This window comes from Chelonia mydas, chromosome 5 (genome assembly GCF_015237465.2).
Source record: "Chelonia mydas isolate rCheMyd1 chromosome 5, rCheMyd1.pri.v2, whole genome shotgun sequence".
In the NCBI taxonomy this organism is placed as follows: domain Eukaryota; kingdom Metazoa; phylum Chordata; order Testudines; family Cheloniidae; genus Chelonia; species Chelonia mydas.
The window spans coordinates 95,731,329-95,803,417 of NC_051245.2; the positions used below are offsets into that span (position 1 = coordinate 95,731,329).

At 40.8% G+C, this 72,089-nt stretch overlaps 2 protein-coding genes and 1 long non-coding RNA gene across 5 annotated transcripts; 2 read left to right on the forward strand and 1 right to left on the reverse strand.

Moving 5' to 3' along the window:
• Positions 1-6,380: 6,380 nt before the first annotated feature.
• C5H9orf85 (chromosome 5 C9orf85 homolog) lies at positions 6,381-30,839 on the reverse strand. Of its 2 annotated transcripts, XM_037901838.2 has the most exons (5): positions 30,704-30,839; positions 29,768-29,854; positions 15,006-15,112; positions 10,539-10,652; positions 6,381-9,836 (listed from the first exon to the last, which is right to left on the reverse strand). In XM_037901838.2, exons 2-5 carry the CDS (start codon positions 29,780-29,782, stop codon positions 9,644-9,646), a joined length of 429 nt encoding a protein of 142 aa, XP_037757766.1. In that variant the 5' UTR covers positions 29,783-29,854; positions 30,704-30,839; the 3' UTR covers positions 6,381-9,643. The 2 variants fall into 2 exon arrangements, with proteins under 2 accessions (XP_037757766.1, XP_007065676.2); XM_007065614.4 differs by lacking the exon at positions 29,768-29,854 and having other exon boundaries at positions 30,704-30,837.
• On the forward strand, positions 11,547-27,022 carry LOC122465876. The gene is made up of 3 exons (XR_006290999.1): positions 11,547-11,557; positions 13,202-13,208; positions 26,318-27,022. It is a non-coding gene; the product is annotated as an uncharacterized LOC122465876 (long non-coding RNA).
• ABHD17B (abhydrolase domain containing 17B, depalmitoylase) lies at positions 30,522-53,743 on the forward strand. 2 transcript variants are annotated; one of them, XM_043547021.1, is made up of 4 exons: positions 30,522-30,924; positions 39,764-40,238; positions 51,022-51,201; positions 52,300-53,743. In XM_043547021.1, the coding sequence occupies exons 2-4, from the start codon at positions 39,772-39,774 to the stop codon at positions 52,517-52,519; spliced, it is 867 nt and encodes a 288-aa protein (XP_043402956.1). In that variant the 5' UTR covers positions 30,522-30,924; positions 39,764-39,771; the 3' UTR covers positions 52,520-53,743. The 2 variants fall into 2 exon arrangements, with proteins under 2 accessions (XP_043402956.1, XP_037757764.1); XM_037901836.2 differs by lacking the exon at positions 30,522-30,924 and adding an exon at positions 31,276-31,416.
• Positions 53,744-72,089: the final 18,346 nt, after the last annotated feature.

Sequence of the window (72,089 nt, forward strand, 5' to 3'; positions counted from 1 at the left end):
TGGAACACTGGCTTGGCTTTAACCTTTTTCTCTATGCTAATGTAAGGATTTTCTGACAATGTTTCAGTTGACTAATAAATCCTGGTCTGAAATAAAAATTTTAAATGAATCCACATGTTCCATAGAATCTCTAGGGACAGTAATTCCATAAGAACACAACGGTAGGGATCTATTATCGACCACCTGACCAGGACAGTGATAGTGATGATATGCTATTGTCATCAATATAAAGGGAAGGGTAAACCCCTTTGAAATCCCTCCTGGCCAGGGGAAAGCTCCTCTCACCTGTAACGGGTTAAGAAGCTAAAGGTAACCTCGCTGGCACCTGACCAAAATGGCCAATGAGGAGACAAGATACTTTCAAAAGCTGGGAGGAGGGAGAGAAACAAAGGGTCTGTGTGTCTGTCTATATTCTGTCTTGGCCGGGGATAGACCAGGAATGGAGTCTTAGAACTTTTAGTAAGTAATCTAGCTAGGTACATGTTAGATTATGATTTCTTTAAATGGCTGAGAAAAGAACTGTGCTGAATAGAATAACTATTTCTGTCTGTGTATCTTTTTTGTAACTTAAGGTTTTGCCTAGAGGGGTTCTCTATGTTTTGAATCTAATTACCCTGTAAAGTATCTACCATCCTGATTTTACAGGGGGTATTTCTTTATTTCTATTTACTTCTATTTTTATTAAAAGTCTTCTTGTAAGAAAACTGAATGCTTTTTCATTGTTCTCAGATCCAAGGGTTTGGGTCTGTGGTCACCTATGCAAATTGGTGAGGCTTTTTATCCAACATTTCCCAGGAAAGGGGGGGTGCAAGTGTTGGGAGGATTGTTCATTGTTCTTAAGATCCAAGGGTCTGGGTCTGTAGTCACCTAGGCAAATTGGTGAGGCTTTTTACCAAATCTTGTCCAGGAAGTGGGGTGCAAGGTTTTGGGAAGTATTTTGGGGGGAAAGACGTGTCCAAACAGCTCTTCCCCAGTAACCAGTATTAGTTTGGTGGTGGTAGCGGCCAATCCAAGGACAAAGGGTGGAATATTTTGTACCTTGGGGAAGTTTTGACCTAAGCTGGTAAAGATAAGCTTAGGAGGTTTTTCATGCAGGTCCCCACATCTGTACCCTAGAGTTCAGAGTGGGGGAGGAACCTTGACAGCTATCAACATAAAAAACTCAATAATAGTGGGGGATTTCAATTATCCCCATATTGACTGGGTACATGTCACCTTAGGATGAAATATAGAGACAAACTTTCTCGATATTTTAAATGACTGCTTCTTGGAGCAACTGGTACAGGAACCCACAAGGGAAGAGGCAACTCTCGATCTAGTCCTGAGTGGAGCGCAGGATCTGGTCCAAGAGGTAACTATAACAGGACCGCTTGGAAATAGTGACCATAATATATTATTAAACATTCCTGTGGTGGGAAGAAGACCTCAATAGCCCAACACTGTGGCATTTAATTACAGAAAGGGGGACTATGCAAAAATGAGGAGGTTAATTAAACAGAAATTAAAAGGTACAGTAACTAAAGTGAAATCTCTGCAAGCTGCATGGACACTTTTCAAAGACACCATAATAGAGGCTCAACTTAAATGTATACCCCAAATTAAAAAGCCCAGTAAAAACTATAAAAAAGAGCCACCGTGGCTTAACAACCATGTAAAAGAAGCAGTGAGAGATAAAAAGGCATCTTTTAAAAAGTGGAAGTCAAATCCTAGTGAGGTAAATAGAAAGGAGCATAAACACTGACAAATTAAATGTAAAAATATAATAAGAAAAGCCAAAAAGGAGTTTGAGGAACAGCTAGCCAAAAACTCAAAAGGTAATAACAAAACGTTTAAGTACATCAGAAGCAGGAAGTCTGCTAAACAACCAATGGGGCCTCTGGACGATCAAGATACAAAAGGAGCACTTAAAGACTATAGTAATTGCAGAGAAACTAAATGAATTTGCTTCAGTCTTCACGGCTGAGCATGTTAGGGAGATTCCCAAACCTGAGACGTCTTTTGTAGGTGACAAATTTGAGGAATTGTCACAGATTGAAGTGTCGCTAGAAGAGGTTTTGAAATTTAATTGAGAAACTTAACAGTAACAAGTCACTGGGACCAGATGGCATTCACCCAAGAGTTCTGAAAGAACTCAAATGTGAAATTGCAGAACTGTTAACTATGGTTTGTAACCTGTCCTTTAAATCAGCTACTGTGCCCAATGACTGGAAGATAGCTAATTTAAGGCCAATATTTAAGAAGGGCTCTAGAGGTGATCCTGGCAATTACAGACCGGTAAGTCTAACATCAGTACCAGGCAAATTAGTTGAAACAACAGTAAAAAATAAAATTGCCAGACACAGAGTGTAAATTGTTTCGCAAAAGTCAACATAGTTTCTGTAAAGGGAGATCATGTCTTACTAATCTATTAGAGCTCTTTGAGAGGGGTCAACAAATATGTGGACAAGGGGGATCCAAAGGACATAGTGTATTTAGATTTCCAGAAAGCCTTTGACAAGGTCCCTCACCAAAGGCTCTTGCGTAAATTTTCATGGGATAAAAGGGAAGATCCTTTCATGGACTGAGAACTGGTTAAAAGACAAGGAACAAAGGTTAGGAATAAATGGTAAATTTTCAGAATGGAGAGGGGTAACTAGTAGTGTTCCCCAAGGGTCAGTCCTAGGACCAATCCTAATCAACTTATTCATAAATGATCTGTAGAAAGGGATAAACAGTGAGGTGGCAAAGTTTGCAGACAATACTAAACTGCTCAAGATAGTTAAGACCAAAGCAGACTGTGAAGAACTTCAAAAAGATCTCACAAAACTAAGTGATTGGGCAAGAAAATGGCAAATGAAATTTAATGTGGATAAATGTAAAGTAATGCACATAGGAAAAAATAATCTTAACTATACATACAATATGATGGGGGCTAATTTAGCTACAACTAATCAGGAGAAAGATCTTAGAGTCATTGTGGATAGTTTTCTGAAGACATCCATGCAGTGTGCAGTGGCAGTCAAAAAAGCAAACTGGATGTTAGGAATCATTAAAGGGATAAAGAATAAGAAGGAGAGTATCGTATTGCCCTTATATAAATCCATGGTTCGCCCACATCTTGAATACTGCATACAGATGTGGTCCCCTCATATCAAAAAAAGATATACTGGCATTAGAAAAGGTTCAGAAAAGGGCAACTAAAATGATTAGGAATGGGTCCCATATGAGGAGAGATTAAAGAGGCTAGGACTTTTCGGCTTGGAAAAGAGGAGACTAAGGGGGGATATGATAGAGGTATATAAAATCATGAGTGGTGTGGAGAAAGTGAATAAGGAAAAGTTATTTACTTGTTCCCATAATATAAGAAGTAGGGGCCACCAAATGAAATTTAATGGATAGCAGGTTTAAAACAAATAAAAGGAAGAAGTTCTTCACTCAGCGCACAGTCAACCTGTGGAACTCCTTGCCTGAGGAGGTTGTGAAAGCTAGAACTATAACAGGGCTTAAAAGAGAACTGGATAAATTCATGGAGGTTAAGTCCATTAATGGCTATTAGCCAGGATGGGTAAGGAATGGTGTCCCTAGCCTCTGTTTGTCAGAGGGTAGAGATGGATGGCAGGAGAGAGATCACTAGATCGGTACCTGTTAGGTTCACTCCCTGTGGGGCACCTGGCATTGGGCACCTGGCACTGGCCACTGTCGGTAGACAGGATACTGGGCTGGATGGACCTTTGGTCTGACACAGTATAGCCATTCTTATGTCTTGAGAAGGCTGCCTGATCTCACCACAAATACTTAGTGAGATGCACTGGCCCCAGAAGAGGGCAAAAGTCTCTGACCAGGAGTCTAGCTCAGCAGAACCCACTGGACAGAGCTCACTGTGTGAAACAGCAGTGCTGGTGCCCAGAGGCTGTCTTGGAGCCATTGAGGCCACATGGCCAACCCTGGGGGAGTCTGTTACATAGAAGAGGTTCCTCCAAGGGACTACTTAAAATGTAGAGTGTGGCACAGATCTTATGGATCAGTGACATGAGTATAAATTAATGTGAGGCATAGCTGCCATCACAAAATTATCTCCATGTGTAGGTTCCTAGACACAACTGCCATAGAAAAAAAAAAATCTGAAGACTGTCCCTTCTTTTGTAATCCTAATCTGGTCACTTCAGAGGTCTCGCACAAGACTTGCACTTCAAAGGGGAGAGTGTATTTCTCCCCTTCTTTGCATCCCTGTCTAAATTTACTTGGAGCCCCATAATGGTGTGTTATACCTGGAAATATCCAGGTATAACCAGTTGCCTGCCTCCCTCCCTTCAACTAAACAATTTCTTTACAAAGAATCCAACTCCTAGGAAAACGGCATTTTTAGAGACTCTTGCTTCAATGTACTCAAGTCATACTTCAGTCTAGACTAACATGGCAATTAGTCCAGTTTACTTTTTCTTTACAAGACTTTGAAATGATGATTTTGATGTAAATGTATCTATCCTGTTAGTCTCGCCTAGAGAGAAGTGGTAACTTTTCAGATCATGTCTACCATAAGGAATTTTTATACTGTGGATAGCAATTTTGGGAACTGAAGCATGATAGCTTTGGTTGTGGCAGTTGTTTTCACACCATTATCAATAAACCCCCATTCTAGGCAAGTCTAATCATGGAAAATGGTTGCCAAAGCTGTCTAAATAGCAACTCCCCACACTTTCAACACTAGTGCATTGAAATCAGTGCTGGCAATGGTGTAGAAAAGGCCTTAGTGTAACAATGTATGTCAGATGGTATGACCTAGGTGAGAGTCAAATGTAGCTTCCCAACCATAAATCAGTTAAATGTTTGAAAGAGGTAGAACTAAAGAACAAGTCCTCTTTTTTTTTTTTGTATTCTTGTTTTGCCCTGTCCATCACCCATCGGCTCACTGGGGCTTGTCTCCAGCATTGATAGGCTGTCACCACAAGAGCAGAAACCTTTCACTAATTCTCAATCTTGTGGAGACTGCCAGTTCCATGACGTACTTTCCTACAACTTCAGGATTTCCTCTCACCTTAGGCTAAAGGGCCAGACCATTAGTGCGTTTTTTCCCAACAATACTGTTGCTTACTGAAAGGATGTTTTGTCATACTTAAATCACTCTCCTGAGTGAATTTCATATCCAATGAACTTCCTTGTTTCCATTTCAAAAAACCCTATTCTGTAATTAATTCCAAAATTACCTATGAAAACTAGGGGGTTTTCAAATCCTTGTTTTCTCTATACCTGTATTGCCGTCAGCGAGCAGGAAGGAAGGCAGTGTCATACTGAAGCAGACGTCAGTGCTGTCAATGGAGGGACGTCCTCTGACAACAGTGTGGTTTGACCTATAGCCCAGGCTTCAAACACCATCTACTCATTTCCCATTAGACTGTACATCAAAAGTTTCAAATCTGTTTTCCACTTCTGCCACACAGCCTTCAAATATCACTGTGTGCTGAATATTTTTCTTAAACTACAGAGTTTGTAGTTTATTTGTAAAACCATTACATGAAAGAGCTCTAGTGGAACAGAAAATAAAGTAAGTATTAGTGCCCTGGCTTTGAAACACATTTTCAAACTGTGTGTGTTTTTTTTTTCTTTAAAAAGGTTACTGACCGTAGATACAGCTTCATGTTCTGTTACTTGCCCACTATGTATATGAAGTTCAGTGAAAGATTCTCACACTCAGTCTGGTCTCTTCTTATGCTGGGTAAATGGGTCAGAGCAGCATAAAGGGCCCTTAAAAACTATAGGGAATATCCCCCTAGTGCGTGCATTGTGAAAGACAGCCATAAGACTTCCATAATACACCTGGTATAGGGGGCATGCCAGAGTGGCAGAGGGATACCTAAGGAGTGTATACACTCCTTATGTAGTGTAACACATACGCCAGCCTGCAATCCAGAAGGCCTAAGAAGGCTGCTGTATCTTAGACGCTCCCAGCATAATTTAGGCAGGCCCGGGTCTCTCCAGCTCTGGAAGAAGCCCAGGTTTAGAGGGTGCAAAGTGGCTTAAAGCTGTCTTAGCCCTTCATCCCATAGACTGAGTCCTGACTTAAAACCTCTCCCACAGGGCCTGATTCAGCTCATACCAGTGTGAGACCACTAGAAGTAATTCCATTCACGTCAGTGGAGTTGCCTATTACACCAGTATTCTTGACTAAATTCAGAAAAGAGCTCATACTTCACATGTATCTGAAGCAGGCACTCTTAAGTTTAACCCCAGCAAATACCTCATATTTTACTGTCCTAGAAGCTTAAGATTTTTTCTCCTGCTATAAGATATGTAAAGTAAATGGGAGTTAATTGCATGTTTTGACATGACTACGATCTCCAGATTTTCAAATGCAACACACACACTACAGAATATCCTCTTAAAGACAACTTTATGTAGCTGCGTTTAAAAACATGTTTTTTTATTGCAGACAAATTAACTACAGGGAATCTTCATAACTCCAGCAGCTGGAGTTATGAAGTCAGAGTGTATGATTAATTCTCACACTACTTTATCCAAACCTGATGCTCACCATCAAATGAGCCTGGCTCCTGAACTCAGCACAACTCAGGATAAGGCCCCAAGTGATCTTTTGCACGAGGCAATCAGTCTTGTGATTGTTAACAGTGGTGCTTGTGCAAAGTGCAATAAAAAAATTGTCCAGCATCAAAGTATTTCCTCTGTGGTCAAGGCAAAGTTTAAACCCCCGTACATACCTATATAAAACCATCGAGAAACAGTATATGCATATTTGCAGGAATACTAGGTAAGACAGGAACTATCTTAGTGGAACAGACCAGACATTCATCTAGTCTTTTATTCTGAGTGGCTAGTATCAGACTTTAAAACCAGAAATGATAGCCTAGTCTCTCCTCCTGCACAACACAGGCCATAGGAGTTTCCTGCTTCAAGTTCAATAGGTATGATTCAGATAAGCACATCTTCAACAGACTTGATTTTAAGACTTCTGAGTGATGGAGAATCCATCACAACCCTTTGCAAGTTGCTGCAATGGTTAATTACCCTTACTGTTAAAATTCTGCACCTTATTTCCAGTCTAAAATTTGTCTGTCTAGCTTCAACTTCCAGCCCCTGGACTATATTATCTCTGATAGTTTGAAGACCCTTCATCAAAATTCTGTTCACTCTATAAGTACCTTTATAGGGATCTTAGCAAACAGTTATGGGAATGACAAGCTAAATAGACTCAAGGAGCTCACTCATGAGAGAGCATATCTTCCAATCCTTTAATCATTCTCCTGGCTTTTCTTTGAATCCTCTCTCTCTTTTTTGCATGAGATTACAAGAACTATTTCCCACAAACCCATGTTGATTGACATTAATTATATTACCCTTCTTTAACAGTGCCACATGAGCCATTCCATTATTTTGCCTGGGACTGTCAGACTTGTGTTATGAAGGAGCACCTATTTTACCTTCTCCAAGCCCCTTGTCATTTTTGCACTGGGATATCTATCATCCCCTAATCCTTTCAACCTCTCCTTGCATAGAAGACTTTTTATGCCTCTCCCAACTTTTCTCCTTTTCCATGCAATTCTCCTACTTTCCTCAAAACATTTTTTGGGAATCCAGTGTGGAGTTCCATGTATAACAAAAAAGCTCATCTCCTTCTCCAATTTAAAAATTACAAGTTTTGCAATTAGTTTCTGCATCAAAACTGGGTAAGAACTACAATAACCTTCTCCTTACCAACACCCCACACTATATGCTTTAGTGTCCAGTATCCTGTCTTCTGATTCCAGCACAGGTATGGAGGGACTATCTACTTTCTGTTTATAGAGCCAACTAAAATACCTGCTTTTACTCTGTCTTCTCATTTCTGCCCCCCCCCAAACCCCCCCACCAGAAGGTGTCATGGCCACACTGACTAGCTCGGCAGAAGTTACTATCCAATCCAGTAAGTCTCACTTCCCTACTGAGGAGGACAATGCAGTCTCCAAAGCACTCGGAGCTTTTAAAAGCATTTCCCTCTTTATACTACTACTTCCTCTCTTACTTGTGTTTAAATGCAAATTTAAACTATTGTTTAAACAGAATCTTCAAGTTAGGGAAGAGAACCTTCTACAAGGCTGGGAAATGTTTCCATACAATATAATGTGGTTGGCCACACAGAACAGGTTGGTTCTGAATACTGCTGCTCTTTATTCCTCATTTTTTGCCCTTTCTATGCTCAACACTCCCTGGCAGCCTGCATGCAATTTCTTTTACAATTTAGATTCTATGGCAATTGCTTGGATTAAAAAAATCCATGGTGTAGCAGTTCCCACCTACTGGGAGCCAGCCCTTATTGCCTTACGTGGGCTAAAAAAACCACACACGCTTTGGGCTCCACCTCCTAACTTTCCAAGTGGGGTGTGAGGAAGTTCAACCTCTGGCTCACTGCTACTATAATAGGACAGGGCATCTGGGATGGCACTTTGTTTGGTAGGTCAGTTGTGTACACTGAGCAAGGTCCCTTAGAACTGGGCAATTCTATAATGAGCCATATGTGGTTAATTTAAATGCTCTCTAGTGTAAAAATTTTGGTTAATACTTTGTCCCTTCTGGCCTTGGAATCTATTGCCATAGCAGATGAAACACTTGCTAATTCCAGCAGTATTTCAGGGTGCAAAGCACAAAACCAAGAGGTGCTACTGAATTCAAGTAATAAAAAGGTTATTCTAGTCCAATTAATTTAGTTAAGCATTCCCCATTCAGATGTTCTAGTCCATATTTTATAGTTATTTCTCCATAATGTAGAAAACTGATTTGCTTTAATTTCAGAAAGGCTGTTCCTACAAAAACACACGCGTGAACTAGACTAGAGTTCAAACCTGGCAACAGTGCAGCTGAAAAATAAATGCAGTTATATGTGACTGTCACTAGAGGACACTATTTATTTATTTCTCAAATCATAACGCAAACTGAATTAGAAATACAGCTCAAAGGAAAAATCAGTTGTGTGAAACTATACACTAACCAAAAACAATAGGCCTGTGGTCTTTACACACCAATAATCTTCTAAAGATACAAACTTGTCACTTAACATTTTAAATGTTAATGACATGACTTCAGTTGAAGTACTATTGCTTATGAGAGGTACCCTAACAGCATACAGATCCTCTATTTACGCACAAGAGATGAGCAGCAAGTGTGGGGGTAGTGGTAGTACTCCACAGAACCCTGTTCTGGAGCATATTAAAACATGACTAAGAAAGTAGCTTAGTCTCTAGACTCATTCATTAGCACTATTTTTGACAGTTTACCTTTCCTTCCTGTGCTAGGGCCATTTGTCCATAATACTTTGGCCTGAGATCTGTAACTCACTTTGCACAAACAACAGAATAGTCACCACATGACGACAGACATTTCCGATCAGGATGATTTTTAAAACCAGTGACCTGGAAGTGGAAAGGCTCCATAACTCCCTGTATACCAGAAATTGACATAATTTTTTCTTGCGGAATCCCACTCTTGCATAAAGATTTGTGATAAAATTCAAATATAAAATGGAACATTTATATTAGCAGTGTGTCAAGCACTCAAATATCAGACTGAACTGTCATAGTGGAAATACTAGGTAGGTATCACTTTGACTTTTTTCTTCAGTTGTACAGTCTCCTGACTAGAACTTTAGCCTTTCATATAAGATTCTACAGGAACAGTTTCAGACTTCTGTCCTTTCAAACTTCATATTTTTGAAGTGTTCCTCGAGCATGTCAGGATTCTTATCATCCATGCCATCTAAGTCAATATCAAAATCCAGTTCATCTCTTTCCTCTGACTCATCTCTTCTACTGAGCGTTCTTTGGCAATTTCCAGTAGTCTCATTCTCCGTCTTCTCTGGTCCTTTACTGATCCTAAAAGGAAACACAGAAGTCTTATTTGACAGACCTTCAGGATCTAATTATTAAACTGGGAGTGGAGCAGGGGGAACTTTTGGTTTTGTGGTTTTAATAAAAATAAAACCACTCTATTGGGGGGGGGAGGGGGGACGACAGATCTATCCATCTATCTTCTATCTATCTAATCAACTGTTGCTGGCCATAAGCCACATACCAGCAAATTAATACATGATGCTCAGTAAAGGGAAACTGCTGGCCCGAGCAATAAAAACACTAAATAGCATAGCTGCTATGCTCTCTATCAACCCTTGTTTGGTTTCTTTTTTCTGCTTACTGTAATACTGAATAATCAGATGACAAATTAAATTCAAACAGTAAATTAGCTTGTGCATATTTTATGGTAATTAACTTTAGTCCATTTTAGAGGGCTTAGTTCCAAAGTAGATGCAATTACCCTTTGCAACTTAAAATAAAGTCTTATTGGGTCTGATCTCATTCCCACTAAAGACAATGGGAGTTTCACCCCTGATTTCTGTAGGACTGAGGTTGCTGTCTTCTACTGACTCCTGTCCCGATTACTTAAAGCACATACTAACATAAGGAAATGTGCCCTGAAATACAGCAGAACAATGAAAATTTCCAAACCTATTTTGTTAAAAGAATGCATGAGATACAACTAGCACAGGTATGTAATCAAACTTTCTGAGAAGTACTTACGGAACTACAATTTCTTCTTTCTTTCCACATTTAGCACACACTTCTAATTCACAAGCACAGGATCTGCAAATAATATGGTAAGAATCCTTTACAGTCTTTTGGAGGCACTTCACGCTATTAAGAAGGAAAACAATATTAGAATGATTGGCTAGTTAGCAAATTGGAATGTTCAATTAATTCTTAAAACTTTCCAATAACAAGCCTAATTGTTTCATAGACCCCCAAAGTGGGAGAAGACTACTTTCCGTAATAATAAAGTCCTATATATATGCCAATCTCATATGTAATATTAAAGAAATATGTTAACTAATTGACTGTACTATTATATTTCTCTAACTTTTTAAATGTCAGTTTTGGAAAATTAAAACAAAAGATTTTTTAATTATCAAAATGATAGAACACAGATCTCTGTAGCCACTTATTTGAGCAGGCTGTTTGGTTCACTAACGCTGTCTGTTGCTTTAAAAGCTGTACAACTTTTCTTATTTCTCTGGCTCAGACAAGATTAGTCCACGCAGAATATAGTACTAAGTCACATGTGCAATTTATAAATGCAAACTACAAATGCAGAGAGAACATTATATACCTTTGAATTTCTCAATGGACAAAAGATGAGTCCAAACCCACAAGAAGCAGTGTACTACTCCAAACATTTAGAGGCTTTGGTTGCTATTGTCAAAATAAAAATGATAGAGGACCTCTGGCCTGAAGGTTTGAATGACTCAAACATTCATGATGTATCAAACGTCTTCTCTTTGGACAAAAACAGAGAAGATATTCTGATGTAATGTAGTCAGGCCCAAAACACCACCCTGAAAGCCAGCCCTTCTCAGCACTTGAAGGATTCAAGCATACAGCTTCTTTCACAGGGGGTCTGGCAGAGGAAGCCAAAGAGGCAGGATACCAAGTCATCAGATACTCCTCCAGGTCTTGGAAGGACCAGGTGGGCTAGTAATTAACATCTTGTTGGGGCAAGAGGACTACTTTTTTTTTTTTTTGAACCACAACTTTCATTCACAGTCTGTTGCGCTAGTTTCAAAGATTGAGGAAAGCAAGAGCAAACAGTTCAAATAAAGCTAAAAACACGACTAAGCAAAAACAACAATTTTAACTTAAACACCAATAGTCTTTCCTGAAAAACTAGTACTATTATCAACCTGAGGAAAGGCTGGTGAAAAGAGGAACTGAGGGAATGGTCAGAAGTGGACACTAGAGCACAGGTGTGGTGCCTAGGGCAAAGATCTTTAGCATCCACACTCATAGGAGCCCTGAGAATAAAGTCTAGGCTTTCAGACCCAGGGCCCATGGACTTTAATCCCACTAACCCTGGGCTTACATTGCAGGGCACCAGATCTCATGGAGCTTGAATGTATAGTACCAGAGGATAAACTGCTCTAAAAATCTTCTGTCTTCTAGGTAATGTCCTAGAAGAGGATATGAAAAGCTCAGCCTGTAGCAGCAAGGTTTCTAGGTGTACACTCACCCAAACCCTGCAAAGTTTCCAGCCAAAGACATGTCATTCATGCAAAAAGGTTCAAGGAGAACGAAGTACTTAACCTACACACTCTTACAATGTTCAGTACTATCTGGTTTCTACCACAACTCCCTCCACTCTTTGTCTCGCCTTACTCTAGACTACACTGTGCTTCAAAGATAGTGATTCATGGATGTCCAACTCCTCAGGACATTGAAGTGCACAGGTGTCATGGTAGGATAAATCTCCAAGAATTTATAAGCCATTCATGTACTGTCACTGAGCGCTTTCGTTTCAGGAACTAGCATGATTAAATGTAATGTTTTGAATTTAAATTAAAACTTGAAAGTTTTTCATGAAAATGTCCAAGCTGTCTATTTAACTTTAAAATGAAAGTGGATTCTATAGCACTGAATATTCACTTTCAAAGTGAAAATTTAAAATTAAACTACCACTGAAGCCAGGAAAGCCATAAGAAAGCTTTGGGAACTAATAATGTGATCCAAGCGTCAAGAGCAGCCACTACTGGTATACTTTTAGGCTTGCAGGGGGGAGCTGCTCTCACTGACAACAAAGCAAGTAGAAGGCCAACTACAATAGTCTTCACTGAATCCTAAACTGGCTCTTCAGAGCATCCCTACCCCTGATGAGGGCAGCAGTGGGATATGTCCACTACCTGCCTTCCATTCAGATTTATCAGTAGCCAGACTTAGACAGAAGGTGCAACAGGCTTTCCTCTTTTGGCCATGAGGCCTGCCTATCCCATCGCCGTTAAAGGAGCTCAATTTTTCTAGGATTGTTCCTTCTGGAAAATAGCCACAGAATTAAGCCAAAGATTTATTTTCAAGATTTTTTTTTTTAAAAGACTTTTGTCATTACACAAACTCTCAACATCTTCAGCCCCTTATGCTTTCTGTTGTGGATGGAGGTCACTCACTGACTACCTGTTCTCCCTCAGTTAGCCTGGTCCCCTTGTTAAGGGATTTTAGAGGGATTAGGGATAAAAGCATGGCAGGCTAGAGCCTTGTAGGAAGCTCTCAGTATTGCCTACCAGGCTCCTGGGCTCAGCCAACAGCACCCCAAACAGACCATACTCTAAACTGCAAGCAAACACACAACAGACCCCAAACAAATGTTTGTGGAAACATTTTCTTTGGTTTCCATTTGCATGGTTTCCAAATTATAGTAGAACCTCTGTTACAAACAGCTTGGGAATGGAGGTTGTTCATAACTCTGAACAAAACCATATGGTTTTTTCAAAGGTTTACAACTGAATATCGACTTAACACAGTAAAAGTAAAGTTAAAAACAGAATGTCAGTTTGCCTTCAAGTTTGTTTGCTTTCCCAAATTGATCAAACATCCCACACACCCTTAGTAATGCATGAAGTACCCCTTGTTACTATGAAGCAATTGATATTTTTTCACTCCGGTTTTAGTACTTGGAGCTCTAGGAGGAGGCTATAATAATTCTGAAATCTACAAGTAACATCCACAAAAAATTAAATGGTACAAGCTGCCAAAATCTGCAATGAAGCAACTTCAGCAGACACATGGGAACTGCAAAATCAGCACAAGTGTGTATATGTACTTTTTTGCAAAGTAGTGTTTTTCAACAGCTTAAGTTTAGAACCGTGTACACCAGTGTATAATTGTATGAAGTGGTTTCAACTGAAGATGCTAATCTCCAGCTGAGACTGGGCTAAATCTGAATTTTTCATAATTCTTTCATAACTGGATTTCTAAATACTAATCGCTATTTAAATTTAGAGTTGAGTTTATACCGTTGTTGTAAAGTATATATACACAAGGTTCCAAACATTTCAGGGGTTGATCCTGAAAGGCCCAATAGGCAATAATTTCTATCAAAAGTATCACCTCATGCTCCTTTCTGCCTTTGAAACATTCTTACTTCTCCCCTGCCTCCCAGTTACTGTAATCTTAAATGTTCCCCCATAACACACATCGGTGCAATTCCACCAAAAATATTCTTAAAACATTTCTTTTTCTTTTAATCTGTTTAATGTGACCTGCACATCAGTAAGCATTCTATTAGCTAAAATTATATATTTTGGCCTGATCCTGCAATTAGATCTACATAGGCTGAGCTCTGCGCCCTCACAGAGCTTCAGTGACATCCATTTATAAGGAGCAGTTTGTAATAGTGGCAGCCTTTATTTGTATATGTTGAGAATAAGGAAGATCTGATAAATGCCAGAACCATCTATTCTATCTCAGCTACTGAAGAGAATTTTTGAAAATAAAGTTGATTTAATGGTCTTCCATCTCCATGAATGACTACAAAGATCTACGAGTGAAAACGGTTTGTCACCTGCATAGAGGCCATTCGTATTTTATACAATACATTGCTATGAAACAAAACACTTTATTTTAAAGCCTGATTACAAACAAAAGTTCTGCCTGCATTAAAAAAGTGGAATTAAGCCCTAAAAGGGTTTCTTTAGGCCCCTGTCCAATAGCTGTCAGATACCTATTCATTTGGTGGTACTGAATGAGGTTCGATAGGGTCCAAGATTGAAAAAATAAATTCATCTGGTTAAAAATTCCACCCCTTTCCCCCCCAGTTTATCTTGTGTACTGGAAAAATAGAGATGTTTCCCTGTCCCTGACTGACTTTGCAATCTTGGGACAATCACTTATGTTTCTGTGCCTCAGGTTTGTCTATTTAGAGGATTAGGATAATTAGGTCCCTCACAAGCACTATGATGCATAAGGCTGTTTAGGTATTTTAATGAAAGGTGCTATATAAGTAAAAAAAAAAAGACACCCAATGGTTTGCATTTTTAAAAAGTAAAAACAACATTGTAAGCTTTCCTAGAACTTCAGACTACTGAATTTAGAGCTCAATACAATAGGGATTATATCTCTTCTACACATGAAAATGAAATTCCCAAAAATGGTAATACACCCCCCCCCAAAAAAAGAGGTGTACAAATTATACAGTGATTAGCTGTGAAGTAATTGTTGACTCACCATTTCTTCGGTTTTGATAGTGGTTTGTATTTGCTGAATTTTACACGCCACTCCAAGACCTCCTTACAGTGCTGACACACTCCATCATGAAGCTTTGCATTAATTTTCTAAAAAAAAAAAGTTGTGCTTGAAGTGTCGTCTTTTATAAACCAACCAATTAGCAACTATTCATCAGTTTAGTTTAAAAAAAAAAAAAAAAAGCCTCTTATGAAGTAATTCCACCCATCATCTTTTGATATCCTGCAGCTACAGTACTGGGGGAAGATGTATTCTAATGGCAGTGCAAGAACAAGGAGTTCATCTATTTACATGTTCTTATGTTAGTAATAAAGAGACTGAACACTTCCAAGCATTCCTAAAAATCAGTAAAGGTAAATGTTGCCAGAGTACTTCCATTCAGAGTAAAATGCATGTGTTTGGTACAGAAATGGAATTTGAGAGACCAGCTTTGCTCACTGAAGACCGTTACAAGTTTAATACCTATAATTTACACTATATTAGGCTTTAGCAATGATAATGTGTATTAAGTGGGTAGCCTCAAACTTTTTTCTAAAAGCACAGAGGAAATGGAAGTGCGACATCTTATACCATCAGGAGGACACGATGTCTTCCATATTATGAACTTCATTCCTATAAAAAGTTCCCTCTGCTTTCCTTCCATATTTAATTTCATTTTTAAGAAGGAATGAATCAGTTGAACTAGAGCAGTGTTTCCATGATGAGGGAAAGCTTAGTATAGGTACATGTTGCAAAAGAAAGTTGTCCTATTCACTGAATTAGGTGAGAATACAGTACACATGAAACATCACTAGTTGCCCTAGAAAATAATTATCCAGGGCATAGGAAACCTTGGCTTCCTTAAACAGCTCCCCTTTCTTAGACTGAATCAGGCACATTCTTTATATTCATTCCTTCACCTTGGACTGTCAATGACATTAATTCTGGTAATGACATCGATCCACTAAGAACTGAACTGAGAAATCAAATCTGTTAATATTTTTAAATGGAGAGACTGAATAATGGGTATTACACAGAAGTATGCTACTTATTTCTTGTTCATGAGTAGTTTCATTATAGAAGCCAGTCTCCATGAAAGACTGACAACAGATTTTCTTATCTTTTATGTTCAATAAAGTGTCAATACTATTTCTAAACACAAGAGTAAGATATCATGTTTGAAATATTTGAGTGGATAATTATATTAGCCATGAATGCTACAAGCTATATATAGTGCAGTATGGCTAAAATGAAGAAAACAATGAAAAATTTAAGGTTTTTTTTCAGAATATTGAACACTTATGCTTTTGAATAGTTTTCATATGTTTGCTGTAAGCAGCTTCAAAAGGAGACAATGGCAACCATTTAAATGACAATTGCTAGATTAAATTATATTAAACTGGAAATAATGGCAACAAAGTCAATTGACTATTGAACCACCTCTAAATATTACAGTTCAGAAGCATCTACTCATGATGGAACAGAAGAGCACATCATCGGTCTCCCCAGTGGAGCTATGGAACAGTATCTCTAGCCTGGGCTCTTCTTTCTTTCTACCTGCTTCTATTTCATAGAGCGCACTAGTAGAGCTTAGAGCAGAGTTCTCACTCTTCACAGCCTCCGCCAACAGAGTGAAAAGGATCCTATTGTTGTTTCTACTGTGATAGTGCCAAGAAGCCCCAGACCCACTAAAACTGCCCTACTTTAGACAGGGCGTGTAAATGACTGTTCTCTCACATAAATGTATATCATGCCAAAAATGTGAGGTTATAGAAAGCGGTATGCTATGTTGAAGAATTTCTTGCAATAGTAGTATTTCATAAAGCAATTCAGATGTAGTAATTGTTCCCCAATCTCCCTGTGTCCTCTGCCTATTTTAAGGTTTTGGGGTTGTCTTGTTTTGGGGTTTTTAAAGTAAAAATTGGGTACTTCAGGGTCTCTATGTTCCAAGATATTACCATTATAAAATGGAAAGATGGGCATAAGTGACAGACTTATACAATTTAGCCTCTTGGTTTCATCCCAGTAGTCACAAGGTATACATGCCTTTTCTCCATTTATGTTAATTCACAACACTAGCTGTGTATGCACATGTAATGATTTTTAAAATGAGGTAGGCCTAGAGTAGCTGTCCTGGTAATAGGCACAATATAAAATAAATAGCTATTAAGTTCCATTATATTAGCTATAGTGCCTGTCATCAGAATAGCTACTCTAGGACTACACAATTTAACATTTTGTATACTTCTTTCAAACCACCAACAAATTCTACATTTTAATATTACAATATCAAGCACTCAAAAGTTAGCAAATGCCCTAATTAAGATTGCCTGTGCATATTATATGCATTTTGATTCAGTCCTTAAATGACATTTTTATCCCATGGGACCTGCTGCCTCATTCAGTGAATGGATAGTTATTCAACTCCCCACCCCCTTAAATCCTTCATATAAAATGTGTGGCCCCTGGGTAGGTCTTAATGTATGCCATCCACACCTTATGCTTAATACAAAGTCTTTAATTTCCTCATTGAAGTTTTCTGTGGCAGTCCCACATAGTAACTGAGTGCATCACAAAAAGTAATTAATTCATCTTCACAACACCCCACTGGTAAGTAACTGGGATTATTCTTTTTATAGCTGGGGAACTGAGGCAGAGTAAGGCAAAAGTAGTCAAGAGTCCACTGTTTTGGTGGGGGGGGGGGGTGTCTAATTTGAAGATGGCAATGGGCTGATTTTTTTTTTTCAGCATACTTAACATTTTTATAGCACTCTAATATGTTCAAAGCCAGACTCCAGCTATGATTGTGAGAACTCACCACTTCTGTATATCTGTCCCCAGATGTCTCAAGGTGACCCAGAAAGTGAGTAACATACAATTCGTGGTCAACTGAAAAGTTCAGTTTAAATGATTTGCCAAGCATCCTAATGGAACTCTGTGATAGACTCAGGGATAAAATCCAATGCTCCAGGGCAACGTTTAACTGCCTTAAGCATGAGACTATCCTTTTCTGACATTTCACTACCTCATTCTCATATCTTTCAACTTCTGCAACATGACATGGTTCTTACAGACAACTGCCTCCTTTACTACACAATTCTGCTTCAACCCAAAAGCACAGTCCATCCTGCACACTGAGCAAGGCAAGGGTTCTGTGGAAAAACAGTATCCTGTAACTAGTAGGGTTGCCAACGCTCCAGGATTGTCCTGGAGTCTCCAGGAATTGAAGATTCATCTTTAATTAAAGATTATCATGTGATGAAACCTCCAGGAATATGTACAACCAAAATTGGCAACCCTAGTAACTAAATATTATGTATCATAATGCATATGCACAAGGTGGGACTGAAGTAAGGTTGCACAAGTTGTAATGAGTCACCTTACCTGTGGGGTTAAAATATTAAATATGTAGAGTAAGTTGTGTATTCTAACACTCATCATTTAATCTTCCATACCTACCTACTTAAGATAGATGTCCTTGTTAAGAGTGCAAAGTAGTAGTTTCCTTAGTATAGGTTGTTCGATCTTTTAATAAGCCTCAGGATGAGTGCATGTCCATTTTATCTACTCTATCGTCAAACTTTCAGGAATACCAACTCTAAGTTCTTAGCCATTTTTATTCTACCTGAATACAAGAAGCTTTCCTTCCTTCCTACCTGCTTTAAGCCCAATCAATTTACTTAGTAGTTTTGAATATTTTTGCAAATATTCTACACTATAATAACCCCTACCTCTTTAGTAACAATTTTTCCCACAGTCCTGCAAACAAGTTGAGAAATAAGACCCAGACAGCTATTTCCCTTCAGTCTTCCGTTGCAACTGACCAACTGGAAAGTACTCCCCCACACCCAAAATCGATTCTATTACTATTCATATCTCCTCCTGATGGGTACAATTCTTGGCTCCCCCACACATCACAGATGTGACCTAGAGGCCCTACCCTTGCCTTCATCTCCTCGTCCTTTTGCCTGAGGCCTTATTTACTTTGGGAAATTTGTATACATGGTGATTGTTTTGGACTGAGGTAGCTCCACCAGCTGTAAAAGTAATCTAAACAAATGTAGATAAGAAGCTAATGTTTTTAGTCACCATGAAATCTAATCCATTGTTTTCCTTGGCCTCAGGCTGCCCCAGACACAAACTTTGAACCATGATATCTAACTATTCACTCAAGTCTTCAGTGCTGATTCCCTCCTAGAATTGCTACCTCTAAACTTCTTAAAAGGGGACTTGGAGTGATGGCAATGCCTCTTCCTCTACTTTTCAAATTTTTTTTTAAATGGAAAAACTTTTCTGTGCCAAGTCCAAAAATCCTTGGCTTCCCAGATCATGCTCCCCCTACCACCTCAAAACAAAAAAACCTCTCTGAACTGGATTTTAACATGCTCCAAAACAGGACTTAAAGGGACTGGAGCCACTCCAACTCCACCCTGGAAGCTGTAAGTTTCTTACATCTTCACAGACTGGAGGTTACTTGTGATCCTTGCAGGCCCAAGTGGTGAACTTCAGGCGGACTGAACATCTGGTGAGTAAATGCTCCTCACCAATGCATCAAAGGCATTATGTATAGTAGCCTTACAGACATTTGTCTCACATGAAGGGCAGTTCTTAAACTCAGTCTTTCCCCCAGGATCTGCCATTACAGCTGAAAAAAATATCATGGAGTTAGAAGGGATTGTTCCTATGCAAATGAGAAACACTTAAATACTACAGGTTTTAATTATAATTATGCAAATAACTACTGCAGCATAAAATGATTGGAGAATGGACACATCTAAGCAATTCATCTAATTGTCATGTTTGGATTAACTAAAGCTTTTCAGGCCTGATCCTGCTCAACTTAAATCAACATCCATTTCACCATTCTCTTTAATGGAACTGCAACTAACCCTTATTTTCTTAACATGGAATATATTTGTATTTAAGTATCTATTATATACAATGGCTTTTTAAATTTCTGAAAAGCAGTTTATCTATCTTCATTCTACAATTAGCTTTCCACCTTAGTACAGTAAACATAAAAACTTGGTCTCAAAATATAGTGGGTTTTTATTCTAAACTAATTATATTAGTGGTGCAGGCAGCGCCACTTATAGTCAAGTTTGCCCGAAACTTCACATTATAAGACCTAGCTTTCAGATGCTTCCAACTTTGCCAAACAAACCGATAAGTCTGTTTTCCATGCTGAGTGTTTGCCTAAGGCAGAATGTTTTGGAAAAGTTTCAACTAAGAGTTCAGCCATTTCTAAGATTAGGGAAAAACAATATTGTTCAATCAATGTTTTTTTTTTATTTACAACCGTTTCATTGAGAAGCTGTAGTGCTTTCATGCTTTGGAGCATGTACACAAAATCTGGCAGAGCATTTTAGTATCATTAACCATTTTTAGTATGTTATGGAGGTACAACACTACACTTCTGAGTTGAAGGAAGCTCATTATTGTTAAGCAGTGTACTTTTAAAAAAGGAGTCAGCCTCTCTTACAGATACTTCACTAATTTCCAATAATACGCTGTGACTGGTACTGGAAAAAAACATTTATTACTGGAGTGATGACAAAGATCAGCTCAGCAATGTGTAATGTACTTGGAATGCAAAAGGCCATACCCAAGAGAATTGCAATGCATGTAATAATGCTGAAGAACACATACTTTTCCAAGTACTAGTTGGAAATAATTCACAGTTGATGGATAAATACCTGTTTGTGAAGCTATGAGAAACCCTGAGTTCATTTTAATGGAGACATAAAGCACTGAACACTATAATTACCAAACAAAAGAATGATGCTCATTTCCTTTTGGTAGCAGGTTTCCTGTATTAGCTCTGTTCGTGCAGAAACCAACTGGCGTACAGCAATGAAAGCAATCAGCATGTTGTATATATTTTTTTCAATTCTGAAGTACATTTAGTTTTATACAAGTAACACAGGCGTACCAGTTAAAGAAACTCTTCCCCCATCCCTCCACTTCCTTAGTGGGTGCCCAGCCCTGCCCATATTAGTCATAGTTTAACTTTTCCTTTTTACACTGAAACTCCAAAGTTCACCTTAAGTTAAGATCAGGTGACTGGCTCACATGACAAAAAAGCTATGCCTCATATGCCCAATCTTCTGCATTTCCAGCAACATATGCTTGAATAATATGAAACTACAGAGCTCCCATCTGAGGTCCTCTCCCACAGAGACATGCACTGAGGAGTACCAGTGATTTTTATTTAAAATGAACAGTACACATGAGAACCTTTAATAAAGGGTAATATAAATTTAATGCAATTGAATTTTGTTTTGCAGCAAATCGCTTTACAATTTGAAGAACTAGTCCAACTTCTTAATAGCTAAAGTATCATTAACATTTGTCTAATTACCTCATCTTCACTGGCATAATTAATATTTAGTTATATTTGAAGATTCCTTTTTCTTTTGGATTTAAGATTGGCATTCAACATGTGTGTGATTTCTCTGACATTTGATACTCCATTCAAAGCTTTTAAAAAAAGAAACTCAGGAAAACTGACCACTGTTAATAACCATTAACAATTTTCAAATATTTTTAGTCAACTTATGATAAAATACTATGGAAATAAATGCATGATGCCTAGACAAGAAAGTAATTTTATCACCTTGGGTCCCTAAAACACAATACCACTTTTTTTTTTTTTTTTTTTTTTTTTTGAGTAGAGCAGATTTAAAGAGTAGAAGTAGTTTGGAATATGGGCAGGAAAACGTTTTCAACAGACTGAGCAGTGCAAGTGGAAACCCCTACCAGACCTACAGTGAAACACATGAATAAAGAGAAGAGACCTGTATTATAAAACCAAAGTGAGCCCACAGATGTGTAGCTGGATTTGCAGTCCATGAAAGGGAGAAGCAATCCAAAGCTTTGAAAATCAAAAGGGCAATTTCTGTATCGGATTTGAAATGGAAGAGAATAGCAGCTTGCCTGTGCTTGTAAGTCTGTCTGTCCCCTGTCCTCTGATGCCTTGCCAGCATCTCCTATGCCATTCCAACCTGTTGTGTTTGTGCAGCAGACAAAGTGAAATGTAGTCATCTGTAAGAGGGCTGGGTTGAGTGGAACCACAAGAGAGCTAAACATGTGGGAGCAGTTGCCAGCTACTGTATGTGTTATTTATAGGACTTCTGGCTTTCGAGGTTTGTTAGTTTCACTTTTGGGTTTTTTTTTTTGTTTAGCAATTTTGAAGTTTTCTGTAGATGCCCAAAAATCAGAGGGTTTTGGAACTTATGTACTGTATTGAGTAATGTCTTCGTAATATTCTCTTGTGTGCTTTAACATTACTGCTGTTTCAAACAGCACTATGTTGAAGTGCATTTGGGAATCTCTACTTTGCAGCAGCAGGGTCTACAGAGACTAACTAATATTCAACACATTTAGTGTGCTTTAGAAATCACATCTCTGTAGTCCACGTTGTGACTCTACACATCACTTGCATCTTAGGGCTTGTCTACACATAACCATTTCCAGTGTTTATTGGATAAACACCAATTTTTTGTTTGTATGGAGGGTTTTTATCAGCTACAACCAAAAGTCAGAAGCCCTAGTTTACAGTCAATGTTTAAGAATTTTAACCAGCCAAAAATTACCACATTGTCAAGTGTAGGGTTTTTTGGAGTTTTTATTATTAAACACACCTAGACTGCAATATGGGGATATTTTTAGTTTTTTCTATTTAGGGGACTTTTTTTTTTTTTTTTTTAGCTAAAAACATAATCCAGGTGAAGACCTAAATGATACTGCTAAAAACAAAAAATTCTAGAGCCATGCTAGAACTGTGACCTTGCTGTCAACTGAGGGCATCTGACCACTGCACCATGAAGCCTCAGACTCACGCTGGCCTTCATCAATGCGCAGAAGCAGTGAGCATGGAATGACTTCTTCCATTTTCAATTGTTTAACTCAGTTATTCTATTAAAACAGGGGGTTGAATGCAATTCAAATTTGTGTACTATGTTTATTGATCAACAAAGGCAGGAGTGAACGTTGTTCGGTACTTTACAAGCTCCACTGGCTGCCTATAAGATTATTAATGGACTAAAACTCCCAATGGCTTCATACACATTCATGAACCAGAAAGACAGGTTGTGGTATCCCTGTGAGTATAGCTAACTGGTCCGTGTCAGTTTCTCAGAGCAGGAAACATTTGCAATGTAGTAGTCACCAGCTAAAGAACGCTCTGGCAGAGGTGATTAGACTGATTACACCCATAAGTGTGTTCAAACCCAAACAAAACAATCTTTTGATAAGGCCTTCCCCCACTAGTAGTATTGACTCAATGTGGAAATCATGAAGGGCAGGGGAGAAGAAACATCAAGAGGAGGAGCAAGAGTAGATTAATACCGGCACATCTCTTTGGAAAAAGTGTGGAGACAATGAAATTATAGCCCTCTTTGGGGTACACTCCCTATTTTATTAGTTATAGCAAGTAGATATTCTGGGGATACCCTTTTAAACTTTAGAATGAAGAGCAACTTCCTTAAAGAGTAGAACTGAAAGTTGTTGGGGGCAGGCATTCTTGAAGTGCACTACAAAATGCTGATCTGAGATTGGGTGCAGTAGCAAGAAACAAATTGTCAGTGTGCATTAATCTCAGGTAGTTGTTTGACGTGTCAGGTATGGGTTCTGAGAGGTAATGTACTCATTGCTATGCAAAATTCAGTTTAACCTTTTGTTTTTACATCTGGCAGTGGTTCCCATGATACATAACAGAAGGAGATATAATCACAACTGCGACCGCAACCTATTCCCAAGCCATTCTCTCCTATGCCACTATAAACAATGACTTCAAACTAACATCCTCTACTAAAACTCACAAAAGGCAAACTAACAGCCCTACCCCTCATAATTAAAATATGAAACAGCTATAAATAAAGATACATACTAAAATTTCACTACAGAATCTGCAGACTCAGGATAAAAAGTCAGTCCACAACAACAAAAAATTGCACAGCAGTGACAAACTCTCAATATGTAATCAAAGAATGTGAATATGTAACACTCTGCGTAAGAACTGTAGTATTTATGTAGTGTATAAGTGGCAGAGTCTCATAGTACATTTGCTAGCCATAACTAAAGTACTTTGTAGTATAAAACAGCAGCAGCTTTCCTTTCATACACACTTGGATATTAAATGTTGATAGCAATATAAACTTACACCACATCAGTAACAAGATTAATTCAAGAAATTTGTCCAAGTGTAAACGGGTCCCATGTCAATTTAAGGTACTAATAACAGAAAATAAAGGACACCAAATCAGATCACATCTATTGAGAGCACAATTATAAAATGACAGGCAAGATTTGCGTCCTGATCCTGCAACTGGATCAATGCAGGCAAACTTCTGGTCCCACTGGCAGATACCCAGTTGAAGGGGTGGGGTCTTATTTAGCACCCAATGGAAAATATATATGTATTATACTAAAGAGAGAGGAGTTTATAGGTAGGAAAATAATACCCTATTGAAAAGATGAATACTGAATCTTTAAATGTTTAAATGATGGATTTTCATGCTACTAAAACACCTCAAATAAACAGACCAGTTTTCTGTGAGTTCGGTTTGATATGCTCACTTTTTGAGAGTGGCTAAAGGTTTAGTTAATAACTGGCCTATGAAAATACCTGAGTATTTGGGGGAGATTTACTAGAAGATGCATAGAATCTAAATAATTTTCAAATAAATCTGACAAACTGGGTCTGCCTGTTAATCTCTTATCAGATCTCAAGTGATTCAACCTTCAGCCACCTCATTTGCCATTTCAGGAATCGGGATGGCTTTTCTGACAGCAGTCCTGCTGGTCTGTGAATGATAAGGGTAACTGTCTCCAGAACAATAACTTCCCCCAGTATTTCTCTATTTTCCTTGTTTACTACTTCTCATTCCGTTCCCCACTGCCACACTTCCTACCCAAGGATAACTGGCATTAAACGGCTAATGCCAATAGCACTATTTTTCACAAATGTATCCTAAAATATATTGTCTAACATCTGCAAGTTTTATGGAAAAACTTGTAAGTACTTATTAAATGAACATTACATTCACACAAACTCGATAAAGTCAAATGTGTTTCTAGAAATGGTGACCTCAGTAATATTCATGTCATCAATATTAAGTCATCTAGCTACAAATACATGTAGTACACTTATTAACTCAGCTCATAAAATCTCTATCAAGCTAGCATTAAGGCATTTAAAGGAAAGATACAATATTTCAAAAGGTCCTAGCAATGTTTGCATGAGGTGGTCTAATTTTGTGTGACTGTGCTTCATATATTGTAACCTTGGAACCACACCAGTAGAATACTGTTTGCATAGATGCAATGCAAAAAAAAAAAACCCGTAAGATTGTGTATGTTGAAGACCTTTCCTAATCCCATCTTGCAAAAAAAAAAAAAAAATTATATTAATTCCAGAATATAAATACAAAGCAATTCACAAAGAAAGGTTCTGACCTTATATTTCAAAATATCAAATACACAACTGTACAATGCAGGGCAGTTGCATTTGGGGTTCTGATTAGGCACTTTAGCTCAAACTGTGAGGTCCCAAATGAACTACATTTGCTTATCTAATCTGATTAGATAATCTTAACACCTAAATTCCCTCTAAACTGCGCAGCAGGCTATCAAGGGCTGCACAGGTGGGGAGAGATGCCTCTCCCCCATCCCCAGGGCAGCCTCCACCCCAAACTCCCAGCCCCACCCCAGAGCCCACACCCCCAGCCGGAACCCTCAGGCCCCGCATCCTAATTCTCTGCTCCAGAGCCCTCACTCCCCACTCCACAACCCTCTGCCCCAGCCCTGAGCCCCCTCCCACACTCTGAACCCCTCGGCCCCACCCCCCATCACCTCCATATTGGTGCACATAACAAAATTCATTCCACACATGGATGTAAAAAGTTAGAGGGAACATTGTGACACAGTGGCAAACTCCACTTGGTGCATTGATATTGCCTCATTTCTACCCACAGTGAAATACCCTTAAATAGCTTTATGCAGTTCTCAAGGTCTTCCTGACAGTTATTGGTTGCATTTTATATAATTAGGACTGCACCATAAAAAATAAAGGTCAGTGTAGACTTCAATGCAACTAGAACCAAAATATTTATTTTTCTTCAAATTTGTCTTGAGTGCCCATCCTGAATATCTAGATATTTGTACTATTATTTAATAATCATGCTAACCTAAGGATATCCGAACAAGCAATTTACTTGCTGTGACAGGCTGTACCCTTAATTTCATCCTTTTTTACAAGACTCTGATAAATGTTGTACAAAGTATGCCTTATGAGGTATCATCTGAAAATTCAGAATCTACTGAATATTATTGCCCTGGTAAAATGCGTGGCAACACTGTATGTAAAGTTATGAAATTCCACTGTATAAGACATGTTCCAAGCCTAGGAAAACCGCTTCAAACCAGTTCCCCAGAGACAAAAGGCTAGCTAGCACCTCAGTCAGGTGTCATCATAATCAAGTGAACTATCACCTGATTAAGAAGCCATTCTTTAGTAGGAAAAAGAATATGGGTGGGTGTGGGGCATATCACTCATCTAAAGTTACACAGCAAAACTCTTCCTTTATATACATTTACATGTTACATTGCATTTACTGTACATTGCATAACACGTTTTGGGTTTGGGTTGGTCACTTTGTAGGAACCAATCCTTGGACAGCATGGTCTATCCTGTCCCTGCTTGACTTACTCTTTACTTCATTTTACATTCCAGGCTTTTGTTATCCAGTCCGGTGTCGTCATAATCAAGTGGACTATCACCTGATTAAGAGGCCATTCTTTGGTAGGAAAAACAAGTGTGAGCGAGAAATTTACATGTTGGCAAAGTAACAGCTGGAAGTTCCCATCTCAGATTTGCTGTCACCTGAACATCACTGGAGATGAGTCTCAAAGAATCATCGGATGCATCTGATGAAGTGAGCTGTAGCTCACGAAAGCTTATGCTCAAATAAATTTGTTAGTCTCTAAGGTGCCACAAGTACTCCTTTGCTTTTTGCGGATACAGACTAACACAGCTGCTACTCTGAAAAGAATCATCAGTATACTTAAATTTTCAGAAAGCTTTTGACAAAGTCCCTCACCAAAGACTCTTAAGCAAAGTAAGCTGTCATGAGATAAGAGTGGTAATTGGTTAAAAGACAGGACACAAAGGGTAGGAATAAATGGTCAGTTTTCAGTATGGAGAGAGGTAAATAGTGGTGTCCCCCAGGGGTCTGTAGTGGAACCAGTCCTATTCAATATATTCATAAACGATCTGGACAAAGGGGTAAACAGTGAGATAGCAAAATTTTCAGATACAAAACTACTTAAGAAAGTTGGCACTGCAAAGAGCTACAAAAGGATCTCTCAAAACTGGATGACTGGGCAACAAAATGGCAGATGAAATTCAATGTTGATAAATCCAAAGTAATGAACACTGGAAAACATTATCCCAACTATACATATAAAATGATGGGGTCTAAATTAATTACCACTCAAGAAAGAGAACTGGAGTCATTGTTCTCTGAAAATATCCACTCAATATGCAGCAGCAGTCAAAAAAGTGAACAGAATTTTGGGAATCATTAAGAAAGGGATAGATAATAAGACAGAAAATATCATATTGCCTCTATATAAATCCATGGTATGCCCACATCTTGAATACTATGTGCAGATGTGGCCGCCCCATCTCAAAAAAGATATACTGGAATTGGAAAAGGTTCAGAAAAGAACAACAAAAATTAATAGGGGTACGGAACGCCTGCCATATGAGGAGAGATTAATTAATTGGGGCCTATGTCACTAAAACAAAGGAAGATGAAGCAAGAAACGATTAACAGAACATTAATCAGATCTGAAAAATGTGCTTTATTCAGAAGACTTAAGCAATTCTAGAGCCTATACGTTATTGCAATATGTGAATGTTCTATAATAATAGGCTAAATGTACGTGAATAAGAAGCAGCTCAGAGGTTGTATAGGTTAGGAATATGAATCCAATTTCTTTTTTAAAATTTTTGGAAAGAATGAGTCTTTGTTCATGGGATTTTGGTGACAAGGGTAACTTATCTGCCACTTTAATAAAATATAGTTTAATTTTAGAAAACATTAGAAAGATGTTTGACATACATTCAAATACAATTTTCCTAATGATCCTAGAACTGTGTTTAGTGCAGAACTCCTAGCTCCTAGTCTAGCTCTCCTAGACTCCTAGTCTAGCTCTCTAGAATTTTTGGTGTCCTAGACAAACTGGAAATTGTACACCCAACTCCTGCAGTGACACCACCACCCCCGCTCCAAACAATCATCATAGAACTGTTGGATGCCCCAGAAAAGTCACCTGTACTGCCTGCAGAGCTTTCCCTACAACCTACTATACCTAACACCTCGTATTAATTTAATTATCTCCCTTTTCTTATTTCCTTTCCAAAATCCATTCATTTAAGTAGGCTTAGAGATATTGACAAGAAATATAAATCCTTTGTTCTTAATGCCACCAGAAATTAGTAATGATTTTTTTTTTTTTACAACTCTATATTAATTAACTTCAGTTTAGAGCAGTGGTTCTCAAACTTATTTGATCATCCCCCCTCCCCTTTGTGTCTGTAGTCATTTACACCCCTCTCCTCACACAAGTACCACCACCCAGATCTGAAGGCAGAGCAGAGAGCAGCAGCTGCTGGCTGGGCACCCAGCTCTGAAGGCAGCGCCATGCCAGCAGCAGCATCGAAGTAAGGGTGGCAATGTGAAGAGTCAATATCACTTTTCACAACAAACTTAGCACCCTATTGCCATCCTTATTTCTCTGCTGCTGCTGCCACCCCAGGAACTAACAGCTGGAGACACACTACCTCCAGGTGAGGGATTGAGGGGGCGGGGAAGGAAAACCTGAGGCCGGGCTGCCTCCCAGTGAGGGAATGGGAGAGGGAGGAGAGCCTGAGGTGGCAGGGCTCTAGCTGTCCCCTTTATCCCTGCCTCCCAGGTGTGCACAGACTTTCTGCACAAGCCCCAACCACCTGGGGCTGACAGCCAGAGCTGTTTTGTTTTGTTTTGTTTTTTTTAAGAAAAAAAGATAGCACACAGTTTGCGCCTCTCTTGGGAGGTCCACCCCATAGTTTGAGAACTGCTGGTTTAGAGAAAGAGATTAAAGTAGCCAGTTTTGTTTCTGAGCCAGCATATTTGGTTGTGATGCACTCGCACAAACAAGTTTAATAACAGTCAAGACCAGAATTCAGATTGTTGATTCTCAGTCCATACATTATCCAGAAGATCAACATCATCATCAAAATAAACAGTCCTAATTAAGGTGCTCAGTGCTGCACAACTCAAAAATTACTACAAACAATTGAAATGTTACATGTGTATATAACCAGTAACTACTAAAAATCATAAGGAAACAATTTTTATATAAATGTCAGTGAAATTAGTTATGAGTATTTAAATATTTATCGCAGGGTGGTGAACTAGAGCTATGTGAAACTGTCAGGTTATAATGATCAGGGTCCATCTGAATGTTTGATTCAGTGTTCTGTCACAGAGGTGTACACACATGTATGCATCCGATGAAGTGAGCTGTAGCTCACGAAAGCTTATACTCAAATAAATTGGTTAGTCTCTAAGGTGCCACAAGTACTCCTTTTCTTTTTGCGAATACAGACTAACACGGCTGTTACTCTGACACATGTACATGAGTTTTTGTTTTGAATTAATCCTAAAACTGAAAGTAAATCCCAAACAAGAAGTTTGTCAGTTCAGCATTAAGCAAACCTGTGACTCTTGCATGGTTTTATGCGACTTAAGTAGGCCAGAGCCGCTCACAAAGTTCAGAAATCATTCAAAGACTTTGGTCTGCATCTGTAACAAACAAGTAAATGATCTAATGGCAAAGTTTCCCATCTGTAAAATGGGGATATTTACCTAGCTTCCAGAGGTGGTGTTAATAAATTAAGGCATATGTTTCTAAAGCGCTGAGACCTTGAGCTATAACAGTATTATTACACAAACCCTACATTTTTGGCCTCAGCTAGGCTGACACAGGGTCCCTTTACATTCGAGTTTAGGCAGGTTGATACTGAGCCAACACGCTGAGAACTGAAGGCCAAAAGCAGCTGAAGCGGAGACCAGGAGCTATCCCCTCCCCTATTAGCGGGCTGGAGAGAGCGTTCAGCCCCATGCCTGGTTTTTAATGATGCCAGTTGAAGTTATTAGTCATTCCAGCTTGTCAGGCAGCTGCCCATAACCCTAAACCTCCCTTGTACAAACAACGCGCTACCCCCCCGGCCCCCAACCCACAGTTATCAGCTATGGGGTTCCCAGCAGCACCCCACCCACTCCCCAGCCGCCCAGCACAAACAAGCGCTTCCCCGATCGCCCGTGCTCGGGTTAGAGGTTTAACTGCTGTTTATCGCACGTTAACGACGATTGCTCAGCACGGTCCAGTGGACGGGCACGTGACGGGCTTGCCGCGGCACCTCACGTGCACCCCTGCTCAAGTTCCCCACTTCCGCCCAGCCCGACACCGGGGCGCGCCTCATCCCGCCGCCGGGCCCGCTCGCCAGCTCCCGCAGGGGCTGGCTCTGCAGACGGCCCGGGGTCACGGAGGCCCTAGGTCCGTCTGCTCGCAGCACTTCAGCGCTCTGCCGTGGGAAGCCCTCGGCGCAGGGGCCCTAGCAGCGCCTCCCCCTCGGCCCGGCCGCTCCGTACCTTACGCTGGGCGCTTGTGTCATACTTGTCATTTTTGAAGACTCGCGAGTTCTGATGTCTCTGGGGCCGCGAGCGCGCCACGTTCCCCCTCTGGGAACTCATCCTCCCGCATCTGGGGCCACCGCTGCCGCACGTGGCTCCCTGGCCCGCCCCCCGACCCGGAACCTCTCGCCCCACCCCCTACTGCCGGCCTCGTAACCCGATTGGCTGCGGCGCCAAAGGTAATCGAGCTCTCCCATTGGCCGGAACTCGTTGTCAATCGGCTGCTCTGTATGCCGGGATTTGCTCCCCTGTGGATTTCTTGTGCTTCCTCATTGGCCCTAGCCGGGCTGCAAGTTTATTGGTGCGTTGTGACCGGTTGCCGGTCAATGAGGGCCTGTCCTCAACCTACCGCCCCTTGGCCGCTGAACCGCCCTCTGCCCTGCTCTGCCCAAGCCCAAATTAATTCAGTCCAGTCAGGGAGGCGGGGACGGAGTCTGGTGAGGGCCGCTGAGAAGCCCGGCCCTCGTCCTCATAGTGTCCCGCCGGGGGTGCGAGCGACTCGGGCTCCGCGCGCTGCTGCAGGCCGCCGCGCTGACCGAGCCAAGCGGAGCCGTTACTCAGCACGTCCCCGGCGTTCGAACGGCGGCGGTTAGGGGGCGCCTGACGGGGCCGCAGCCCCCAGAAGGAGCCGGACGCGGCCACGCTACAGAACCGGCGTGAGACGGAGACAGGTGCGTGCTCCGACCCCGGACTCACTGATAGCTCCTGCAGCGCGGGGCCCAGGTTCCAGTTCCGAGCGGGTCCCGGGCGGAGCGCCGCGTCTCTGCGGCGGCGGGAGCTCCGTGCGCGGGGCCGGGCGGCCCGTGTCCCGAGGGGAGTTTGGTCTCTGGTCGGTCTGTGAGGGCGGACAGCGGGGTCACCGCCGGGGCACAGCGGAGGGGTGGGCTGGTGGCGCGTCTCTAGCGACCCGTGCCGGGCGGTAGCGTGAAGCGAGTTGGCTTCGTCTCGCTGCGGCCGGGGGGAGGTGTGGAGGTCTCGGGGGCCCGGGGAATGGGGCCCTGCAGGTTGCTACAGAGGCACCGGGGCCAGGGTGAATGGGAGGGAGGCTTTGCAGCTATGTGCGATCCCTAGGTGCTCTCCCACACTCCCGGCCACGGGCTGTTGTCTCCTCTCTGCGGCCCCGTGGGCGGATGGGGCCAATCCAAAGGGGCACAACCTCCCTCTTTCTTCTCCTTGGCCGGCGGAACTGGGGAGCCGACTGCCTCCACCCTCTGGTGCGAGCAGCAGGTCCTACGGTTATGCGGAAAGATTCTAAATCAATATTTGAAACACAGCTGCTGCTTATCTCATCTGTTGGGTGGGTGGGGGAATGAAATGTAACTAACATGAGGCGAGGTATTTGTAAACTGTGTGTGTTGGGGGGGGGAGTGCTGTAGTGTTTTAGTACCTCATTTCTAAGTAAATTGAGCTATGAAACGTGCTACTATGGATGGAGAGAAATCAAATACTTTATTTTTAAAGTCTGTGAATTGGGAGAATGACCCTAAAATGCATATCTGATTTTTCTTTTAGTAGGTTCAGATAGTTTATATATATAAAACTAAGAAGTTTCTTGTTTTTATGGAGTAACTAAAAATTGGATGTTTGTTTGGAAAATGTGAAGATCACTTTTTGGTTGTCCTGATTTGACCGTTTTTTAGATTTGTTAATTTTCTGTGGAAGAAAAAGTATGAACAGAATGGTGGCAAAATAACCCATCTTGCAGACAGATTTCAGTTACTTTCAGAATGATATTTAAACAATTAACTATACTAAAACCAAAATATAAATGCAAAAACACAAATCCGTTTTAAATAGTTATATTTTTCTTTAGTATTTGTGCCTTAAATGGTGTGATGAGGTATCAGTTTGAGGCACTGAATTGCCAACAATGCAGTATTTCAGTGGCTGTCAATGTGCAGATTGTTTTAAGTAGAAGAATACTATAGAGTAGTGTCTTGCATACAGAACACAAACATTATGTAATCTGACTTAATCCCACATTTGTGTATATCTGGGATCTTCTGGGGATTGTTTTTCTGTTTGTTTTTGCTATCTATTGTTTGTTCTGACTCTCTCCTCCCTCTTCCCCCCCCCCTCAAAATAGACCCCTAGAGCTGTTTAAAACATATGAAATATCCAGCAAGAGTGGCTGCTACCAGTAAGGGAATTCTTTATTGGACAGTCAATGCAAGATAGGCTTTTTCTCATACTTTTTAATAATACTGAGTATAGTAAAACCATACAGCCACAAGAACATAATGGCCATACTGGGTCAAACCAAAGGTCCATCTAGCCCCCTATATTCTGACAGGGGCCAATGCCAGATGCTTCAGAGAGAAATGAACAGGGCAGTTATCGAGTGATCAATCCTAGTTTCTGACAGTCACAGTTTTAGGGACACCCAGAGTGTGTGGTTGTCTCTGACCATCTTGGCTCATAGCTGTTGGTGGACCTGTCCCTCATGAATTTATCTAATTTGGTTTCAAGCCCAGTTAAAGTTTTAGTCTTTACAGCCTTCCCTAGCAACGAGTTCTACAGGTTGACTGTGTGTTGTGTGAAGAGGTACTTATTTGTGTGTGTTTTAAAACTTCTGCCTGTTAATTTTATTGGGTGACAGCAGTTCTTGTGTTATGTGAAGGCATACATAACACTTCCTTATACACTTTCTCCATGCTATCTATGATTTTATAGACCTCTAACATATCCCCACCTTAGTAATTTTTTTTCTCTAAATTGAAGTATTTTAAATCTCTCTCCTCATATGGAAGCTATTTCATATCCTAGTCTCTCTTGTTGCCCTTCTTGTACCTTTTCCAGTTCTAATATATCTTTTTCGAGATGGGGCGACCAGAGCCATATGCAGTATTCAAGGTATGGGCGTACCATGGATTTGTATAGTGATATTATGATCTATTCGGTCTTATCTATCCCTTTCCTAATACCAAGGTTCATTGTTCATCTGGTTTTGACTCCCTCATATACCTCTAATTGGTGAGGCATGGTTTCTGTTTGCAAAAGTTGTGTTGACTCTTCCCCAACATACCATGTTCATAGCTATGTCTAATCATTCTGTTCTTTACTACACTTTCAACCAATTTGCCTGGTACTGAAGTTATGCTCAGTGATGTGTAATTGCCTGACTTGCTTCTGGAGCCTTTTTTAAAAATCAGAGTTATAGTCGCTATCCTCCAGTCATCTGGTACAGAGGCTGATTTTAGTGATAGGTTTTATACCAGAGTTAATAGTTCTGCCATTTCATATATGACTTCCTTCAGAACACTTGGGTGACTACCATCTAGTGACTTCTTAGTGGTTAATTTATCATTTGTTCCAAAACCTCTACTGACACTTCAATCTGGAACAGTTCCTCAGATTTTTCACCTAATGAGAATGGCTCAAGGGTGAGACTCTCCCCACATCCTCTGCAATGAAGACTGATACAAATAATTCATTTAGCTTCACAATGGCCTTGTCTTCCTTGAGTGCTTCTTTAGCTATGATGATACTAAATAGTTTTCCAGGAATATTTTCATTTAAAGGCAAAAAAAAATTAGTCTAATCCTTTATAGTGATCAGTTTTTAGTATAGGGTAGTACATATCTTCGAGAAGTACTGGAAAATAACAGAATAACTACATATTGTGTGTGTGTGTGTATTTATTTTAACTTTAGTTTTCAGGCTTCCTCCATGTTCTTCTCTGCATCCATTGTGTTCGTTCATTCTTTATAGCTCCGTTGGTATAATGTCCTCTATCTTTTTAATTGGGCACTAATTTCCTATAGTTATTTCTCACTACATTTTCAAATATCTTATTCCCTTTCCAGTCAAATTAGTTTAAGGATGTTTATTCATATATATTTGTTCCACAGTAATTCATTATGTAACTGGAAAGGGATTTTAACTATTGGATTGTTGTGTAAATTCTGTTGTAGTTTTTAGTCCTCATTTGTCTGCTTTCAAAATTTTAGGAAATGGTGAAGGAAGTTGTGGAATAGTCTAAATCTATGCTGCTAAAATAAGAATGGGGGGGGGAATGAAAACAGTTTACATATGTTGCACAGTGTAACTATTGCATATTTTTAGTATTGTCTTAACTCCCCCACCAAGAACATTGCAAACAGATATTCAGATGCTTAACTTTATTCATATCGGTAGTCCTTCTGAAGTAGCCAGTGGGACTACTCACATGAATAAGGTTATGCACAACACAGGCGTTTACAGTATTTGGGAGATGTAGACTTTGGGCTTGCCTCACCACACAGCTTTTAGCAACAAGGCTGTGTCGACTCAGCCTTGTTGCTAACAGCCAGCGTGTGTAAACGCTCTTTGTCTGCACTTTTGCCAGCAAAATATTTCCAGCCTCGCGAGCGGCGTTAGCTTTGTTGGCAGGAGAGCACTCTTGCTGACACGTTCACACTGCCACTTGTGTTGGCAAACCTTCTGTCTTTCGGGGGGGTGGGGCTTTAAGTACCCACGAAAGACAAGACAACTTTGCAGTGTAGACATACCCTTAGTTAAGCTTTTAGGGAAGGAGATAGTGGGTGTGCTACTTCTTATGGGTCTGGGAGGAAATAAATTGACTATGTAAAGCAATTACACTTGAAGTGTTCTAAGAGCCCAAGATAAACACTTGGGATGTTGTCACTCATTAGACTGATCTATCTCTTTTTCCCCTTTCTCCAGCTCTACTGAAAAGGTTAATTGCTGAAGATTGGATTAGATTTTAGCTGGCAAGGCAATTTGAATGTTCTGCTTTGGTATAACAGTTTATAATTCATCTGAAGCTTAGAAGAGATTAGTTTTAACAAGCAGGCTATTTATGCTTTAAAAACTGTCCAGAAAAGAGGGGGATGGGCAAGTTGGTTCTATGATTCTGAGCCTATACTGGTGCAATAATGCAAGCTTATGCAGTGAAGTTTTAAACTATACTTCAGAAATTTCTACTTTGTAGTAAGATAAACCTAAACCTTAGATTTTTCTCATATTTTTAAATATATTTAGTTTCTTATTGTTCTGAACTTTGAGCGCGTATCTTGGAAATGCTGACACTGCAAACATACTTGTACCTTGTTGAACTTCCTTGAGCTCTATATCTTAACTTGCCAATGATAAGTACAATGTTTCTCCTGTGCTAGGTATCCATACTTACTCCTGGGGGAATTCTACACCACTGCGCAAGCACAGAATCAATGTCCCCTTTTTTTACATCCCATGGCAGAGTAATTGATTCTGACTGGGAGGTGAAGGGAAGCTGAGAGGGGTCACATTGCAATTACACCTTTTGTCCACCAGGCACTACTGAGGTTCCAGAAGAGAGGGTAGCTGGCTCATGAGCTGGAGCAGCCAGCTGCAGAGAGGGAGGGGGCAGAGGCTGTCTTCCTCACAGCACCCTGCCCGCAGGGACAGATGAGGAGGCATGGGATATGGGAGGGATGGATGGATGGATGGGGGGGAGGGGGGAGAGGGGATCACACAGGACTGCTGGGGTCACACAAACTGGGGTTCAGAAGGGCTAGTGGGAGGGGGAGAGGCAGAGGAGCTAGTGGGGTAACATTGAGCTAGGGGCTGAATGGGAGTAGGGGTGCAGAACCACATGGAGATGGGGAGAAGGGTGCAGGGCCACATGGGGATGAGGAAGAGTGGGGGTGCAGGGATGTGGGCAGGGGGTTGCTGAGTTGGGGTGCAGGGTCACATGGGGACATGTGCAGCTACGCCTCACTGAATCAGAAAAGGGAATGCAGGAACACATGGGTACAGCAGTAGATGTGCCTGACTGAATGGGAGAGCCTGGGGGAGGCTCCCCAACTCGCTAACAATCCCCCTCTTCCATCCCCCCAAAAAACCTGTTCCATACTTCCCACACCCAAAAACCTTCCAGATTCCCTCCCAGGATCCTTCCCAGCAATTACTTCCCTCTCCCTCCGCTCCTATGTTACCCCTGACTCCCCCAAGTGTTTGCACTGCTTGTGAGGGGTGTGGGAAATGTGTTTCTGTATTGTAGTTTAAATGAATTATTACTCAAAGTTCTGTATTAATATGCCTAGTAAGGAATCTATTTGTCATAAAACAATTCTCAAATCTTTTTTGTTGCCTGTATTGTTACAGACATACTTTCTGACAGGTATTTTGAAATAAATACCAACATAATTGAAACTGGCATGATTATATTGTGTTGTGACAAATAAAATATGCAGAATTTTAAATATTGTGTGTAGAATTTTTAGTATTTTGGAGCCGAATTCCCCCAGGAGTACATACTGCAAAAACTATTGGACAGTGATAGTGGTGCTCCCAACCAGCTCTGAAGGCATCTGTATCGATCACCTGAAGAGAAGGGTACCTCTTTCAACACATTGTGGTAACATACATCATTAAATATTTGACCTGGAATGGGGAATACTCATGTCCAAGATGTGGGTACCTGGTTATTATACTGGATTCAACCACACTTACAATGGTCGCATGTAAAGCCTTACAAAAGCGAGGTGAGGGATGTGATATCCCACTGACAACCCATGTGGGAGTGAAAAATATTTACATGTATAATGGATAGTGTAAGTATCCTGGAGTAACTGTTGAAATAATTTTATACTGCAAAGCATATTTAGAAGTAAATTTGGACACGGCTAGTGGGTTACACAAGTATTTGTGAGATAGCAATGGGAACGGTTAGCATCAGGATTCTTGTTTTCTATTCCAGGCTCCATCATTAGATGGTGGTCTAGTTACAAATAGCATAGAAAACTGTAACAATGCTCTTATTTGGGTCATTTGAGGGCTTTGAACCCGGGACCTCTGAGTTTGGCTTGTTTCTAAAGGTGTCTATTGCTTGAGCTAAAGAACCAAATCTCTTAGCATGGAAGTACCATCAGAGTCATAACCCACTATGAAGTGAGCTGTAGCTCATGAAAGTTTATGCTCAAATAAATTGGTTAGTCTCTAAGGTGCCACAAGTACTCCTTTTCTTTTTGCGAACCCACTATATGTTGCCCGAGTTAGTGGGGGGTTACACAAGCATCTGATTTGTCATGTTCCTGTTGAAAGTCTTTGTGGCAGAGCAGATGGGTTCTGTTCCTAGCTCTGCGTGAAGTGACACATGCAAACTGTCATTTTATTTGTAAAATTGGTGACTGACAGTTATCGCCCCACAAGGTATAAAGCCTTTGCTGCTAATAAAGTTTGTAGAGTGACATTGCACTCCATATGTTTATGGAAATATGCTTATGAGTGTAAATTTAATGTAACTGGAATATGCTTTATGCAAAAGGTCTTTTGTAAGGTATTGTTACAAAATTTATAATCTACTGAGTGTGTTCATCCTATTTGTATGAATGTATCATTCTTGTATCTGAAGCAAGAAATATGAAGTGTTACTCTGAAGTTCTATTCTAACTATGCAACGTGTGGGCCATTAATGGTGGCTTGGAATCTTGATGGCTCCCATTAACTAGAACAATTGGTGGTAAATGACTCTGTTTACTTGTAAGCCTTCTTGTATACCTGTGTGTCAGCCAGTGGGTAATGAAGTCTCACCGGACATGTGAACATGTCGCATGATACTGGAATCCATCTTAAACCTGGGGCTTTTCCATTTAGAAGGAAGGGTGGGAACTCAGAGACAAAGGATTCCTGCCTTGTGCCAAAGATATAAAAGGAGGTGGAACAGAACAGAGGGGTGGCCAGACATGAGGAATCCCCTAGTTACCACCTAAGCTGGAGCTGACAAAGACCATACCAGGGGAAAGGATTGGGCTCAGAGTAGGAAGGAGTCTAGTCTGTGAAAGAAGCTAATTGGAACATCTGAGGAAGAGATTTACCTGTATTCAGTTTCTTAATGTATTAGGCATGTGTGTTTGTGTTTTATTTTGCTTGGTAACTTACTTTGTTCTGTCTGTTATTACTTAAATCCACTTAAATCCTACATTTTATACTTAATAAAATCACTTTTTTTATTAACCCAGAGTAAGGGATTGTTACCTGGGGGAGCAAACAGCTGTGCCTGTCTCTCTATTAGTGTTATAGAGGGTGGACAATAAGCTTTATACAGAGTAAAACAGACTTATTTGGGGTTTGGATCCCATTGGGAACTGGGTGTCTGTGTGCTGAAGATAGGTGACTTGCTGAGCAGTTTTTGGTTAAAGTCTGCAGCTTTGGGGGCGTGGTTCAGACCCTGGGTCTGTGTTGCAGCTGGCTTGCGTGTCTGGCTCAACAAGACAGCGTTCTGGAGTCCCAAGCTGGCAAGGAAGATGGGCTCAGGGGTAGTTTCAGCACATCAGGTGACAGTCTCAAGGGGTCTCTGTGACCAAACCCGTCACAACTGGCAGTTGGCAGAAGAACTGGGATTGGACTCTGGGCTTGCAGTTTAGTTGTAAATTCTGCTAAGCTACAGTACTCTCTGTATGGGGAGCCTGTCTCTGGTTTTGCATCCTTAAAATAATCTGAAGGCTGGAGATTTTCATGTCATGAGATTCCCTGCAGTAGGGGCCAAAATCACGTTACTCACGATAAGTTTGAAATGGTTGATGACACGGTAGTGATTCTTGGCTAACGAGATTATTCCTTTAGCGCATTGGAAACCGTGTTCTGTTTAATGTTGTTGGCTTTTCAGTGATTGTCATTCTAACTTGAAGTTTTTGGAAGGATCAGTACCATGCTTTCTGGCCAGAATACATCATGTGAATAGTTGATTTCTAACGTCAGAATTTTTGTACTTGTCTTAAGGAATATAGTTATTCTTTTAATAAAAATAAATTCTCATGATTAATGACATTATTAATTTTCCTCTATTGGTTTTCAAATTTCACCTCTAATAATGATCTAAAGTTATATTTTAAGATGTTAAAAATTGTTGTACACAAATTTTCTTAGTTACAAGTTGATAGTCTGTTTTAAATTTAAGATTATAAAGAGTAACCTTTGTTGTAAAACATTCTTCCAACATGCTACCGTAGTCTGTAATTACAATGACATGTTTAATTTTACTCCATGTTCTTCTATGGAATTGTAATTAGAAATTTTTCTCTTTTCCTATTTCAGAATAGAAGATGAATAATCTTTCCTTTAGTGAATTGTGTTGCCTGTTCTGTTGTCCACCATGCCCAGGGAAAATTGCTTCCAAACTGGCGTTTTTACCTCCAGATCCTACTTACACACTGATGTGTGATGAAAGTGGTAGTCGCTGGACTCTGCATCTTTCAGAACGAGCAGACTGGCAATACTCCTCTAGAGAAAAAGATGCCATTGAGTGTTTCATGACTAGAACCAGCAAAGGTAACAGGATTGCCTGTATGTTTGTGCGTTGCTCACCTAATGCCAAATATACTTTGCTCTTCTCACATGGAAATGCCGTTGACCTAGGTCAGATGAGCAGTTTTTACATAGGACTGGGTTCACGGATTAACTGCAACATATTCTCATATGATTATTCTGGATATGGCGCAAGTTCTGGGAAACCGACAGAGAAGAACCTGTATGCTGATGTTGATGCTGCTTGGGTCGCTCTTAGGACAAGGTAAGGAGTTAATTGCAAATTGTTTTTCGCTGTGCTTTACAAAAGTTTACTTAATCTATGCTAGCATGGAGTCTATTCCCATCTTAAAATACTGTATTCCAGCATTATCAAATTCATATTAGATCTGGGTGGTCAGACTTTGCCACATTTCAAGTGAATTGCTTACAAAATTACTGCTATATGTTAAATCTGTTTTAGGTTCCAGTTCTGCAAATTGGATCAGCTTGCAGGATTGGGGTATAAATGATTATAGATGGCTTGAAATTCTAGTGCCCAAAGACAGATACTTTTGGACCAGTCCACTTAACTAACCTATGTGTATCCCACTTCCATTGGAGGATTAACAGATACCAATGTTGGCAAATGTCAGCCAAACCCACTGCTCCTGGAGTGATATCACTCTGAGAAAGCTGTCTTCTGTTTTCCTTGTAATGTTCTTTGTTGGTGTGCTGGTAACCTGCAGCAGACTCCTTTCCGATCTCATCCACTTCAGACCTGTAACTTCAGCAACAAGGAACAAGTAGTTTAAGGGGCTTGTGAGGTACCTTGATGTTGTAGGGGAGGGCCTTGCAAAACCTTGGGGCATGCAAAACCTTTTCTAAAACCTTGTAAATCATATCTTGTATACGTTAGAGTATTTTAAAAAACAAACATATGGACTGTCTTGCATAGACAGAAGAACAAATTGCTAGTTGTGCATCTAAACTGTAGAAAGTGCATTGTGCTTGAGAAATAGTATGTGATTGTTTTAGACACTGGTCAGATTTTTCTCCTGGGTTTGGTGCATTTTGCAGTGCTCTTCCAGAGCAAAGCTAGTCCTAAATCCAATATAGCCTGCTGTATGAGGAGATCGTCTGATGTGGTATCACTGTCATAGAATCATAGAACTGGAAGGGACCTTGAGAGGTCATCTAGTTTAGTCTCCTGCTCTCAAGGCAGGACTAAGTATTCTATAGACCATGCCTGACATGTGTTTGTCCAACCTACTCTTAAAAATTCGCAATGATGGAGATTCCACAACCTCCCTAGGCACTTTATTCCAGTGCTTAACCAGTCTGACAGGAAGTTTTTCCTAATGTCCAACGTAAACCGTCCTTTTTGCAATTTAAGCCCATTGCTTCTTTTCCTATCCTCGGAGCTTAAGAAGAACATTTTTTTTCTCCCTTCTCCTTGTAACAACCTTTTATGTACTTGAAAACTGTTATGTCCCCTCTCAGTCTTCTCTTCGCCAGACTAAACAAACCCAGTTTTTCCAATCTTCCCTCATAGGTCATGTTTTCAAGATCTTTAGTCGTTTTTGTTGTTCTTCTCTGGACTTTCTTCAATTTGTCCACATCTTTCCTGAAATGTGGCCCCCAGAATTGGACACAATACTTCAGTTGAGGCCTAATCAGCACGGAGTAGAGCAGAAGAATTATTTCTTGTGTCTTGCTTACAATACTCCTGCTAATACATCCCAGAGTGATGCTTATGTTTTTGTTTTGTTTTTTTTTCCCCCTCAACAGCGTTACACTGACACTCATTTAGCTTGTGATCCATAATGACCCCCAGATCCCTTTCCGCAGTACTCCTTCCTAGGCAGTCTTCCCATTTCGTATCTGTGCAATCATTCCTTCCTAAGTGGAGTACTTTGCATTTGTCCTTACTGAATTTCATCCTATTTACTTCAGACCATTTCTCCAGTTTGTCCAGATTGTTTTGAATTTTAATCCTATCCTCCAAAGCACTTGCAACCCCTCCCATCTTGGTAAGGTCTGCAAACTTTATAAGTGTATTCTCTATGCCATTATCTAAATCATTGATGAAGATATTGAACCGAACCAGACCCAGAACCGATCCCTGCGGGATCCCACTCATTATGCCTTTCCAGCATGACTGTGACCCACTGATAACTACTCTCTGGGAAGGTCATAAGAGACAGTATCAAAAGCCTTACTAAGGACAAGATGTACCACATTTATACTGCTTCTCTTCTCTACCTCCCCCCCCCCCCCCCGAGGTCTCCATTCTATAATGTCAGATGCCTTGGTGTGCACTAGTCAAAATTTATCCTAGTGTCACTAGTGAAGATAAATGGTGGTCAAGGACTTGTAGCGTCTAACAGGAAAACATTTTTACTAGAAAACGTGGCCTCTTTGTTGCATGTGAAAGGCCTATATAGTGAAGTCCAGGCAGGCTTCACCTCAGCACCTTCGTTCAGGCATTAAAACTATCTAGGGCACCAGGCCCACAGGAATAAGTAAATAACCAAAGAAAATAGTCATCTGACTCCCTAAGTGCCCTTGCATGCCTTCGCAAAAAATGCTAACGTGGGTGGACAGTATTGCAAGTATGGTCTCTCTCAACTCATTTAAAAAAAATTGTACAGCCTAAATTTCTGCTCCAGGAGGAATCAGGGAATGCAGGCAGCTATCCTAGATCTCCTATGAATGGGTGCAAATGAACCTGTCCCTGCTCTTCAAAATCAAAGCTTTCTTCCATGTTGTTCCTAGGCCATCCCCAAAAGAATCAGAAAGCTACAGCTATCAGGATGCACTTCACCGCTATCTCAGCTTTTCACACTCATGCAAGGGTTGACAGTATTCACTCTCTACAGTAACCATGTTGATGAAAGTATTGTTGTACCACCTGCACCATAGGCTTGAATCCTATTCTCACAAAGCTAGCGCAGCTTCTGTTCAAACTTAAGTCAAACTGTTCTCTGTACCATCTATCTTTTGAGGACAGTAATCTTCATAGCCATCACACCAGCCCAAAGTTTTGTGATATGATTCTATTTCTCCCAATGTTGTGTTCCATAAGAATAAGGTAATTGTGTCTTTATTCATAATTCTTGTCTAAATTGACCCCTGATTTCCATCTTAATGGGGCAGTTACCCTGTTTAGATCTCCCCCCCCCCCCCCCCCCGTCCCTCCCACCTCACTGATATTTAAAGGAGCTCAAACTCTGTATTTTAGATGTTTGGAGGGCCCAAAGTTTGATCCTAAATAGACAATTTATGTTCTAGTTCCCTATGCCGCTCAGGCAGATGAGGGAAGACCAGGGCTCTGCCAATCACAGCCCAAAGATTGTCCAAATGTTTGATACTGTGTATTACTCTTGTGATCTTGCAGGTATTCAGCCTCCTGGAGATATCTGTTTATGCAGAACTAGACACATGGCAGTTCTTGCAGTGTGTTCTTGCTCTGTCATTATCTTAGTATTTTTCAGAGCTGCTGATTGAAACTCTGTATGCTCTTTAAGTGGCAATGTTTCCCTCAACTTGGTCTCTAAATCTGAGGCCCAGTTTGGGAGAACAGTATTAGTCATTTCTTACTAATACGCTCAACCTGACACTCAAAACTGATGCACTATTTGGGAGGATATTTCTGTACTCTGTTAAACTAGAACTTCTCCACCAACCCCAGTGGAGATTGTACTGCTTACTAAACATCCACAAGTGGGAACAGAGCAAGCAGAGGCCACCTTGAAGAAGAAAATTACTTACAGTAACTGTAGTTCTCTTAAACAGAAAAGGAGTACTTGTGGCATCTTAGAGACTAACCAATTTATTTGATCATAAGCTTTCGTGAGCTACAGCTCACTTCATCGGATGCATTGAGCTGTAGCTCATGAAAGCTTATGCTCAGATAAATTGGTTATTCTCTAAGGTGCCACAAGTACTCCTTTTCTTTTTGCGAATACAGACTAACACGGCTGCTACTCTGAAACCTGTAGTTCTTAGTGTTTATGCCCAGTACCCACCCTCTCTTCAAATCTTTGGAGTCTAGTGTTAAGTATTGCCATTGAAGGACAGCAAGAAAAGAACATAGAAAGGAAATGTGGCCCCAACTGACACTGCTCTCTATATTCCACGTTTGTATGTCCCACTTATCCACATGTGGGAATGTGCAGCAATGCTCTTGAGCTAACCTTACTGATTAGTAGCTTCACTATTTCAGTTTGTAAACTTTGAGGCCAGTAGCAGCTGAGAACGCTATGTAGACAGTATGTTCACTCATTGTAGAGAAAAATTACTTTGTACTATTCTTGAACTACTTTTCCCAGTTTATAGTTGTGGCCAAATCCCTTGGCTGGAGGAAAGGATTGTTAAAAAAAAAAATTGGAAACAGCAAGGGAAAATTGGGGAATTTACCCTCCAAAAATGTATTTAATTCTGTATAATTTGAGCTTTCATTTAAATTTTTATAGGACCTGCATTTTTCAAAAATAAATAATCTAAGAAATTTCTGAATGCAATAAATTAAACACAGCCCATGTTATTTGTTTGAGGATTCCATATGCTCTTTATTGAGAGTTTGTGTAGCATGCAGTTCTCAAACTGGGGTTCAGGACCCCTCAGGGGTTGCGAGGTTATTACAGGGGGGTCCGTAAGCTGTCAGCCTCCATCCAAACTCTGCTTTGCCTCTAGCATTTATAATGGTGTTTAAATATATAAAGAAGTCTTTTTAATTTATAAGAGGGGGTCACACTCGGAGGCTTGCTGTGTGAAAGGGATCACCAGTGTGAAAGTTTGAGAACAACTGGTATAGCATATTTCAGTCAGGCAAATGATGCAATGAACATTGCCTTATCTTACATCTAAACAATTATATAATTGCGGAATAACGAAATGAGAAAATGATGGGTAGGTGCTCAGATGTTCAAGTATATACACAGAAATAACAGGGGGGGGTCTTTAATGTGGATAAATTGTACTGGTGCTTCAAAATACATAATTGTGTATTTTCTGCATGATGGACGTTTGGGAAGTGATTCCAGGATGTATTTCCCCATTTTGTCTTATAGCTGATAAATGGATTTGTCCTTCAGCCATTCCTTATGTCCAGGTGTCTTATTCTTCTTCCCAGTATTTAAGAATTATACATGTGGCTATAATCATAGCTACTATTTCCTTAAATAATGGGTGAGATCACAGTTCAGAATAATCAAAAACATAGATGGGCTCGCATCTTCCCAATATCTAATGTTTTAGCTTTTGGTGTATTTCTAGCCAATATTTTGCTGTAGTAGGGCAATACTTTATATACTCCCTTTTTGACATGCCCAGCTGTGAACAGTGGATTTACATTCTAATTTCTGAAGTTTTGAGGAGTGAAATGAAATCTGTTTCATTTTTACAATCTGTAGTCCTTATAAAGTTGATACCTGGTTGCACTGTACCCATTTTGCTAGCTTTCTGTTTTATATTTTGACTACTGGCTTCTATGTTTAAATGCAATGTTTCCTGTCTTGGATTACTGGGAAATTGTTAAGCCGCTCAATGTTGGAAGTATTTAGAACGTTTCCTAGTGGTTTTTTTTAAGATGGATTTGGAGACTTTCTGAAAATGGAAGTTAACTATATATTCCATCACTGCATATACCAGCCAGTCGTCATACAATTGTCTAGTCATATTTTGTATAATATAGGCCAGATTCTTCCCTTCCCTTTCTTATCCCTCTTCATAGGTTCAGTGATACTTGAATCTAGTTGTATCTGTTCAGCTGAGAACTCCCCTGGTACGAGTGTTCTCACCTGGTGTAAAGCCAGTCTATCAGGCTTCTCTGCCTCTACTTCCCCCATAGGCCAAATGTATGCAGGGGCATGGCCAGTGCTTCAGCTCTTCTCAGCTGGTAGACTGTCCTTTTTAGGAAAGTTGGCATACGTTCAAGTTGTCCCTGTGCTGGTCTAGTTGACACTGGGACCAGGGACAACTGAGGCAGAATCAGAGAGCCAAAACCAACTACCCGAGTGTCCTTTCTTTACTGTGCTAAGTTAATCTTGAATGAAGATCTGTCTCTGTATCTTCATATTCTACTTTAAATACCTGTCTTCCCGGATAAGCTCCCCAAAGTATCTGGCTAGGTATATGTTCACAAGTACCTGATAGTAAGGCCAGGTCTACCTTTAGAAGCGCTTTGCTGGTATACTATAACGGCAAAGTGCTCCTTGTGTGGACACAGTTTGATACCAGCAAACACAGCCCCCTGGTCACCTTCCCCACAAAATAAGCTATACAACTAAAAGAGCAGTTTTGCCAGTATTACTGCATTCATACTAGAGGCTAGAGACTTCTGACCAACGTAGCTATGCTGGCAACAGTTTGTCATGTATATTTAGCCTAAGTTTCATACGTATTGAATTGGTAAAATTAAAAACTCTTTACAAATACCAGTGCAAATGTACACCATACTACTGTATTAGTTACAAAAATTAAAGCAGAGTTCCTAAAGGGAGTGGCTTCTCGTATCTTCAAGAGGAGCTCTGAGTTTTATTTTTCTAAGGCAGACAGGACTACTTTAAAACATACTGGAAGACATCTTTCTCAACGTATCAATGTTGCACAACGTGGGGCGGGGGGGAAATGTCTAAACATGTGTGATACCACTATTTCAACATGTGAAAAACAGGGTCATTTTTTACACAAATGGTATTAAATGGTGAAATACTGTTTTATTAAAACCTTTTTTAAAAAAAAGAAAAAACCTTATGGCTATTTTTTCTCAGTTTTTCTGTTTTCTTCTGTGATATTCTAAAATATTTCACTACTTTTAAAGCTTCTGTTTGTTTTCCATTTATGCTGTTTGGGTTTATTTTGTGTTCGTCCTTTATTTAGATTTTTCCTATGCACATTTGCATATCCACTTTTCCAAAAGGAAAACTAGATAGGGCAACTCATTTTCAAATCCATTTTCTAATTTCCTTTTTCTCCATTACTTTTCTCTACTCCTTCCCACTGTACCTGTCTGTTCTTAATTCTGCTTCAGTTAATCCCTTTCTTCAGTCTGACATGTTCTCTCTCTGCCAAGCCCTGATGCTGCTTCAATGAACTTCCTAGCAGTCAGACTGTAAAGAGCTGTGTACCTCTGGCAAAGCATGGGAGGAGTACTTATCATGGCAATTGGTGCTCATTTGGTTCTTTCCCCTTTAAGGCTTCCAAGCACCAGTTTATGAATTGCTTTTCTGTGGCCATGCTCTTATGGGAGTGAGTGATGTAGAGCAAGGTTGTTGCACTGGATGCCTTTTGGTTAGGGCAGCAGAAATCTGGGTTCTGGCTCTGTTACAGTCTGCCTGTGCAGCCTTGGACAGGTCATTGAATCTCTTTCCCTTGTTCCCCATTTGTAAAATGGGTGTTATAGTTACCAAAAGTAGATTCTCAATCACTTCAAGACTTTGAATCAAGATAGATGTCTTCTTATAAAAAAACTCCAGATCGACCAGAAATAATGGCTTGATAAAGGAACTACTCCATGAAATTGTATAGTGTATTATGCAGTTTGACAGATTAGATGATCATAATGGTCACTTCTGGCCTTAAAAAATCTGTGAATGAGCAGAGCGCATCTCACTGCGATTTTTGTCATCACAGACAAATGGGAATCTTCTTGCTCCTAGAAGGTGGCTGTAGGAATCATTTATCGCATCCCTATATAACAAGAGTAGCTGGTTGTCACTCGATTGAGTATGCTAGTAGCAACTAGCATAAACAGATGTTGTGCTCTCTTCCTAAGCTCCAGGGCCCCTGCTGCTGCTGACAGCTTTGCAAAGCTGCAGCAGAGTGAAAACTAACTAATCTTGCCAGTTTTGTTATGCAGAAGTGAAACTCTCAAAAATTAGGTCAGTTTCACTCTGCCTGGGGAAAACTGAGCTGCAGCAGAGGCAGGCACTAAAGCAATTTACTGGGGAAGAGAACTTAAAATGGAGATACCAGCTCACAGCAGCCACAGAATAGAGTAGCTGTGACTTTTACCACAGTGGCTAGGAGGCTCTGGGATGCATGGAAGGAACAGAAAGGGAGGATCTTCTGCCTTACAGCAGCTAAATAGGGTTCAGTGAGAGGGGGCTTAATATATATATTGGACAGAGACAGTATGAAGGATGGAACCCCTGAACAAGCATCCAAGCTCTCCCTTATCTAGATCAGTAGTTAATCTGTTTCAGTATCTGGTCTCTGGCCAGTTACCTAATGCCTCAAAGAGAGAGAAGCAAGAAACTTCAAATGGGACAATTTATGTAGTAACCAGCCCATATAGGAAGTCCAGTTAATGGTTAGCTTATTCCTTGAATAAAGCATGAAGGTTTTATATGCCTTAAAAAATGTTAAGGTTTTTCTAAAATGTGATCTTAACATAACTGGATGTTCTTACTATTCATATAATCTTTTTTTAATCTTGCTAAGCTCTTGGCCTCAGTGGTATCTGATGAGGATGAATTAACAGACTAATAGCGTGGTTTGCAAAAAATGCTTCCTGTCATCCGTTTTCAATTTGTTGCCTGTCAGTTCCATTGAATGCCTCCTTATTGTTGCATTATGAGAACAGCTAAATAGAAGTACCCAGTCCACTTTCTCTGTACCATTCATTATTTATATATCATGTCTCTCCATTATTTGTTCTCTGAACAGTTCCAGTATTTGCCATCCTCTCCATTTGAAATGTTTTCCATTCCAGTGTTTCATCATCTGGTTCTGAACTCTTTCTATTTCTGCTACATATTTTTGAGAGACGGTGATCAGAGTTGAACATATTGTTCCATAAAATGGGTTGTATTCTAAACTGAGTGAAGAAGCTCTTGGGTAGCAGAGAGAATGCTTTCTCTTTTCCAGCAGGAGTGTCAGAGGTTGATAATGGTCTGTGTGTGAGACTGGAAAGCCAATATGAAAGATGGAGAGGACTGAGCAGGATCCAGAAACACTACCCACTTTGCAACTGTAGCATCAACCTCTCTTCAAACAGGGAGGGGCCTGGGCACCTCTCCAGGGCTTTGTTCCTTGATCCGACCTGAGGGGACCTGCATAATTTTTCACATGTTCTTTGGCTGGTTGGTATCTGGTAAATTTTTTCAAGTCCGAATCATAAGCCTTTTTTCTGGAGTTTAAAATTTGATGGTACTAATTTTGATGAGCTGAAATTTGACATTGCCTCTGTATAGGAGGATTTTATTTCAGAGTTGGGTTTGTGGTTTAACAAAGTGATGCTTCAGGTGATGCCTCATTTTACTTGTACGTAATTTTTTAAAAATTAAGAGTGGCTGAGTAATGTTGTAACTGACCATCTTCTTTAGCATCCCATGTTTGCTGCATATCAAGTATTAACAGCTGTTTTGTGCAATGTTTATTACACAAGGTTGTGGCAAATGGAATAGTGTTTAATGAAGTACTCCTACCTTGATATTTGATAAAAAGGGGTGGGAAAGGACTATACAGCCATTTAACAAAAATAGATAACTTACTAAATTTTTGAAGTCAATATCAGATGTCTTTAAAGTTTACACCAGGGGTTCTCAAACGGGGCTTGGGACCCCTCAGGGCGTTGTTAAGTTATTATGTGGAGGGGTCGCGAGCTGTCAGCCTCTACCCCAAACCCCGCTTTGCCTCCAGCATTTATAATGGTGTTAAATATATTAAAAAGTGTTTTTAATTTGTATTGGGGGGGGGTCACACTCAGAGGCTGGCTATGTGAAAGGGGTCACCAGTATAAAAGTTTTAAGAATCACTGGATTAAACCAATAAAAGATTACATTATCCATAACTAGGGCCCTACCAAATTCACAGCCATGAAAAACATGTCACGGCCCGTGAAATCTGGTCTCCTGTGAAATCTGTGTAGTATAGAGGGTAAAAGCAAACAAAAGACCAGATTTCACAGGAGAGACCAGTGTTTCTCAAATTGGGGGTCCTGACCCAAAAGGGAGTTGCAAGGTTATTGCGGGGGGAGGGGGTTTCACAGTATTGCCACCCTTACTCCTGTGCTGCCTTCTTCGGCTGTCCAGCCCTGAAGGAAGTCCCCCACCAGCAGCAGTGCGGAAGTAAGGGAGGCAATACCATACCAGGCCACTCTTACGTCTGCGCTGCTGCTGGTGGCGGCTCTGCTTTCACAGCTGGGATGCCATCCAGCAGCTGCCACTCTCTCACTGCCCAGCTCTGAAGACAACGCCAGCAGTAGCACAGAAGTAAGGGTAGCTAGCAATACCGCAATCCCATCTATATTAGCCTTGAGACCCCCTTCCCCCAACCCCACACACACAACACACTCCTTTTTGGGTCAGGACCCCTGCAATTACAACACCATGAAATTTTAGATTTAAATAGCTGAAATCATGACATTTATTATTATTTTTAAAATCCTAGGACCATGAAATTGACCAAAATGGACCGTGAATTTGGTAGGGCCCTATCCATAACTTAAGTATAGTGAGGGGCGGGGGGCAAATGGACTGTGACAGCAGCATGAGCCTTTTTTGTTGTTACTGGGCTTTATGGTTAAACATTTTTTTTTTTTTTTTTTTTTTACAAAAACTTAGAGAGAGAGAGAGAGTTTGTCCCAAATTTGGCATGTCCCTAACTTTGTTAAATCTGATGTAGAAAGCTGCCTTGATTCAAAATACTTTGTCATCAACAAACACTTCTGTTTTCTGTAGCAGGCTAACTAGTGGACATGATTCCAGAGTTCTTCTGACTTTATCCATGGTGCTATTGCATACATGTAGCCTTTAAACAAAAAACAAACCCCCCATATTTCAGTATCTTTCCAGACTTAAGACAAAAATGTTTGCCAAATACAAAACTGGTAGTAGAAAAGCTTTACTGTCAAAATTCTAAGTCAGACAAAAGTGGAAGATTGAAGTACAGGAAAGTAATATTACAACTACGATATCTGGTTCTCTTACTAGTCACTTTTGTTCATCCTACTTGGTAAATTTTGATCCACAAATATGATTATTTTTCTACCTAATTCATGTAACAAAACCAATTCAGTTTATTTTAGCGTATACCAGTTTTTAACACTGTTAATGTTATAGGTACGGAATCCGCCCTGAAAATGTGATTATATATGGCCAAAGTATAGGAACAGTACCATCTGTGGATCTCGCTGCTCGGTATGAGAGTGCTGCTGTAATTCTTCATTCTCCTTTGACCTCGGGAATGCGAGTAGCCTTTCCTGATACGAAGAAGACCTACTGCTTTGATGCGTTCCCAAAGTAAGTTGCTACTAACATTCTCAGAATAGGGAAGAAAGTAATCTTGCAAATTCTTTGCAGTTGTCCTTTAAGGTAATGTAATATAAACTCTAATATCCTCTGATTACATAATTTGTTTGCCAGAAGGTGGGAATGAGTGACAGGAAATGGATCACTTGATAATTACCTGTTCTATTCATTCCCTCTGGGGCACCTGGCATTGGCCAGTGTTGGAAGACAGGATACTGGGCTAAATGGACCTTTGGTCTGACTCAGTATGACCGTTCTTGTGTACAAAGGGTGAATCAAGACATGGTGAATCCAGAAACATTTGAATACATGAAAAAAGATTAACCCTAATTTATAAAATTTAAAATATTTTTATAATGCTTGATTCACACATTTGTGAATGTTTTGTATTGCTAATCAGATTTATACGTGTCTTTGTATTAAACAGCAAAGGGAAAAATATAACTGTCCCAAATATAACCATGTAATGATACTAGTGGGTGGTCCTGGTCAGTGTATTGTTGGCTCTGAATAAAGTGTCTCTTTGAGTCTGTTGCTCAGACCAGCAAGGACTGGAAAAAGCTGTGCCCTCACGGCTGCTACCCATGCTACTGCAGCTATGCTGCTATTTATACTTGTGCTAGCTTGATGACAATTAGAATGAGCATGTGTACATAAGCAAAGGAATCGCACCTCTAGTCTGTAGTACAGCCACAGCCTAAGGACAGGTCTACACTAACAAGTTAAGTTGACCCAGCTATGTCGTTGAGTTGTGAAAAATCCACACCCCTGAGCAACATAGTTAAGCTGACCTAACCCTTGATGTAGACAGCACTAGGGACAATGGAATAATGGAATAATTCTTGGAATAATGGAATAATTCTTCTATCAACCTAGCTACTGCCTATCAGGAAGGTGGATTAACTACAGCAATGGGAGAATTCCTCCCGTTGCTATAGCAAGAGGCTACACTGAAGCACTACAGCTGCAGCCATGCTGCTGTACCTGTTTAAGTGTAGACATAGCCTAAGAGTCTCTTATTCTTGAAGGTTAAGTGTGTAAACGTGACTGCTCTGTGTTCATGTTTGTTTGAATCTTTTTTTCTTGCAGCATTGACAAAATTTCTAAAATAACATCACCAGTGTTAATAATCCATGGGACTGAAGATGAAGTAATTGACTTTTCGCATGGCTTAGCATTATTTGAGCGTTGCCAGAGACCTGTAGAGCCACTGTGGGTAGAAGGAGCAGGCCATAATGATGTGGAGCTTTATGGACAGTACCTTGAACGATTAAAACAGTTTGTATCACAGGAACTGGTGAATTTGTAAAGTACTTTATAAATTTACATGCTTTTTTCATTTCACTGCAGAACTGCACACTTTGATAAATACTAACATAAAACCTGAAGGTTTTGTTTTCAAATCATGTCAGTTGCCTTCATAAATGTACAGGTAATGATTTGTGAACATAATTAATGAAGGTTTTAATACCAGTATTATAAACTGGAATAACATGATCATGCAGTTCAACTTGTGTAGTTCGTATACTATGTGTGTGTTTTCTTTTTAGATGTACAAAATATCACAAGGAGTACTGTATGAAATTTTAATTATGTAAAATCAGATGCTGTAAAAGTGTTGCCAAATGCTTTAGCATATCAAACAAATTTATAAATATTTTTTAAACATCTCAAAATGTACTGTGACTTATTCTGTTACACAGGTGTACATTAAAAATCAGACTTCAAAACAGCTGTACTTGTAAAAATACCAATAGCCATGAAATTTAAGCAAATATGTAATGAAAACAGACACTCACTGGAATTGGCCCAGGCCCTGTTTTATAGGGAGCAGGTCAAAACAAGCTTTTTTTGCTACAGTGCATTATATCTTATGTCTTGTGCTTAATTTGTTTTTTTTTATCTGGAAGATGAGGTTTAAATCTGCCTACTCATCTATTCCTTAGCTAAAGAGGTTATTCTGTAAAATGGAGTCATAAAATACCACTGTAATAACAAATTTCATTCACATGCTCACTACTGAGGTGTAACTAAATATTTTAGTGGTTTGTTTGAAACCAGTAAGGTATTTAGAGCTAGTTTTAAATGTCAATTCTGTAGAGATGCAGTATATGGATAGAAAGAATTCTGGAAGTTTGTCTAACTTTCTAATGAACAAATGAAAGCTTGCAGTCGTCAGTTCAGGTTTACTTTTGGGTGTTTATTAGTATGCAAGCTATTGTTTTTTATTACTGTATGATAATTTTACTAATCTGGTCCTGAACAGTGAAGAAAGAGAATGTTGACACTTTTTTTGTATTAACTCATAGTGAAATAAATTTTGTAAGTTGCCTTTCCCTTGAATGAGTTTTGCTTGAATAAAACTATGAAAGATAATGACAAACTTAAAATTAGATTAGCCTAATTTGTAAACATAGTAATATTCCAAGAATACACACTGTGCTTCTAATTTTAAGGCCTTATGTAGTTTGTTCTTGTTTTTGTGATTGTCCAAGACTACTGTGTAATTAAATGTATTATCAAATATTGTGAATGATTTGGTTCAGATGTGTTAACTAACAGTAAATAATATTACACAATATGCTGTTTATTTTTTTTTCCTGAAAAACTTCAACATACTAAACAACTATCTGGCTAACAACTATAAAAGGAGACTGATATTTCTGAGGAAGATCATCTGCAGGCTGTTTTTCAGAGGCCCCCTTCACAAAACCAGGGATATGGTATGTTTGCCAGCAAAGATCACGGGCAGTGTTGCTGCCCATAGGCAGTTGATGACAAGCTGTCATAACTCGTTCTGCATGAGTTTTATGCTGGGGGACATAGCAGCTCAGAACTGGAAGGACACAAAGATAGATTAAAGCCATCTTACCCCCACTTTTCCCTGGGCTATCAGTTTAAGGCATTTTGCCCGTAAGGTTTAGTACCCAGTTTGTACAGCTGTCTCTCATTACACTTCTAGACAATGGAGAATTGGACTCTTGAGTGCAATTCCACATGGTTATCAAAAGCTTTATTCTGATCTTTTTTTAATGTGGATTCTTTCATGAAAGATGATTACTGAAGCAACTAATATACTTTATATGTAGTAAAAGCTATGGAGCTTTCATAACTGAATGAATATGCTACTCTCATTACTGACAAACTGCTAATTATAGCAGCCGGAAAAGTTTGATATACTGTCTTATGTGGTATTATGTGGTCATGGTATTACGTTCTTTATGCTTATACCTGGGCTTCATTTTTGTGAAACTTACAATGGGCTATTTTGTGATCATGGGACAATTGTATTTTTAACAGAAGAATTGATGTCAGCATCCATTAACAGATGTTTGTTGTTGGACAAACTACCAAAGCAGAAAAGAACACTGAAACTCATGATCCTTTTAAAAAAGAACATGTATAGGCAAAAAAATATAGTTTGAGTATGTTGTATTTATGTTTCTGACCTTTGGAAAGGTTGGTAGGTCTATTCTGTATACTCACAAACCTTCATTGGCTCAAACATCATCTTCGAGTGAGTGTCAGGGTGGATCCTGCTGTAGAAGCACATGCCTGTTGCACACAAGATGGGGTTTTGTTTAATATTGTCTGTCAGGGCCATGCATGTACCTTGTGTCATCTCATGCTCTCATGCAAGGGCATGAAAGGTGAAGCAGCCGTGACGCTCCGTCAGTTCTCTTACTGCCCATGGCAATGAGACAGAACCCAGTGAGTGCTTGTCTTGCTTCTCTGGAGCTTCAAACATATTCCTTTTTTGAACTTTCTGGTGGAAAAAATCACCTGCATCCTCATTTTTAGGTTTTTAAGTTGGATGTTCCAAAAATAGAAAAGACCCTGAGTACATCCCCTGTAGCAGGGCTTTGGCACCCTGCATCTACCACTATGGCGAACTCCAACCTGTGATGGACATATCCCCTGGGTTGAGAGGCTTAGTAGCTGCCTGTTCTGTTTAGAGGAAGTCACATTCCCAGTAAGTGTGCCAGTATGCAAATCCTTATTGAGGACTTGTAAGTCAAGGGACATGGCTGAAATTACACCTACTCAATTGAGAGGGACTACTGCCTCCAAACAATGAAAAGCGTCATCTTCAGCAAGTGTTTCCTTGAGCAGAAACCACACCCGAGCAGCAGCAGGAAAGAAAATTGGCACCAATAAGTTTTACAGACAACTGGGCTGACCTGACTTGGCACTGGCCCCCACAACATTGACAACATCATCAGAATGAAGTTTGGCACCCCAATACAAGGGTGAGTACCAAAAGGGCCCAACCGGAGTCTGGGCAGAGCTCCAAATACCAGAAGACTTCCTCCTAAAAGGAGGAAAAGAGATAAGACTCTTCCAGAGACCGAGTTTAAGTTCTCTGCCAGGGTAAGTGATGCTTAGAAAACCAGGACCAATACTGGAACCAGCAAAGTCTCCATTGCTGACCATTGCACCAATTACAGGCCCAAGATATGTCATTACAGAACAGCCTAAATATCCAAGGATATTGTCAGCACTGGACCAGCGTGATTCAGGCTCTGAGCACTACCCCACAGCTCTGCCATTCAAAGAGTGCAACTCCTTATTAATCTCTAGATTTCACCTTTTCCCTAGTGTCAAACAGGGACATCTCTCTCTCCACTCTAAGGAGCGACCTTAGAACCAGCGTCAAAGATCCTCTCACAAGGCACCATCTCAATGGCCTGACCAGCTGCAACACTGACCAGCCAGTACCCATTCATAATGGCATGTTGGCTGTACTAGCCCTACTGGGGAACATCATCCCTAGCGTCCCATAACAGATCATCTTACGGATCTAGAAAGAGGAAGCGATCCAGCTGTGTGGTGGAATTACTACTTAGACAACTGACAGAGCTTGACATCTGCACCCTGGAACCGCAATTAGAAGAACAGCGGCACCTCCAGTCTCTGCCAATAGAATCGTCGTCATCCAGTGAGCAGGGCCGGCTCCAGACACCAGCAAAGGAAGCAGGTGCCTGGGGTGGGCAATAGAAAGGGGTGGCACTCCGTCCGTCATCGGGAAGGCACGTCTGGGTCTTCGGCAGCATTTCGGCGGCTGGCCCTGCAGTCCCTCTCTTCCACTTCGGTGGCAGTTCAACCGGGCTTGGGGTTTTTTGGGGGGGTTTTTTTTTCCTTCGCCGCTTGGGGCAGCAAAAAAGCTGGAGCCAGCACTGGCATTGAGGCAATTTAACTAGCCCATGCCCTGACAGAAGACGGTTAGGAGATCCTGAAAGGCATTATAACTTACATAGCGAAGTCTTTGGATATAGGAATGATGCTTATCCAGGAGAGATCCTATAAACTCTGACAGCCTGAGCACATTAGCCCCATCTAGGATCTCTCCTCCTGTCAATGAGGGCATATTAGAACTGGCCGAGGGTCTCTAGCAAACCTGAGCCACTGTTCAGTCCACATCCAAACTAGGGAGAAGCCCCATCAGGTCCCCCTGAAAAATTTTGACTAGTTTTACTCCCACCTAAACCAGGGATCTTTAGCAGCAATGCAGAAAAAGTCAAAATGATGAAAAGGGCTCTCAGAAGTTAGACCCAGAGATTTCTTGGGGGTTACAGAGAGCCCCTGGGTCTGATATCTATGTACTAGTTTGTCAAAATGTGTCATGTGAAGTCTCTTCTGAAAGCCTGTTTCACATTGATCCTCATAATCATTGCAAAATGTAAGTACGGCTAATATGTAAGGAGTTATGTATATGTACGGAAAACTAACTTAAGGTTTGTGGCTTGGGGCTTGTCACCAAAAGATGAGACAGGCTTCTGTCAGCCAAGAGTTGCTTATGTAAATTGTTGTATGGTTCACAATGGGTCCCCATTTAGAGTCTCAGGAAAATGCTAGTGATTTCAAAGTTTTTCCAGGGGAGATTATAGGCAGGGAAATGAAAGTGGGGGTTATCCTGTTTGCAAATGAAGATAATGTATATTTGGATTCTTACTGTAAGACACTCTGCATCTTTCCACTGACAGTGAGAGGACAGGGGCTTGTCTCATGAATGGAGGAGTACCACCAAGCCTGGCTGTAATAAGCTGGAAGGTTTTGGGTGAGCTTTTGCTCTATATGACATGACAATGTCTTAAGTTTAGACTGTAGAAAATGTTACAATTTTGTGACCATTTGTTTCCATTATTTCTATCTACTGCTCCTTGAATCTTTGTTAAATTAAATGTTAACTTGTTTTCTCTATAAATAATTCCAAGGGCTGTAAGTTGAGGGGAGCTGTGATTGTGAGGCATAACTGCTAAGCTAATGTGTACGGTTCCTTTGGGAATAGTGGATATGCAAATTCTGTGAGTGTCCAGTGGAATAGGGGCTGGGCAGTCCAGAGGGAGGCTGAGGATTCAGGGGTTAGAGTGTACCTATCATTAACCTGTAAAGAGAGTGTGAGGTGTGGAAATCATGCTTTTGTTGCCAGAGGCTGGTGGAGTTGGGGAACTAACCCCCACCATGACAGACAAGGTTTCCACACGCTAAGGGCTGGTGGTAGCAAATGCTCACAATGCTGGGTACCCCGGGAAGTGCTCAAAGCTTACTTGTCAGTTTGCCAGCCAGAGTTAAGCAAGGCTATCAGGCATTACTTGCCAAGTATAATTTCCTGATGTGGGAACTTTTCTTTCTAGCCAGACTGCCACAAGACATGAGGGACATGCTATAGGAGACTATTAAAGAAAGCCAAATGATTACCATATAGCCATGGATGCTCTGACACGGCCACAAGGTTCATGGCCAAAGCCATGACTACAATATGAGCTCACTGGCTGTCAGCCTCTGGGATACTGAGAGGTCCAAGATACTGTCCAGTACCTCCTATTTGAGGGAATGGCGCTTTTCCACACAATGATTGGCTAAGTCTTCCGCTCCTTAAAAGACTCAAGAGCCTTCCTCAGATTTCTGAGGCTATATACATCAATCACCTACAAGAATCCCTGCAAGTATTTGTCCTAGCAGAGGCCCTGGGCTCACCCAGCATAGATAACCAGATTTACCCCAGTGGGAACAGGCACGGTACCCACAGGAGATGCGTGTCACTTGCCTTCCATATCATACACACACCACCCCATCAACCAGACAGCAGATTTGATGGGGATGTCAGGATCCACATCAGGGCTGATCAGGGTCAGCAACTACCTGTGGGAACTTACTTGCCCCATTCCATTGGGCTTAGTCCAAATATTGCCTTGGACAATGGTGGTTGGAAATAGTCACCTATGGTTATTCCATCCGGACCCAACTCTTACCTCCCTGTTCCTCTGTAGGGACTCTTCTCATGAGCACCTGTTACAAAAAGAAACATCTTTGATGCTTTGTCAAGGAGCTGTAGAAGAGGTTTCATAAGAATACAGGGGGTAAGGCTTCTCACTGTACTTAACATGAAGAAGAAAGGTAGTGTTTATCCTATCCTAGACCTGAGGAGACTGAACAAATATATTTGCTGTCTCAGATTCAGGATGGTAACATTTGCCTCCATCTCTTCAGGCTCAAGACTTCAAGTTGAAAGACACAAACCAAAATGTGTACTTCCACGTAGCTGTCCACCTGGATTCACGGTGGGATCAATCATGACCAGTACAAGGTACTGCTGGGCAGGCTCTCCACAGCACCAAGGGACTTCACAAAATGCCTTGGGGTGGTAGCACCTGAGAAGACAAGGCATTCACATCTACTCCTACATGGACCCCTGTCTGTGTTTATAAGAAGCACAGGGGATCTTTATAGGAAAGAAGGCAGCATGCAGCATTTATTGAGAATACAACAGTTAGCATATGCTTTTCAATCTCTCTCACACACACACACCCCCCGCTGCCAGTTGATGTTTATCATTACCAGTCCAGAGTCTGGATCAATCCAGTGGCCAGCCAGATTGGTCACAAAGGGGAGCAGGGCTCTGTCAGTCACGATCCAATGCTCCTGGAGTGTGGCAAGACGAACCCAAAGTCCCATGGCCAAGCACCCTGTTCTTATAGTCTTTTTTTTTTTTTTTTCCCCCTCTGTTAAAGTCTATGGATTTTGCTGTGTCAGTTTGTGACCTGTTATTCCTGAAGTGGTGTATCTTTTGTCGTTAACATTCCAAAAACACCTCTGAGGGGGTCATCCTGTACTGGTTTCGATTTAATCAATTGTTTTTAGGGGTGCCAGCTTCTACCTCAGGGTCATCCATCTACCCTTCTTCAATCATGGATGCGTGTTGATGGTTCTTTGGCATCAACAAATCTTGATGAGGGTCTTCGCTCCTCTTTTCTTAAGCATTTGGTTAACAATGGCCTTCACACCTTATCTTTTCCTGATGCATGCATTGCTCATTCACACAGTCTTTTTACAGAGACCTTTGAGAATACTAACAGTGTCAGTTTATTTTGAATCTTCTTAACAGACACAATACAAGATCCTGTCTTCTACTTAAAACAAAGAAATGTATATTTAACTGGAGTGCCTAACTTGCAATACATATAGGAAACCATAATCGATATTATAACTTCTCCTAAAACAAAAGGGTGACCATAATCAGTCATAAGGATTGTTCTGGTCTGTCCCTACCTTAACATCAGTACAGATGCCGGCAGTCTGTCAGACGCATTTCTACCAATGTCCCAGAGGGTCATTCCTTTCTACTATTCAAATGGGCTGGCTGGTAAAATGAAATCAAAGCAGTCATTAATACCTCTATTCTTATAGTACAATTATAAAATCCTGCTCCTACATCTGAGCAGAGGCCAGTCACAATAGGAGTCAGCCGTAAGCCTTGAATACACTCTATCCATATTTATTTGACTAGGCCTTCTAGTGAAATACAAAAAAATAATCACTTACCTATCACAGATGATAGTTTATAGTAGCCCTGATCAAATCCAGATCAGAAAAAGTGCACCTGCCCTAGCACAGACTCCAGTCCCTACTAGGATTCCTACTCCAGTTAACATCAGAAATGACTGATAGTATGGACACATCTCAGGGTATGTCTAAACTATGAAATTAGGTTGAATTTATAGAAGTCGGTTTTGTAGAAAGTGTTTTTATACAGTTGACTGTGTGTGTCCCTACACAAATGCTCTAAGTGCATGTAGTCGGCGGACTGTGTCCACAGTACAGAGGCAACCATCGACTTCCGGAGCTTTGCACTGTGGGTAGCTATCCCACAGTTCCCACAGTCTCCACCACCCATTTGAATTCTGGGTAGAAATCCCAGTGCCTGATGGGGCTAAAACATTGTCGCGGGTGATTCTGGGTACATATCATCAGGCCCCCCCCCCCCTTCCTTCCCTCCCTCCGTGAATGCAAGGGCAGACAATCGTTTTGCCCCTTTTTTCTTGAGTTACCTGTGCAGACGCCATACCACGGCAAGCATGGAGCCTGCTCAGCTAACGGTCACCGTATGTCTCCTGGGTGCTGGCAGATGTGGCACTGCATTGCTACACAGCAACAGTTTATTGCCTTTTGGCAGCAGACAGTGCAGTATGACTGGTAGCCGTCGTCGACATAGTCCAGGGTGCTCTTTTAACCAACCTCGATGAGGTCAGGGCGCCTGGGCAAACATGGGAGTGACTCAGCCAGGTCATTTCCCCTTTAAGTTTCGTCTCATGGCGGTGCACTGTTTTTTAATCTGCAGCCAGCAGAAGACGATGGCCAGCAGTCATGCTGCACCGTCTTCTGCCGAACACCCAGGAGACGATGATGGCTAGCGGTCGTACTGCACAGTCTGCTGCCAGCAAGATGTATAAAGATAGATGAAGTGGATCAAAACAAGAAATAGACCAGATTTGTTTTGTATTCATTTTCTCCTCCCTCCCTCCATGAAATCAACGGCCTGCTAAATCCAGTTTTGAGTTCTATCCTTGAGGGGGCCATTCCGTTTCTCGCAAAGCCACCCCGTTTGTTGATTTTTAATTCCCTGTAAGCCAACCCTGTAAGCCATGTTGTCAGTCGCCCCTCCCTCCATCAGAGCAACGGCAGACAATTGTTCCGCCACTTTTTTCTGTGCAGACGCCATACCACAGCAAGCGTGGAGCCCACTCAGATCACTTGGGCAATTAGGAGCACATTAAACACCACACGCATTATCCAGCAATATATGCAGCACCAGAAACTGGCAAAGCGAAACCGGGCGAGTAGGCGACTTCAGCGCGGTGATGAGGACATGGACACAGACTTCTCTCAAAGCACGGGCCCTGGCAATGCGGGCATCATGGTGCTAATGGGACAGGTTCATGTGGTGGAACGCCAATTCTGGGCTCGGGAAACAAGTACAGACTTGTGGGACCACATAGTGTTGCAGGTCTGGGACGATTCCCACTGGCTGTGAAACTTTTGCATGCGTAAGGGCACTTCCATGGAACCTTGTGACTTGCTTTCCCCTGCCCAGAGGCGCAAGAATACCAAGATGAGAGCAGCCCTCACAGTTGAGAAGCGAGTGGCAATAGCCCTGTGGAAGCTTGCAATGCCAGACAGCTACCGGTCGGTCGGCAATCAATTTGGAGTGGGCAAATCTACTGTGGGGGCTGCTCTGATGCAAGTAGCCAATGCAATCAAAGATCTGCTGATATCAATGGTAGTGACCCTGGGAAATGTGCAGGTCATAGTGGATGGCTTTGCTGCAATGGGATTCCCTAACTGTGGTGAAGCCATAGACGGAACCCATATCCCTATCTTGGCACCGGAACACCAAGCTGGTGAGTACATAAACCGCAAGGGATACTTTTCATTAGTGCTGCAAGCACTGGTGGATCACAAGGGACATTTCACCAACATCAGTGTGGGATGGCCGGGAAAGGTACATGACGCTCGCATCTTCAGGAACTCTGGTCTGTTTCAAAAGCTGCAGGAAGGGACTTTATTCCTAGACCAGAAAATAACGGTTAGGGATGTTGAAATACCTATAGTTATCCTTGGGGACCCAGCCTACCCCTTAATGCCATGGCTCATGAAGCATTACACAGGCATCCTGGACAGTAGTCAGGAGCTGTTCAACTACAGGCTGAGCAAGTGCAGAATGGTGGTAGAATGTACATTTGGATGTTTAAAAGCGCGCTGGCGCAGTTTACTGACTCGGTTAGACCTCAGCGAAACCAGTATTCCCACTGTTATTACTGCTTGCTGTGCGCTCCACAATATCTGTGAGAGTAAGGGGGAGACGTTTATGGCGGGATGGGAGGTTGAGGCAAATTGCCTGACTGCTGGTTACACACAGCCAGACACCAGGGCAGTTAGAAGAGCACAGGAGGGTGCGGTGCGCATCAGAGAAGCTTTGAAAACCAGTGTCATGACTGGCCAGACTACGGTGTGAAAGTTCTGTTTGTTTCTCCTTGATGAAACCCCCCCTGCTCCTTGGTTCACTCTACTTCCCTGTAAGCTAACCACCCTCCCCTCCTCCCTTCGATCACCGCTTGCAGAGGCAATAAAGTCATTGTTGCTTCACATTCATGCATTCTTTATGAATTCATCACACAAATAGGGGGATAACTACCAAGGTAGCCCGGGATGGGTGGGGGAGGAGGAGGAGGGAAGGACAAGGCCACACAGCACTTTAAAAGTTTAAAACTTATTGAATGCCAGCCTTCTGTTGCTTGGGCAATCCTCTGTGGTGGAGTGGCTGGGTGGCCGGAGGCCCCCCCATCGCATTCTTGGGCATCTGGGTGATAGGGCTATGGAACTTGGGGAGGAGGGTGGTTGGTTACACAGGGGCTGTAGCGGCAGTCTGTGCTCCAGCTGCCTTTCTTGCAGCTCAACCATACGCTGGAGCATATTAGTTTGATCCTCCAGCAGTCTCAGCATTGAATCCTGCCTCCTCTCATCACACTGCCGCCACCTTTCAGCTTCAGCCCTCTCTTCAGCCCGCCATCTCTCCTCCCAGTCATTTTGTGCTTTCCTGCACTCTGCCATTGTCTGCCTCCATGCATTGCTCTGTCAGTGCGGGAGGACAGCATGAGCTCAGAGAACATTTCATCGCAAGTGCGTTTTTTTTCACCTTCTAATCTTCGCTAGCCTCTGAGAAGGAGAAGATCCTGTGATCCTTGAAACACATGCAGTTGGTGGAGAAAAAAAAAGGGACAGTGGTATTTAAAAAGACACATTTTATAGAACAATGGGTACACTCTTTCACGGTAAACCTTGCTCCTAACATCCTTTACGTACATAGCACATATGCTTTCATTCCAAGGTCACATTTTGCCTCCCCCCAGTGCGTGGCTAGCCCCTCATCCCTCCCCCCTCCCCGTGGCTAACAGCGGGGAACATTTCTGTTCAGCTACAGGCAAACAGCCCAGCAGGAACGGGCACCTCTGAATGTCCCCTTAAGAAAAGCACCCTATTTCAACCAGGTGGCCATGAATGATATCACTCTCCTGAGGATCACACAGAGAAATAAAGAATGGATGTTGTTTGAACGCCAGCAAACATACACTGCAATGCTTTGTTCTATAATGATTCCCGAGTACGTGCTACTGGCCTGGAGTGGTAAAGTGTCCTACCATGGTGGATGGAATAAGGCTGCCCTCCCCAAAAACCTTTTGCAAAGGCTTTGGGCGTACATCCAGGAGAGCTGCGAATGCCAGGGCAAATTAATCATTAAACATGCTTGCTTTTAAACCATGTATACTGTTTTAAAAGGTACACTCACCAGAAGTCCCTTTTCCACCTGGCGGGTCCGGGAGGCAGCCTTGGGTGGGTTCGGGGGTACTGGCTCCAGGTCCAGGGTGAGAAATGGTTCCTGGCTGTCGGGAAAATCGGTTTCTCCGCTTGCTTGCTGTGAGCTATCTACAACCTCATCATCATCATCTTCCTCATCCCCAAAACCTGCTTCCATGTTGCCTCCATCTCCATTGAAGGAGTCAAACAACATGGCTAGGGTAGTGGTGGCTGAACTCCCTAAAATGGCATGCAGCTCATCATAGAAGCGGCATGTTTTGGGCTCTGACCCAGAGCGGCCGTTTGCCTCTCTGGTTTTCTGGTAGGCTTGCCTCAGCTCTTTAAGTTTCACTCAGCACTGCTTCGGGTCCCTGTTATCTCCTCTGTCCTTCATGCCCTGGCAGATTTTGACAAATGTTTTGGCATTTCAAAAACTGGAACGTAGTTCTGATAGCATAGATTCCTCTCCCCATACAGTGATCAGATCCTGTACCTCCCGTTTGGTCCATGCTGGAGCTCTTTTGCGGTTCTGGGACTCCATCATGGTCACCTCTGCTGATAGCTCTGCACTCACCTGCAGCTTGCCACGCTGGCCAAACAGGAAATTGAAATTCAAAAGTTCGTGGGCCTTTTCCTATCTACCTGGCCAGTGCATCTGAGTTGAGAGTGCTGTCCAGAGCGGTCACAATGGAGCACTCTGGGATAGCTCCCGGAGGCCAATACCATCTAATTGTGTCCACAGTACCCCAAATTCGACCCGGCAAGTCCGATTTCAGCACTAATGCCCTTGTCGGGGGTGGAGTAAGGAAATCATTTTTAAGAGCCCTTTAAGTCGAAAAAAAGGGCTTCATTGTGCGGACGGGTGCAGGGTTAAATCAATTTAACGCTGCTAAATTTGACCTCCACTCCTAGTGTAGACCAAGGCTCAGAGTGTTAGGGCACATGTCAGCATGCAGGTATGTGACACTACATGGGATTGTGTACTAATGTCCTGGAGCTTGGAGTCATCAGATAGGAATGCCATTACAAGCCAATCTGTCCTCCAAAACTATGTAATGCAGGTTTTCTTGGAAGAATTAAAAAATGTCACTTTTGCTTAAGAGTTGGCCAGAGTCCAACTGTGTTATGGATGCCTTTGTCCTGCAATGAAACACAGGCTTGCTGTATACCTTTCCACCAATTCCACTGATTCCCACAGTGATTTCCAAGATCAGAAGAGACAAAGCTGTGATCATTCTGGGGGTTTCATACTGGCCAAGGCAGTTTTGGTTGATATCTACTACAGATGGTCCATTCAGTCTCTGATCCAGCTCTCAGATTTCCTGGGTTTGATCACTTAGCATTACAGCCAGATGCTCAATCCAAGCCCAAAATCATTGCACCTGACATCGTGGCTGTTGTGTGCCTAAGCACCATAAACAGGCACTGCTCCCTACATGTCCAGGAAATCCTGATACAAAGGAAAACATTTCACAGAAAAACATTCTTCCAAGTAGAGGAGGTTCTTGATATGGGCAGCCCAAAAAGGCCTGGATATGATCCAGGCCTCAATGCCAAAGATCTTTGACTATTTACTGCACCTCAAACAGGATTTTTGGGGGGGGAGGGGATTTAGCTTTATTAGAACCCATCTCGCAGTGATCTCAGCTTAGCACCCACCTGTGCAAATATGCTCAGTTTTTTTCATTCCACAGTATCAAAGTTTCTTAAAGGGCTACTACACACTTGCACACCAGTAGAGAGCCCACTTCTGCCTGGGTTCTCCAATATAGTTCTCTTGAGACTTAAGAAGCCTCCTTTGGAGCCTCTCGGAATGCTGCTTGCACCTCTCCAGTCTGAAGACTGTTGTAGGAGCTATCACTTTGGCTGGAAGAATGAGTGACCCTCCCCGTACAACATTTGATAGGGGCAAAGTAGTGCTGAAAGCTCATCTACAGTTCATCACCATGGTGGTCTCAGAACTTCATTGTCACCAGTCAACCAGCTTGTCTTCTTTCTGAAATCATACTCAACACCAGGAGAAAAATAACTGCACACACTAGATGTGTCTAAGATTCTCTTTTATTACATGGACAGGAAACAACAGTTCAGACTGTTGGCCCATCTATTTCTGGCTATAGCTCTACATCTATAGATTCTAAAGATAAGGCCATCTCATCTCAAAGAATATCAGAATAGATTGCATCTTTTTCTGTTACCAGTTGGAGAATGTACATCTCCTACTGAACATCAAGGCTCACTCCCTCAGAGTTCAGGTGACATCTGCCTGCTTTCAGAAATTTGCCAGTATCTGAGATCTGCAAGGCTGTGGGATGGAGTAAGCCACTGACCTTTCTCAAATACTATGCCTTCAACTTTGCAGTCTAGTGAGATGTCAAATTCAGGAGAGCAATTCTACTATGGCTGTTTAACTGCTGCAGCTGAAATTTGTCGTGCACGCCATTTTGAGGGAATACTGCTTGCCAGTCACCTACACTGAGAGCAACAGTAACATAGTTGAAGAACAACAGTTACTTGCACTACAGTAACTAACCGTGGTTCTTTGAGAAGTTGGTGGTGTGGATCCTATGACTTCTGTTCCATCCCAAATTTTCAGAGTCTTGAGCTACCATGGCATTAAATTGCGAGGGAGGGTTGAGATCACTCCTCTAGAGAGCAAAGGTGACAGGGTACATGCCCAATGGATATTGCCATTTAAAAAAAAAAAATCTCATCTTGCACACAAGATGCATATGCACCTACTGTGGGATCCATACTGACTATGACATCTTGAAGAACCACTATTACAGTCGAGTAAGTAACCATTTTTCACTTACTATATGAAGTAAATTATTACATTTTTGTCAGGATTTTTGGATGAACAGATACATGGATAGAGAAGCATAGAACTACTTTCGAGGAAAATAAATTGCAGTTCATTTGATCAGACTTTGCACAAGTATATTAAAAAGTCCATTTCCCAAATTTTTTTTTACATGTCTGTTATTTCTTTAGTCATTAGTAGTTATGACTTTACCCCATGGAAACTATTTTGTGAAGAATAAATTTCCCTTCATGCTGATGGTCAATTATAGCTTCCTGTGAATAGTCAAAGTAGGCATTTTTTTCAGATGCACATGCATGAAGAGCACATTTGTTCAAAATTTTCTGTCTTGTTTATTCTTTAAAGCTGTGCAAATGACAGTCTTTAGCTTCTTAAGTGTAAGCAATAAGCATTAACATTTTTAATAACTAATTTAGTTTTTTCTGAGGTGCCACCATTGTAAGACAAGCAGGTTGACTTCTAGTCAGGAAAAGCATTTAGGTTGCCATCCCTACTTTTGGATAAACTATTCTTCATCAAGATGAAGTACTTAAGTAAAACATCTGAATTAAGATGTCAGTTGTTGCTGTGTCTTATGAGGTCTGGAAGGACCTAAGATGCTAATAAAGGACAATGTAGCAGCTGTGACCAAGAGTGCTTTATTCTATCTGAACTTGGCAAGATTGTGACGTTTGATATGGACTCTAGGACTCATTATTCTTGTAATTTGTCACCTTTGAAATTAGACTATTGCAATGTGCTTTACATGAAAATGTAACTGTGGATTTGGAGGTCTTGCTTCTCTTTCCGGTGAGCTGAGTTGCTAAATCCTTTGAAAGTTAGAAGTGCTCCTTCGATCCCTCCTATGCCTCTCTTAAAAAGAAAGAGTAGAAACATAGATACAAAGAGGGATCCTCCAGCAGGCTCCTATCTTGTGTGTCAGATGTTCTAGCCCATAATGGTTCTTATATGGTGCTCCTTATTGTGGAACCTGAGCACCTTCCAGTAGTTTATTAAGCAACATGACTACACATCTGTCATGTAGTGTTTGTGGTTTAGCTCCCTGGGGGAGAAATGTGTGTGTTGGTGTCTATTGTTTTGGTAGAGACTTTTTAATACACACCTAGCAACAGGTATATTTATGTTAGTAAAGGCAGGGTCAGAGAAGTATGCCTTATGCTTGGAGTGGAAAGTGTGAAGATTTAAACCACTGGAACTTAGAAATGGGCATGCTAGATCAGATAACTTATCCACCTAGTCTAGTACCCTGCCTGAAAATGTTAAGTACTAGATGCTTCTGAGAAAGATATACAAAATCATATAGTGGGCAGTTATGAAATAACCTTACACATAGCAGGAAATTTCTGCTCCCCTGTCAACTGATGGTTGGTTTATAGAGCATAGTGTTTATATCCTCCACTTTTTAAAAATCCAGATGCTATTTTCCGTGTGTGTGTGTGTGTGTGTATAATATATGCTAATCCTTTTTGCAATGCTCTTTACTTCAGTGATATCTTGGGGCAGTGATTTTCATATGTTAAATAGATTTTTAACAAAGCTCACAAAGTCTATTAGCATAAATGTGTGTGACTTATGCTGTAAAGGAGTAATTCCCAACTGTAGTAAAAACTTGATCATAGTCTGTGGAGAGCTGGCTGGTCACACGGTGATCCCTTTCTTTGTTTCAAGCTGCTAAATAGCCAAAAGACCATTAAAAAAATAAATACCTTCCAAATATTACTTTTACATGTAAGTTGCTGACTAAGTTGCCATTACCACTTCCCGGTCCATCAGTACCATGATTACCACCATTTGACAGGCTCCGAACTTGGTAAACAGTTTATCTACATTCAGGGTGACAATTTTACAAAATAACTAGTTGAAACAAAAAGTTTTGTCATTTCAGAGAGCTGCAGAAACCAAAATCAAGTTTTGCTTCACATCCCTGTTACCAGACCCCCACCTCAACATGCACACATTAAGCTATTTAGGAGTTACAAGCAACATATATTAAAACTAGGGCTGTCAAGCGATTTTTAAAAAATTGTGGGATTAATCAATTGAATCACATGATTAATCAATAGCATACCATTTATTTAAATAGTTTTGATGTTTTCTACCTTTTCAAATATATTGATTTCAGTTACAACACAGAATACAAAGTGTACTGTGCTCAGTTTATATTTTTTTATTACAAATATTTGCACTGTAAAAAACAAAACCAAATAATATTTTTCAGTTCACCTAATACACGTACTGTAGTGCAGTCTCTTTACTGTGAAAGTGGAACTTACAAATGTAGAATTATGTACAAAAAAATCTGCATTCAGAAATAAAACAATGTATAACTTTAAAGCCTACACGTCCACCCAGTCCTACTTCAGCCAGTCGCTCAGGCAAACAAGTTTGGTTACAATTTGCAGGGGACAATGCTGCCTGCTTCTTGTTTACAATGTCACCTGAAATGGAGAACAGGCGTTTGCATGGCACTGTTGTAGCTGGCGTCACAAGACATTTACGTGCCAGATGTGCTAAAGATTCATATGTCCCTTCATGCTTCAACCACCACGTTGATGACAGGTTCTGATGACAGGTTCTGCTCAATAACAATCCAAAGCGGAACTGACCAACACACATTCATTTTCATCATCTGAGTCAGATGCTACCTGCAGACAGTTGATTTTCTTTTTTTGGTGGTTTGGGTTCTGTAGTTTCCACATCTGAGTGTTGCTCTTTTAAGACTTCTGAAAGCATGCTCCAAACCTTGTCCCTCTCAGATGTTGGATGGCACTTCAGATTCTTAAACCTTGGGTTGAGTGCTGTAGCTATTTTTAGAAATCTCACATTGGTATTTTGTTTGTGTTTTGTCAAATCTGCTGTGAAAGCATTCTTAAAACAAACATGTACTGGGTCATCATCCAAGACTGCTGTAACATGAAATATATGGCAGAATGTGGGTAAAACAGAACAGGAAACATACAATTTTCCTCCAAGGAGTTCAGTCACAAATGTAATTAATGCATTATTATTTAACAAGCATCATCAGCATGGGAGCATGTCCTCTGGAATGGTGGCTGAAGCATGAAGAGGCATACGAATGTTTAGCATATCTGGGACGTAAATACCTTGCAACACTGGCTACAAAAGTGCCATGTGAACGCCTCTTCTCACTTTCAGGTGATATTGTAAATAAGGAGCAGGCAGCGGTATCTCCTGTAAATGTAAACAAACTTGTTTATCTTGGTGATTGGCTGAACAAGAAGTAGGACTGAGTGGACTTGTAGGCTCCAAAGTTTTACATTGTTTTGTTTTTGAGTGCAATTATATAACAAAAATCTACATTTGAAAGTTACACTTTCATGATAAAGAGATTGCACTACAGTACTTGTGTGAGGTGACTTGAAAAATACTATTTCTTTTGATTACAAATATTTGCACTGTAAAAATGATAATCAAAATTAATAATATAAATTGAGCACTGTACACTTCGTATTCTGTGCTGTAACAGAAATCAGTGTACTTTAAAATGTAGAAAAACATCCAAAATATTTAATAAATTTCAATTGGTATTCTATTGTATAACTGCAATTAATCGCGATTAATTTTTTTGAGTTAATCACATGAGTTAACTGCCATTAATCAAAAGCCCTAATTAAAACATTTTCCCCCTGCATATACTAAGCTAGGCCACAAGGTTTGACTTTTTCCAAGCAGCAAGAAATGGGTGTAAAAATCACTGAGACCATAGATAAGACAAGGGCCCTGCCCTAACAAGTTTACAATCTAAATGTTCTTTAAAGTGCAAGATGCTGAAAGACATACAACCTGAGGCAGAAGGTTATGTAGTCACAAAGGCCCAGATCCACAGAGATATTTAGGTTCCTAACTTCCATTGATTTCAGTGGAATTTAGAAGCCTAAATACCTTTGCAGATCTGGACCTAACATCAGGATTTGGGACAATAATAAATGTTGAGAGTGCAATGCAGTACTGAATGAGAAGCACACTGTGCTGTTACGTCTTTTCTAAACTACAAAAGGTCATGCTAGAAAATCATTTATTAAACAACCCTTATTTTTAAAGTTTCCATTAGGACCGCTTTACCCCTCTTCTGGTTTAGCAGGTTAATGACTGGTAAGTTTTCAAGAACTATTTAAACTGCATTGTGATCTGTTCAGTGTAGGGACAAAACTGTGGCAGCCAAAAGTCTTAAAATGGTTTCCTAGAATGATCTATTTTTTTTTCATGTTAACAGAGTGACAAAGATGCTATTGTTTGTCTGAGCAATGGCATTCTCAGCCATGTAGGGTCAGTGTCCAGATGTGAATTAAAGGTGCTATAAGCACTCTTCAAAAAGAGGGTAATAAAAGTCCTCCTTCCTGGCACCCAGGTAAACTTGTTCCTTAGTAAAACTAACAGTGTGAGCTGGTACTAAACACAGATTATTCCACTATTCCCCTACTAACATTTAGGCTATTGCTTTATAATACAGTATGGGGTCTCTAGTGTACAGATGGAGCTATGTGCTACATTATCAACTCTAATCAGCTCTGTTTGCACTGTGAAATATTTACTGCCAGGCACAAGTTTGAATTAGGGACCACTACCACTTGAAAGATTATGATAATCAATTATGTAATCCAGTTAAGGGTGCAAGAAGCAGTCTGTGTGATTTTAGAAAAACAGTCCAAGGTGAAAATGCAGATAGTACAAGAGAATATGTTAACAAAAACTTATGCACAAAGATTATGGCTTAATTGAGTGGACTGTCATGCTACTCCTTTTCCCGATGCTAATTCCAAATTTCAGCCCTTATTTTTATGAAAACTGAGATTTTGATGATCTTTTGTTACCAGTAATTGGGGCTTCAAGTAAAATACCAAATACCATGAGGTTCGCAATAAAATCATGAGAGTAGGCAACCATGAATCTGCTCACTTCCAGAAGAAGAATACCAGAGGTCACACAAATGATTATATCTGCAACACAGGAGCATTTCAGGCATAGTACCATTTTTCCAGACTAATTTTTCACCTGGTAATGTGAAGGAGCTCTTTTTATGTGAAACAATGTTCACAAATATCTATTTGAATTACAAATGTTCCTTTAGATTGACTGCGATTGTGACCATTATTTGCTTTTTGCAAAAAATGTGCACAGACAGGTTTATTTGCATGTATATATAGAGAACGGCTGTTCTTCAAATAAATGCCCACATATGCACAAGGCTATTCATGCGTGAACAAAGTATTATGACTCATTTTTTCATTATTTCTTATTCATTAATCACCAGCCCTCTGGGCAGGGTTGTCTCTCGTTTGTGTATGTACAACCCCTAACGCAATGGAGCTCCTATTCTGACTGAGGACTTCAGGCACTATAAGAACATAGATATTTCCAAATGAAAATTTGTTGTTCTCCTTTTTAAAAAGTGTCACCCACC

Coding starts and splice junctions, on each gene's coding strand:
- ABHD17B (XM_043547021.1), top strand. CDS start 39,772: ATGAATAATCTTTCCTTTAGTGAATTGTGTTGCCTGTTCTGTTGTCCA. Junction 40,239..51,021: donor TGGGTCGCTCTTAGGACAAG/GTAAGGAGTTAA, acceptor TTAATGTTATAG/GTACGGAATCCGCCCTGAAA. Junction 51,202..52,299: donor TGCTTTGATGCGTTCCCAAA/GTAAGTTGCTAC, acceptor TTTTTCTTGCAG/CATTGACAAAATTTCTAAAA.
- C5H9orf85 (XM_007065614.4), bottom strand. CDS start 30,805: ATGAGTTCCCAGAGGGGGAACGTGGCGCGCTCGCGGCCCCAGAGACAT. Junction 15,113..30,703: donor ACACAAGCGCCCAGCGTAAG/GTACGGAGCGGC, acceptor TTTTTTTTTTAG/AAAATTAATGCAAAGCTTCA. Junction 10,653..15,005: donor CTATCAAAACCGAAGAAATG/GTGAGTCAACAA, acceptor CCTTCTTAATAG/CGTGAAGTGCCTCCAAAAGA.